The sequence below is a fragment of the Cannabis sativa genome, chromosome 5 (genome assembly GCF_029168945.1).
Source record: "Cannabis sativa cultivar Pink pepper isolate KNU-18-1 chromosome 5, ASM2916894v1, whole genome shotgun sequence".
Taxonomy (NCBI): Eukaryota; Viridiplantae; Streptophyta; class Magnoliopsida; order Rosales; family Cannabaceae; genus Cannabis; species Cannabis sativa.
The window spans coordinates 3,766,500-3,831,010 of record NC_083605.1 but is presented as its reverse complement, the minus strand read 5'-3'; the positions used below and the strand labels follow the sequence as shown (position 1 = coordinate 3,831,010).

The following is a 64,511-nucleotide window of genomic DNA, read 5'->3' as shown; positions in this document are numbered from 1 at the left end:
TATTAATATTTAAGAATAATCTTAAGTATAATATTAATAATTATTTTAACATTGTATTAAAATATTTACAAATTATAAACCGCAATTTTGAACCAAAACAATCCCCTATTAAGCGGATTAGTTTGAGTTAAGCATTTAAATCGTCTAGAGTTTTAAATTTTAAAAAACTGACATTACTAATTTGCTTTAAAAAAATTAAAAATTCAAATCAAATCAAAGAACACTGCAAGAAAACACCATCTAACTATTTTTCTTGAATATGTTTTAAAAAATGTCATTAGACATTTAAAGAGAGTGAGAGATATAGTATATGGGACCCCACCTAATTATAGGTGGATAAAAGAAAATGTCATTAGGCATTTAAAGAGAGTGAGAAATATAGTATATGGAACCCCAATTAATTATAGGAATTATTTTACAAATACATAAAAATAATAAAAAAAATTATAAAAATAAAATTTCATAGAATTTTAAATATTTTTACAATTTTTTGATTTTATTTACAAAAAATATAGTTTTTTATATTGTACTCTTGTTGTTGATTTTTTATTATCTGTATGTTGTTTTTTTATTGTTGTTTTGATGTTATTTAAATGTTATTTTTATGTTACTTTTATATAGTTTTTTGGTTGTTTGTATAAAAAATCGTAAAAATATTAAAAAAAATTCTTTAGACGTAAAAATGTAATTTTTTTTATAAAAAATAATATGTTATGTAATTATCTCTTAATTATAAGTGGATAATTTCCAACTAATTAACACACACTATTTAAAAATGAGTTTGTCACTAAAATCCTCCATTTTGAAGTTTTTTCGTATGTATTGTTTTTCAAGGTTGCCCCTGGTCGGAGTAAATTTGGTTGGTTGGTGGTTATTGTAACACTGGGGCGGTGGTTCGAGATCGTAGCAGTGTGATTTTAGCTTCCCAAAATACATTTAATGCTAAAGAGCACCATTGGTGCCTAGTACCCTCTTATGTGTCAGTATTGATATTGGTCCAACTACATATTGGGTCCCATATTGTTTAATATAATAGCTTTTAGGAAGTATCGCTAGTATATCGCAACGCGACATGTCGAGAAGGTGCTAGGCACCACTGGTGCCTAATAGCAATGCTCCATTTATTAACTTTGCTTTTCTCTTTACTTCTTGTTAAGTTAATAAAACTAAAATACATTAATGGTGTCTAGTATTTTCTTACGTGTTAATATAGCTATTATTAGTTAAGTTAAGTATTAAGTTCCATATAGTTTAATATAATAACTTTTAAGGAATATCGCTAGCTAATCGCAAGGCGACACATCTAAAATGTGCTATTTAGAATATGCTAAGCACCACTGGTAGTGTACCCAACAATAATGCTCTTAATAAAGACATTTCTAAAGTATAAAAAATTATTTCAATTACAATATTAAAATAATTATACTAAAAAATATTTTTTATTATTACATTAATTTTTAATAAAATAAAATATTCTTTTTAATAATTTTTCACTTAAATCATAATTAATAATAATAATAATTTATAGTATTCACATTTTAATTTACACACAATAAATTAAAAGGTGTTTCTACAATATACGCTTCCAAATAAAAGAGTTATACATACAATAGATAATTTGAACATTGTTTATTGTTTTTGGCATGTTAATTTTTTTTGAATTTATCAAAATTTTATAAGATGTCTTAAATAATTATAATGTACATGATCATAAAGAAAAATTACACTAAAAAAATCTTTCAAATACCAAAATAGATAGAATATATTTTAATTTACACACAATAAATTAGATATTCTTATAAATACAAATAATAATATAAATATATATAAAAAGGATGCATGTCGTTATTACAGTGTCACGATATATATGTAGTGCACGGTAGTTAAACGAAAAATTTAAGGTGTAAAATAAAATCTCATTGGAAACATTTATAACATCAAAGAGAGGTTATGTAGTCTCATTGGAGCTGTGGTATTTAGGATATAGTTTGTACTATGAGATTGTAGCTTTGTATGACATGAGATTGGGATGAGTGAAAATTGGACGGACCCACATAAAGACGAGAGGGGGCAGTCGCTCTTCTGGAAAAATTAGAAAAAAAATAAATATATATATTTTAATTAATTAAAGCATATACAGTAGGACCTCTATCCAAGAATACACTTGGGACTAAGAAAATAATATTCTAATTGAGAGGTTATAACTAAATAGAGTTACAAAAAAAATCAAAATATCAAAAAATATCAATGTAACGAAATTACCAATAAACAATTCTTAATACTATATTATATTAAAATTATTTTCGAGTACATATAATATTTATACATGTACTATAATTTGAAATAAAATTATTAATTTTACATAAATAAATTTAAAAAATATATGTATATATTTTTTTAAGATGTAATTATTCCTATATAGAGGTCTATTTTATTAATACGGGACTTAAAAAATGTATAACTAATTACAATATAGAGGTTATTCTTATTTATAACTGGCCCAAATTAGGACTTTATTTTTTTATAACAAATTAGAGGTTATTCTTGAATAGAGTATTCTTAAATAGAGGTTCTACTGTATTTGTAATTGTGATAAATATAAACAAAATAATAATTTTAGCATATTATTTAGACTATTTAACACATGTTATAGAGATTAAAGATTTAAATCCTAATAAACATCTTTATTTTTAATATTTAACTTAATTTTTGTCCCCTCCCCAAAAAAAAAAAATGTCCCCTTTTAACTTTAGTTATGGGTCAACCAAGAAAGTTTAATTTATTAGTTGATGAGATATGTGAAAGGCTCTTCTTTATAAGCCTTTTAGGTATTAGATTTAGACCTAAATATGTTAATTGTATGCCTCTCCCAATCATTTATTTTTTTTTTGTACAAATGAATTTTTTTAAAATAGAAAATAAGAAACTTACGTGGAGTCCTATATTCTTTACAACTTTAAAAAGAAATCCAAAAGTATCTATCCATAATAATTGAGTGAATAAAAAACAAAATAATTTAAATTCCCAAGAGACAAGGAATGTATATTAAAAAAATATCAACTAAGTGTGAAAAGAAGAACCCCAACCAAAAAAAAGTGTGAACAAAAGAAAAGAAAATGCCAAGTAGATGAATAAAGAGATAGGATAGCATAGCAACTTGAGATTTATTTATTTATTTTTAATAAAGAGATCTATAATCATTAATTTAATATGATATTAAAAGTGAATACTAATACTAATAATTTGAAAATAAATAAATAAGTGGTGTCACTTCTCTAAATCCTACTCTTCCTATTATACTATACTATACTATAGTATGATAAATATAGACAAGTTTATATCACTAGCCGAAAAGGTTGGCTTCTAATAAGAAGTTTGAAGTTTGACCTATTCAATCATTTCTTTTTTCTTCATTAATTTGCAAGAAAAAAAAAATATGAATATTTAATTAGTTTTTCTTAATGGTATTTAATTAGTTTTTTAATATAACAAGATCTTAAGGATAACCACTAGTTATCATTCCATTTACACAAATTAGTAAAAAGTTACTAAATTTTATGTTATGTATTTTCTATTTTATTTAAAAGTAGATTGATATTAATAATAAAAGTATGTTAATCGCAATATTTACATAATTATAATATAACTATCCTTAATGTGAAAATAATTTATAATAAATCACAATATATGACTTTAACATTTATTATTTATTTCTGAAAAATTCAAAGGGATATATGTGTTTTGTAAAATTTATAAAAACTAACGAATACAGACTGCTTACCTCATAATTTTTCAGCTTTTATAGAGGTATGAAATTCATTACTTCTTAAGTGTCTTCGTGGCTTTGTAGTATGGAATATTTTTCACTATAATAGGATCTTCCCTGATATGAGCGTTACGACCTGAAATAAATTAACGAATTTGTTATTTATTTCCACAAAACTGACTATCAAATTTATATGCACATAAATTAGAATTGGCAATGAGAAGAAAAGTTTACACAACATCTTAATAGCTGAATTACCATTAATTCCTTACCAAAAGCTTTTTATTCAACTTCACCACTCCACCCTTTCATCGTCCTCTAATATAAAAAGAAACCCACAAAATATGAGTTCGAAAACAAAAGATCCAAAAGAAACATTAACAAGACCAAAAATATGATATACAGAAACTAAGTGTATGTTTGGCATCATAACTAAAAAACTGTTTTTTATTTTTAAAAACAGAAAATTATTTTTAAAAACAATTTGGCTTGTTTGACCTTGTTTTTTAAAAACAGTTTTCAGAAAACAAAGTTACAAAAAACAAGAATTTTGAAAACAACAAAATGTTATTTTCTGTTTTAAAAACCAATTCACTTTTGGTCCATATTGTTTTTAAAAATCACTAACCAAACGTGACTTGTGTTTTAAAAACTTCAAAAACTAGTTTTTGTTCTCATTTCTAAAAACAATTTTTTAAAACAAAAAACAGAAAACAATACCAAACATACTCTAAAAATCCAGTAGAAAAATTGATTATAAAATTAAAAAATAATATTCTATTAAACAATAGAATATTTGAATAAAAAACTTTAAAAAAAAGTTACTTAATAATTTTTTCATCTAACCATTTCGCCACATTTTATATAGATTTTATTTTATATAGATAGAATAAAAATAAATATTTCTCATCTAACCATTTCATATTTTTTTAATGAAAATTCAAAAAAAATTTATTAACCACTGATACCAAAAATATAATAGCAACCATGTGAATGTGATGGTTTAACAAAAATAATAAAAGTATTTCTCAAATTAAAAAATAAATGCTCAAAATCATTTACGTTTTAACCATTAACTATATAACAATAATGTAATTTTTAAAGGATATACATTAGATATAACCATCTACCTTTTTTCTTTTTTCTTTTTTTAGTGGAATTATCAATAATCCCAACTGCTAGCTAAAATTAGTTACTATTGTATGTTGTTTTGAAAAAAAAAATTATCTGAGTTTTTAATATTATATCCTGATTTTTTTTTTTGTAAATATATATATAAATCTTATAGTAAAACCATTTGAATTATCACTTAAAAAAAACCATTTGAATTATCAAATATCCCAACTGTTCACTATCCTTAGTTACTTTTTTATTTTGAAAAAAAAAATAAATATTTATATGATTTTTTAAGGGTAAATACTATTTTGGACCTTCTGTTTTACAAAAGTTATCAATTGGACCTTGTATTTTGTTAAATGATAAAATGGACATTGTATTTTCTAAAATAGTACAAATAGGACCCTGAATTGATTTTTTCTCAAAATAAAATTTAATTATAATCCGATCTAAAAGTGCTATGACAAAACTGTTTATATTTTTTGTATCTGTTCGTATTAAGTATTGTCTTCAAGTTAGTTGTATTAAAAAAAAGTTGTCAAAAATTAAGCTCAGAGTTCTATTTTTACTATTTTAGAAAATACAGGGTCCATTTTGTCATTTAACAAGGGTCCAATTTATAACTTTTGCAAAACACGGGATCCAAAATAATATTTACGTATTTTCTAATATTATACCCTTATACATACTTCGATATTTTATTTTTTATTTTCTTATATACATTATATTTAATAAACCCAACTGCTAACAAATATTAGTTACTCTTTTATTTTGAAAAAGAAAATTACATTTATATAATTTTTTAATATTATATTCTGATTTTTCTTTTTAAAAAATTAAATATTTATCAAGAACTTGGCTGGCATATAATCACGGTTTTTACTCAATTAATTATTATTATTTGCTTAAATTAGAATTCCTTACTACCTTTTTAAACCCCGACTGTATAGTATTCTGTGTATATATATATATATATACACGCATACAAACCAATATTGTGGTGAGATTCATTCAGACTGTTTCCCAGATCCCATATTTTTTCTCTGGGTTCTGGTTCTTTTCTCCTTTTCCTTGAAGCTCTGCAACAATGGTGGACGAGTCTAGGTCCGTAGACAAGGATGATGATGATGAGTGTGTGGTTAAACAAGTGGATTTAACGGTGCCTAAAACGGATGACCCAACAATGCCAGTTCTGACTTTTCGTATGTGGGTTTTGGGTTTGACTGCATGTGTGGTGTTATCGTTTATCAACCAGTTTTTTTGGTACAGGACTCAACCATTGATGATTACATCGATTTCTGCTCAGATTGCTGTTGTGCCACTTGGTCATCTAATGGCTAAGTCTCTTCCCACTAGGGCTATATTTCAAGGCACCCCTTTTGAGTTTACTATGAATCCAGGTCCTTTTAATATTAAAGAACATGTTTTGATCACCATTTTTGCAAATTCTGGAGCTGGGACTGTTTATGCTGCTCATATATTGACTGCTGTTAAACTTTTGTATAAGAGGAGTCTCACTATTTTGCCTGCCTTCATTGTCATGCTCACCACTCAGGTCTCTCTCTCTCTCTCTCTCTCTCTCTCTCTCTCTCTCTCTCTCTCTCTCTCTCTCTCTCTCTCTCTATGAATTCTTTCTTTCTTGTTGAGTGTTCTTTCTTTCTATCTTTTGAATCTTGTCTTTATGTTACTACTGTTGACCTTTATAAAATTATTAAATGGCATTTCTTTTTCCATGTTTAGAATGAGTTTTGAATCTTAGTGGGACCTTAAAAGAATCAAGAATCTGTTAAATTACTAATGTTTTCAGTAATTATTATTATTATTTATGGAGTTGTGAGCTTTGTTTTGTCCAATAATGTTGTCCTGCTTAGAGGGTTAAAAAATTAATCCTTACAATATTTAATATAACTACAGGTATTGGGGTTTGGTTGGGCTGGGATTTTTAGAAGATATCTGGTTGAACCAGGTGAAATGTGGTGGCCTTCTAATTTGGTTCAAGTCTCCTTATTCAGGTACATACTTTTGAATTAGAAATTAGAATGTAATAGTCTTTCTTTTCAAGCCCCTAATATGATGTTTTAATTATGCAGAGCTCTTCATGAGAAGGACAAAAGAGTTAAAGGTGAAACCACTAGAACCCAGTACTTCATTCTGGCCTTGGTCTGCAGTTTTGCCTATTACATCATTCCAGGCTACTTTTTCTTAATGTTGACATCATTCTCTTGGGTCTGTTGGCTTGCTCCTAAGTCTGTCTTGGTCCAACAATTGGGTTCTGGACTAAAAGGTCTTGGTGTTGGTTCTTTTGGGATTGATTGGTCTACCATTTCTTCTTACCTTGGAAGTCCTTTAGCTAGTCCTTGGTTTGCCACTGCAAATATTGCAGTTGGATTTGTGTTAGTAATGTATGTGATGACTCCAATCACTTATTTTCTCAATATCTACAATGCCAAGAACTTTCCAATATATTCCAGCTCCCTTTTCATGTCGAATGGTACGAAATACGACATCTTGAGCATCATTGATAAAAATTTCCAACTAGATAGATCTACATATGCAAAGACTGGACCTATAAATTTGAGTACTTTCTTTGCAATGACTTATGGTCTTGGATTTGCTACTCTTTCTGCTACACTTGTACATGTTTTGCTTTTCAATGGAAGGTATGTAGAGTACTCAATCAACTTCCTTTTCCTGCTAGAGAATCATGATGGAAGTAGTTTTAATTGATTTGAAACTTTTCTTGCAGGGACTTGTGGAATCAAAGCACCAGGGCTTTTCGTGGCAAGAACAAAGCTGATATACACTCTAGGCTTATGAAGAGTTATAAAGCAGTGCCCACATGGTGGTTTTATGTCATTCTTGTGGTAAACATTGCTCTTATCATCTTCGCCTGCGAGTACTACAAGGAGTCACTCCAGCTTCCATGGTGGGGAGTGTTGCTTGCTTGTGCTCTTGCCATTATATTCACTCTTCCCATCGGTATCATCCAAGCAACTACAAACCAGGTATAAAATATCAAACTTTGTTATTGTATGCTCATGTCTATACACTTATTTAATTACTGATTTTCCTTTTTATGCATCTTTGACAGCAACCTGGTTTGAATGTCATTACTGAGTACGTAATTGGGTACTTGTATCCTGAATACCCTGTTGCAAACATGTGCTTCAAGGTCTATGGGTACATCAGTATGGCTCAAGCGCTAACCTTTCTAGCTGATTTCAAGCTTGGACATTACATGAAGATTCCACCAAGATCAATGTTCATGGCACAGGTCAAGATTTTGTGTCTTTGAAGTTTATTCTCTCGAAGTGAAAAACAAAGTTGTATCTGAAAACTAATAAGCTTTTGTATTGCAGGTTGTGGGAACTATCGTATCGGTGATAGTATACACAGCAACAGCATGGTGGCTGATGGGGTACATCCCCAACCTTTGTGACACCTCCATGCTGCCAAGTGACAGCCCTTGGACTTGTCCAATGGACCGAGTTTTCTACGATGCATCAGTCATCTGGGGGCTTGTTGGACCACGCAGAATCTTTGGAGACCTTGGAGAGTACGGCATGGTGAACTGGTTTTTCCTTGTTGGAGCCATTGCCCCACTCATAGTTTGGATTGCACACAAGGCTTTTCCACAACACGGCTGGATTAGGCTCATTCACATGCCAGTCTTACTCGGTTCAACATCAATGATGCCTCCAGCTTCTGCAGTCAACTTCACTAGTTGGATCTTTGTCGGGTTTCTCTCTGGATATGTGGTGTACAGGTACTATCCGCGATTGTGGCAGAGGTCGAACTACGTCCTTTCTGGTGGTCTGGATGCTGGAACAGCTTTCATGACAATATTGATATTCCTTTGTCTTGGATCTCGAAACATTAGTCTCTCTTGGTGGGGAAACAACCCAGAGGGCTGTCCTTTGGCTGATTGTCCAACTGCCAAAGGGATTGTTATGGATGGTTGTCCGGCATACTGATGATATTAATTTCGGTTTCTTTTCTTCTTCTTAGTCTTTAGACACTATAATATGTTTATTTTCTATGGCTGTAAATAGTTTCTCAATCATTACTCAACCATATCTGTTTACTGTTGATCAGTTTATATAAATTTTCTCTTCTGGAAGAAAACTCTTCCTCTGCAATATTATCTATACAAATATGAGAAAAATTCAAGCTTTTTACACATACAACAACTGAAGATAGAATCTGTGGTTTTCCACACTGTACAAACAAAGAATATGCGTTTCATAATCATAAGCTGTCTAGTGTTTGCTTCTATAACAATCATGGAAACATTGACCCTGACTTAAAGTGTAGGGCAATATCAATTAGAAAAACGAAGATTGAACACCCAAAACTCCCAATTGAGAGAGTAGTTTTGCAGCTAGAGATTTGATCTCCTTTGTGTCGCTAGCTTTCTTTTGAGCAATGTCGACGAGTGGCATTTGCACCGAGGCTCCATAGGTGCGCTTTAACTCGTCTAGTTGAAATATCATCTCCAAACCCTTTAGACATTTCAACTGCAATCTAACAGAATCAAAGCTCAACAACTTTATAATTGCTGTAATGGCATTAGCATTATGAAGAAACTTGCTGCCATTCTGTGGTTTTTGAGAATCGATTAATGTCAAAAGTGCATCAAGAGCAGCTTCACTTGTTTCAAGATCTGGTTCACCAAGCATTCTCACAAGTGGATCAACAGCATTAGCCTCCAAAATGCAGAACGAAGACTGGATTCCACAACTGCCCATGTGAGCAGGACAACCAATTTCGGGTGAAGAAAAGCAGCATAGAAAAGCCCCGCGTTTCTTAATTGGCTTGCTGAGGTTTTTTGAACTTTCTGAAAGCTGCTTAAGAGCTATGGCTGCATTTTGTTTTGTAATAGAATTTTCAGAAGCTAAAAGTCGTACGAGCACTTGTATGAGACCAGCTTCGGCTACTCTATGCTGCCATTCTTGGTTCGTTGAAACTGTGAAGCGGCATAGAGCTCTAACAACATTCCCTATTACCTGACTTTTGTAAGAGGCATCTCTATTCACATTGTTGAGACAAGTGTAAATTATTCTAAGGGCCTCAGCCTCTAAAAGCCACTGATTCATCTCTAGATTCCTCGGAAGATAAGCTATAATACCCATTGCAGCACCAATCTCTTCCACATCACTTGAAGTTTCGATGATTCTGAGCAAGGTTTCAATGCATCTTTGATTGACATGCTCCAAGAAGGTGCTGTGATCGTCAGCATCTTTCGTCAAGCAAAAGAACAACTTCACTGCATTTGCTCGAACTGAGTGGTGCTCGGCCTCACATAGTGGAACCAAGACTTGGACAGCAGAAAGCTGCATAACACAAATAATAAAATCCATTATAAGTAACCATGTTGTCAAGCATTGTAAAAAGAGAGAAAGAGAAAAGGAAATATAGCTAAATTAGTTCAGAGAAATATAACAATTGATACCTGTCTCAACTTCATTCTGATGTCTAAACCAGAAGGAATCTGACACAAAGTGTGAAAAGTTTTGAGGATGCTTCCCTTTATTTCGGGCCCTGTAAAAGAAATGAGGGAGAAAAATTTAAAAATGTCATCCTCTGACTCCAACAGCGAGACCTGTTCACCCTCAGATTCTTGCCTGGCAGTTGATATGGAAAGAAACGTAATTGTGGCGGCTGCCTGTTCACGCAAAGCTGGTAACTGCAAACCGTGGCTATAAAGAACTTCAAACAGCGGTCCAACTGCACCTTCTTTGATCATTTGCAGACCGTTTTGAGGTAAACTGGAGAGTTGCAGGAGAGATTTGATAGCCACTTTCTTTGCCTCCAAATCACCTTGTGCAAGCATTTCAATAAGTGGTTGCAGTCCTCCATCTTTAACAATGACTAGTTTGCTGTGATCAGTCAATTCTATTTCGGCTAAAGTTTCAGCCATTCTCATTCTAACATCATCAGGTCCTGCATAATCAGCAAGAATTAACAATTATCCAAAACAAAATATATACTAAGCTGAGCCAGGTTTAGACATTTCAAACTCAACAATGGTGTCAGAATTTCTTTCCAAAATATTTTTCACATGTTCGGCGTACCTGAAGAAAGAAGTTGCAATAATGGCTTAAAATAATTTGCTTTCGCCATTTGCTTAACATTGCTATTTTGCAGTGACAAAATCTCTAAAAGCTGAAGAGCTTCTGTGGCAACTTGGTTATCTTCACTGCTTAACATAGTCACTAGGAGAAGTATGCAGCCTTGAGCATTTCCTATCAAATCTAGTGCAACATTACTTGTGGATAATTCCAATAACAGATGCAATGCTACCTTACTTTCCTCAGATTGACGAGCAAGTGAGCGAACGATAAATTGAAGTGCACCGTCTACTCTAGTTATTTTTTCCTGCCAAAAATACATATTGAAAGAAAGAAAGAAAGAAAAAATGTCAGCTCCATCTTTCAAACTGATGTACGAGAACTATTATCACATTATATGCAAATAGCTTAAGCATATTCAGTCCACTTTTCTATAAATAAAATGTATTTGTACTTACCCTTTTATCTTCACTGTCCTTTGCTAGGATGGATAGGATTACAAGAACCTCCCTTCTTATTTCTCGATTTTTTGCACTAAGAAGTCCAATAAGAACTGATATGCAGTCCTCCAGCGTTGCCCAGTCTCGATGCAGCTCTTTATCCATGCACAACTTGTGCAGCATGCTTAAGGCCTCAAGAACTTCTTCCTCTTGAGTTGATTGGAGTTGGGGTTTAATATTGACAATGGTAATGATATTGTTTCTGTCTCTCCATTCTTCAATGGATTGCCTAAGAGTTTTGTTGGGTCGTAGTGCTGCAGCATCAAGGGGAACCTTTGTTAAGGGACAGAAATTGTTCCCTTCTGCAAGCCATTTTTCGATTGCACTTCTTTCGAACGTTTGTCCAGAAGAGGTTTCCACCGGATCTACCATAACTTGATGAGTGATGCTACAATAAAATCCCTTGAGTGGCAACAAATGTTGATTGCCTAAAGAGTTTCTCCTCTCAAGATACTTCTTCTCTTTCTCCTCAGATGATGTTGTAGCATCAGCATTTTCAAGCAATGTTATGATTTGCTCCATTTGTAAAGATTCCTCCTGTTCTTTCCTCACATTGGCATTTTCTATCTCACGTTTGAACTTTTCGTACTCCTTCTTCAATGCAGATTTCTCAGTAGATAAACCAAGAGCCTCAGCAATTTGAAACAACAAATTATTTGCATACGAGCGGTTACCATTCCTTTCTTGTATTCCTAACTCGATCTTCCCCAAAATTTCTTCCTCCAACACAGCTGCCTGGTATTCAGCCTCCAACATACTCTTGCACAACTCACTAAGCCTGTCATTTATTGACAATGACACATCCAAAGAGGCTAACGAGATTAGGCTTAGAGCTCGACTAATCTCCTTAGTACTGTCATCTAAACACTTTACAATCTTCCTGCAATTGAGTAAAAGATAAAGTTTATGCCTTTCTCTGCAATCTTCAATTAGCTGCTTAGCAGCTTTCAATTCTCGGTTCAAAATCACCAAAGCACTTTTTAAGCTCTCTGAATGGTCAAGATTTTGTTTCGAAATTTCTTTCAAGATGGTTGCTGTTTTCTCTAAGTGTGTTGAGAATGTAATAAAGTTTTCTTTCTGAAATACAACTTTTTTGGCTAATTGTGCAGTGTCAAATAAACTAAGGACAATATGAGAAAGTAACTCAGAAACTGGAATCACTGCAGCACTAATCATCATATCTGTTGCCATGTTCTTGATGAAGATTGATGATTTAAAAAATGTCCCTTTGATTTATATTTGAACTACAATTCAACACCAAAAATTTCTGGTGATAAAAAAAAAAAAAAACAAAACTCAAATCAAAATATAACCATAAATAAATAGAAATTTGCAATTAATAAAAGAAAAACTCAATTTTGCTATGACTAAATAGACAACTAATCATCATCACCATATTTTGCTATCGATTTCAGAAAAAGGATAAGATCAAAACACTTTGATTTTAGTATTCTAAAACCCCAGTTTCAAACTCTAATAAGTGGTTCCATTTTCTTATCCAAAACAGAAAATTTGATTATATCATAAGAACAAAAACATTTTTCTTTTCTTTTTCTCCTCTAACTTTCTCAGACACCAAACATGATTTAAGTAAGTACTCTAAATTTCTGTACTTTCCCAATTAAATTCTCAGCAACAAAAAACAGACTAACATACTAAGAGAGAGAGAGAAGCTGACCTGGCATAACAAGTCAGCAGTTCAAAAACCTTTGCCCATACTTGATTTTCCGGGAAAAGAGCAAAATTTTACTGGAAAAAGAACTAAGCCCAGAAAAAAAAAAATGGCCTCTAACCTGTTTTCCTTAAAGAAGCAAAAAATAATAGAGCACTCTCTCTCTGCCAAAGTCTTTCTCTAATCAAGTCAACGGTTTTCTGCCTCAAGTTCTTATTGGTTCATATTTATGTCTTTTCCCAATCAAATTCTGCCACGTAGGAACCACGTGCTTTGACTAGTCACAGTGTAATACACGGCAGTCCACTATATGACCGTGTTTAATTATGATTTAATAAAAGTTTATTATATGGTTTAAAAGGCGCCAAGCCAACTGTCAATTGGCCTTCGGGGAATGTCTTTGTCTAGTGATGGGAAAATTTCCCGAATGGGGCGAGAATTACCCGTCTAATGAGATGAAGTGAGTTTAGGGTAGGATCGGAAGTGATACTACCTACTCTGTATTCGATCCACATATATAATTTTTAAATTTTTTATATAATTTTTTAATTATTACATATTAAAATTATTAATTTTACTTACAAAAGTATTAAAAGTGATTTAGTTTTTAAAATTAGAATTATTTTACATCTCAACCTATAAAAAAAATTGAAGGTAAAATTTGAAAGTGGTAATAGTTGAAATAACACAATCATCTAAAGTAATTAAAGGTTTTATATATATAAGAAAGAAACTCGTAAAAACTATCTCAATTAAAGGTTTAATAAAACTAAATACTCTAAATTATAAATAAAAAGGAAAACTAAAATAGATGGTGGGGTTTGATTGGAGGTAATGAAATAGAATAGAATGGAAATGAAACAATTTTTATTTCATTCATTTATTTGGTTGTATTTTATGGCACGTTTACTATACCGTAATCAGAATCGAAATAAATTAATGGAGAAATGTAACGGAATAAATGAAAAATAATCGAAATCAATATTTGTAATATGTTGTTTACTAAAATTTTTTAGAAATAGAATAGTTGTGATTTATCTTGTTTACTTTATTAGGAAACGTAATCGGAATGCTTAAATTGACTAAATTGCCCTTTTGAGTTAAACTATATTATATGGTAGTTATTTTACAAGACATATTTTAAAGGATAAAATTGTCATTATATATTTAATATTAAAAAATAAAATAAAAATAATAAAAATTCATTACCCTTAATGGCATTCCTTACAAAATTCTCCCTTTCTTTTCTCCCTTATTTAATCAACTTCTCCCTTTCCTAATTTTAATAATGCAAGTAAACAAATGTAAGGGATTGATTACCTTACTATTGATTCCCATTACTTATTAGTAAACATGCCATTAAAGTATTGGAATGATATTCCAATAGAATGTTCTTTCCACCATTTTGGTGGAATGACTATTATATTTTAAAAAGAAAGAAAATAACATTCCAATGTAACAAGAGAAAAAATTTAATGATTTTTTTATCTATTTTTTTTATGCATTTTAAATTTTATTCCATTTAATTCCTATTCCTATTCTCATTCTCATTCATATTCTTATATTTTTATTCCTCCCAACCAAACGCCACCTAAAGGTTTAATAAGACTAAATACTCTTAATTATCTTTTGAAAAAAATACTCTTAATTATAAATTATGAATGTATTGGAATGAGTTAATACTAGCAAGGGAATAGTAATGTGAATTTATCCTTCCTTAGGATTGTTATATATATTTTGAATAATTTGGATTGTTATTTTTAATTTTGTTAGAAGATATGTGGTTAGTAGTTATTGATGTGTAATTTGTTACATATTCATACTTATTATTGGCCTTTTAATTGAAGGTGTAGTCATAATTTTTTTTTTCTTTTATTGTAAAGGATATGTTTTATCTATTTTGATTGATTACACTTTTTGAATAAGTTTATGGATTTTTTTTTATTTACCTATTGATTAATTTTTTTTTTATTTTTCTCTCTAAAAAAGAAGAAGACAAAATTATAAGGCAGAAAATTAATTGATTTAAGTAGAAAGAATATGTGGACAGAACAAGTATTATATTTATTTTACTCTTTTTAAAATTTTAATCATTATGTCTGTTTAGAGTATGCAATTATTGTTTTATATTTGACCAATCTATTAATAAACTGTTGGGATATTATACTTTACAGAAGAATTATCTACCAGAATAATACTTTTATCAATTTATTAACAATAAGTACATCTATGCTAGAAGAATTAATAAAATATCAAGACAAATTGGTATAAGAAGCTGAAGTTAATAAATAATTGTACAAATACATTTTATTATTAAAGGAAATGAAAATTATGGGAAAATTATAGTAAATGACCCTAAATTATATGACTATATTAGTAAATGATCTTAAATTATACGACTATGTTAGTAAATATTCTCATTTTAAAACTTGTAGCAAAATGATCATTTTAGATTATTTATTATTTATATTATTTTTTATTGCTTTTTTCATTTTTTAGAATTAAATTACTGAAAGATAATGGTATATCCATATTAGTTTCGTTAAAATCTTTTTATTTGAACGTTATGTGGATTTTTTTTAATTTTTTATGAGTTGTTGTAGGTTGTTGGTATATAAATTTTGTTGTATAATATATTTCTGTTTTGTTGTATAGTATATTATTATTCTTAGATGATATTTATTTTTTATTTTTCTATGTATAATAGTGGTATATAATTTTGTTAGCATAATACAAACATTTTAATATATGTATATAATGTTATTGGCATGCTACATATATTTAATTATTATTTTTATATATTTTAATTGTATGATATATTTTTTTAAAATAATATTTAATTATATACATTATATAATGGTAGTATATAATTTCATTGTGATGGTATATAAATTTTAATTGTGATATATAATTTGGTTAGTATAGTATACACATATATATTAGTAATTTATAATTTTATTATTATTATTATTGTTAGTATATATGTTTTGGTGAATGGTATATGTATTTTTTGTTATACGGTATATCATTTTTTAAATAATATTTAAGATCTATTTTTGACTGTACTTTTGTAAACATGATATATAATTTTATTAGCATCCTATATATTTTTATTTTTATCTGTTGTTATTATATATACTATTTTAATTGTAAAGTATATATTTTTTGTTATATAGTCTATAAATTTTATTGTATAATATTTTTTTTATTATATATAAAGGTGATATATATAATTTTATAAGTATGACATAATTATTTTATGGTTGTTTATAATTTTGTTAATATGGTATATATAATTTTTTTTAATAATATTATATTATTTTATTTTATTTTTTATTGTAAGTATATATGTTTTGTTGTATGGTATATAGTTTTTGTTGTCTATATTATATTATTTATTTAAGATAATATTTAGTTTTTATTTTATTATATATAATTTTTTTGGTATGTATACATATTTTAATAGTAGTATATACAATTTTGTTAGCATGATATACATATTTTTTGAGTATTAATTTAGTATTATTATAATTTTTTGTGGTATATAATTTTATTACCACAATATATTAATTTTCAGTAATTTGATATATTAAATAATGTTGTATATATTTAATAATCTAACATATTTAATTATTTATTCATTTTTATTATAATATAATAAATACAATACTACAAAAATTATATAACTTAATTTAATTATTATATATATTAAAAAAATAATGTATAATAAATATATTTTTATAATTTTTATTAGTTAATTTATTATATTTAGTTATTTTTCAATTTTTTTTAAAAGAACATTAACTAACTTTAAATTTAAAGTAATTTTGTATTTTATTTCAAATTTATAACTAAGTCATTTTGTATCTAGCCCATTCTCATTAAGTAGTTTGTGAGGTTCTTACAAAAATTGATTGCATGCCCATGAGATTGATGTGTGAAAGAAACTTGAGTTTGATCCAAGTAATCAAATCAAGGCCCAGGCCCACCTCCATCTTGAATGGTTCTACCATCATGTGTTTGTAGATGACAAATGCTATTGGGAAATTTAGACAAGTATTATTTTTGGTAAGAATTTTACACTTTTGCTTTTAATTTTTTTTTATTTATATTTTTATAAATAATAAGATAACCACATAAAAATAACATGAAAATTATATCTAAATAATATTAAAATAACATAAAAAAATAAGAAAAATTATCTCATATACCATTTTTTTTATATTTTTTTCAAATTTACGGTTTTATTTGCTCTGGTAGTTTTTATATTGGTTGCTATGTAGATTTCGGTTACGATTTAAGTTGCTCCATTAGTTGTTATGTGAGTTGTTATGTTAATTTCTGTAAAAATATAAAAAAAACTGCTTGAAAGTGTAAAAATAAAAAAATTCCTAAAAATATTATATAAATAACAAAAACCAACAACAAAACAACAATAAAATAATAAGAATACAATAGAAAAATAACATAAAAACATCGAGTACAATCTGTACATAAAATTTAAAAAACCATTAAAAATATTGAAAATTCTTTACAACTCGCATTTTTATAATTTGTTTGTCATTTTTGTGTAATTTTGAAATAATCCCAATGCTATATGGTACCTGCCATATCGAGTTTTACCTTTTTTGTTTTAAGCTAATTAAAAAATAGTAGGAATTTTTACACTACATATTTAAATTTTTAACTTTTTTACTTTTATACTGTGGAGCGAATTTTTTTTAAATATACTGTATTTTTTTTTTTCAAAAATACTGTGTATTGTGTTAAGTTTTCACTGTTGTTCCACGATTATTTTTTATTTGTTCCATTGTTGTTTTAATTGTTCTATTTTGTTATTTTACGACTGTTTTACAAAAAGACAGTATTTTTGTAAAATTTATGTGTGACAATAAAATTGTAAACTTTTACCTAAAATCTAGTATTTTTGTAAAACCCCTATAATTTTATTCCCAAACTTTGATATGTAGCTTCCTAAACTTTTAGTTTATTAAAAACTTTCAACTATCAAAATTATTAAATTAAAAATTTCGGTCCAATTTTACTAATAGATGTTTGACATGAAAATTTATGAGATACAATTTAATACATGTTAAACTTACCATTTAATAACTACATTGGTAAAATACTTTGAAAAAATAATTTCCCCTATACACATGATAATTTATTTCCTCCATGAGAGTTTCTATTCTCAATTCTCCATTGAAGCAGCCACAGTGACGTACTCGTGTATAAGAGTCATTATTCCGTGGGTGTAAAGTTCCAATGGAGACTTGAAGCGGGATGTTACAAAATTGTATCAGAGCCTTGACCCAACCGAAAGTGTGGTTGACGAGGACGTCGGACCCCGTAAGGGGGGTGATTGTGACAGTCAGTAGTCCTGTGATCCATAAGGGAAAATACTGGGTAAGCTGTACAATCCCACATCATCTAGGGAAGGTCAAGTGTGATGATTCTGACTGTGTAGGTATGGGACTAGATAGTTGAAGAGAGCTTAAATGGATTGATTGGTAGTACCTATATCAACAAGGTGCATCTTGTTTTTCGGTAGCCCATCTCGAAAGAACTCCACGGTTAAGCGTGCTTGGCTTGGAGTAATTTTAGGATGGGTGACCTACTGGGAAGTTTTCCCAAGAAGCATGCGAGTGAGGACAAAGCACGCTAAAAATACTCGTGTTGGTCTGTAGGGTCAGTCATCATTCCATGAAGCAGCCAGAGTGATGTACTCGTGTATAAGAGCCATGATTCCGTGGGTGTAAGGGCCCAATAGAGGCTTGAAGCGGGGACGTTCCAACTGCCATCAACATTGAATTTGATTTTGTAAACCCACTTACACCCGATTGCATGTTGATGAGCAGGAAGAGAAACAATGACCCAAGTGTCATTGGCTTCCAGAGCTATGATTTCATTATCCATGGCATTATCCCATTCAGGGATGCCATGAGCTTGATCATAGGAAGAAGGTTTAGTAAGCTTGGAAATGGATAAAACAAGAGCTCAATATGTTGGAGAGAGCCGAGAGTAATCAATGACCTTGGAGAGGGGATACAAAGCTCCCTGATCAAGATCTTGAGAAAAAACATCATTAGTGCAATTAGTCAAAAAATAATGATAATCATTCAAGTAGGAAGGCTTATGAATGTTTCGAATAGGTCTTGTAGTAGAGTATGGGGCATGATTTGTAGGAGCATTTTGAGGCTGGGATATGGGAAGATGAGGGATGACAGAACTGGGAGAAATAACAGTTGGTGTAAAATCAGTAGGAATCTGGTTTGTGGTTGGAATTTTCGGTGTGATGGGGGAAGAAGTAGCAACTGGTGTAAAACCAATAGGAAGCTGGAAAAAACTGTCATAATCAACAGGTGGAGAAGTATTAAGGAAAGAAAAAATATGCTCATGAAATTGAACATCTCTACTACAAAAAAACTCTATTAGTATTGAGATCAAGAAGTTTATAAGCCTTCATACCTAGTGGATATCAATGAAAACGCATGGGGCTGATCTTGGTGAGAATTTAGACCTAGAAATAGCAAGAGTGGAGCCATATGCCAAATAGCCAAAGGATTTTTAATGATCATAATGTGGTTGTTTATGATACAATATTTCATAAGGACATTTATTTTTCAGATTAGGTGTTGGGGTTCTATTTATGAGATATGTTGCAGTAGCAACACAATCACTCCAATATGTAAGAGGAATATAGGATTGAAAAAGTAAAGCTCTAGCAACATTAAGGAGATGTTGGTATTTTTTTTCCACAGCAGAATTTTGTTGTGGTCTATGAACACAAGAGTGATAATGAATGATGCCTAGGTCTTTAAACAAATTTAGAAACTGAAGTTCATTGGCATTATCGGATCTGACACTCTTAATAATGATGTTGAATTGATTTTTAATGAGCTGAATAAATTGTGGTATCACTATTTGAGCATCAGATTTATGCTTAATGAAATGCACCTAAGTAAGCATAGAGCTATCATCCACAATAGTAATGAAATATTTAAAACCCTCAACAGATAAGACATTGAAGGGTCCCCAAATATCAACATGGATAAGATTAAAACAATGTTTAGCAATGTTATGATTAGAAATGAAGGGCAATTTTCTTTGTTTGGCATAATGGCAAATATAACAATGGAAATGATTGCCAGGGTAATGATTGAATTTTAATTTCTTATTTAAAGGATGAGACTTGATACAAGAGGGGTGGCCTAATCTATAGTGCCACAATGTTTCATCACAAATCTTAGAATCTAAAATTGAAAAAACAGCAGCAGGAGGACTGGTTTCCTGAGGCAGTTTCAAGTAGTAAAGATTTCCTATCCTTTCACCCATCCCAATCTGCTGAGTCCTCATAATGCCCTGTATAGTACAATGATTAGGGTAAAAAAAAAAAGAGCGGGAAGCAGATTTTTTTAGGGCAATAACAGACAAAAGATAGGTTTCAAAAGTGGGAACACACAGCACATTTTTCAGCACAATTTTATCAGTCAAGTGAATGGAACCAGTGCAAACAACAGCCACATTTCTACGATCTGGTAACTTAACATAAGATTGAGAGGGATTTTTGACAATATCAACAAACAAAGATAAGTCAGGGCCACATGGTGTGTAGCACCTGTGTCAATAATTCATTTCTTATTATGAATAAAATTGGTCTTACCAGAGAAATGGGACACAAGTGGCTGATCTGCATTAGGTTGAGAGGAGGACTGATCTGAATTTTTCTGAGACAACATGCTCAGTAATTTCTGACATTGCACAGTAAGGCTAGCAATGAGATCTTGATCATTCTCTCTAGGCTGATCCACTTGATTACTCTGGCTTTGTTGAGGTCCTAAGAATTTAGCAGTAGCTTTCCCAATTTGTGAAGCACAAGAATCTCGAGCTGGAAATCTTGAATAGTATTTATGTCCTGGTGGATATCTATAAATCTTATAGCACTTGGACATGGTATGACCAAGAATTCCACAGTGAGAACAAGTGACTTTAGATCTGTTGAAATTGGAGTTTCTAGCAAATTGATCATTAGAAGTTCCAACAGTAAGAGTATTAGAGTCTTTGCTGGTTTCAGAGTTGTTAGAACAAATCTCTCTTTGTCTTTTTTTCTTGTATAATAGAAGCATAGGCTCTGTTGATCATAGGAAGTGGTTCTTGCATTAGGATATGAGATCTTACATTGTTGTAAGACTCATTCAATCCTATCAAAAACTCAAGGACCTTGTCTTCCTCTTGATATCCTTGTATGATTTTCATAGCACCACATTGACAATGAGGCAGTGGTCTATACTCTTGAATTAAGTCCCATAGGACTTTTCTTCGAGTTAAATAGGTAGTAACATCCATAGCACCTTGATTCAGTAGCTGCATTGATCTGTTAGCTTGAAAAATCCTTGGAGCGTTCCTTTGTCTAAACCTTTGTTGAAGATCATCCTAGAAATCAGCTGCAACATTCATGTACATTATACTTTCACAAATTTCTTGTGATATAGAGTGAAGTTACCACGAGACGACAAGGTTGTTGCATCGATTCCAAGCATCATAGTCTTCATCATCCTCATCAGGTTGAGTAAGCTTTCTATTGACGAATTGCATCTTATTTCTCGCAAGCAAAGCAATTGTCATTGTACGCTTCCATGAGTGATAATTATCACTTTCAGTAAGAATTTTAAGGACAAAATTGGCACTAGGATGATCATTGTTGGAGGGATAATACGAATCACGATTAGGATCGTTATGAGATCTGGAATTAGGTTCAAGAACAGAGAAGGGATTTAAATCCTCAAAAGTAGTCCCTTGAGTCGTCTGGCTTCGAGTGTTTATCCTTCCTCGCGCCATGGACAACAAGAGATTCAAGAGAAAAACCAGTAATCATAAACGAAACGAATAACAGAGCACCATGATTAACATGGCTGTGATATCATTTTAGGAAGAAGAGGAAGAAAATAGAGAGATAGAAAAGGCAGAGTTTATTCATTCAATCATTACAGAGAAAGAAAACGAATAAAGTCTTTTTTTTTATACACAAATACAAGAATGAGTTAGTTACAACAGTAGCTAACTATCAGAAACCAACTCAATTTAGCAAAGCCCCTAACTAATTTCAGATAGCAACTTTGATATAGCATTAAAGCATTAATTAAGTTTTAGTGGAGACATTCACATTTATTCAAATTTTTTATGGTGATGGTGTTGGATTGATCTCTAATGCATGGCTTTCTTCTTATTTTTTAAGATTGACAACTTGTTTTTGTTTTTACAAGATCTTTTATTTGTATTGAATTTTTAAGATTTTTGTTAGAGAATATTACTAGTTTACTTACTAATTTTTCTAACGCATCCTTAATTTATGTTTATAATCATAAATTAGTAGTGCACACACTTAGGGTAGATAATGAACTAGTTTGATGATTTCTCTATTATTTTTTCATTATGTATTAATCTCATATTATTTTTCAATGAAAGTTTTGTTCATTGCTAAAAAAATTACAATAATATAAAAAAAATGCATTAAAAGCAAATAAAAAAACAATCTAAAGTAAAATGAAATAAAAAGTTATTAACCAAGGGTTTATTCAAAATAACAAAATGTATATTAATTTTGAGGATTTTTATTTTATTTTATATTACATAATTAAATTTTGAAAAACCATAATTTTTTTTTATGGATTTTCATTAAATTATTAATTTTTGAGGCCCACTTTCTCTTAAATATTCAATTAATTAACACAACCGATCCCAACAACACAGAAATATCATTAATGTTATATTTATTTATTTATTTAAGAGAACGTCATATTGTGATGTATTACACCTAACGTCATATTTTATTTTATTTTACTTATCTCGACCTATAACATTAATTGAATAATAAAGTGGCTTTTCCGGCTTATGCCTGATGTGTTGAGAGACTGCGGAATCGATGAAACACTTGTTCCTCTATTGTAATTTTGGTTACTATTTTTGGAGGTCCTCCCCTTGGGGGTATTCCCGATCCCTGATTCTAGTGGTCGAATTTGAGATTGGGTTAAATTTCTTTGGAACTTGAAGTCAAATTGGGTGAACTTTGACAAGCTATTCCTTTATGCTTCAATCGTCGTTGACACGATATGGAAAACTCGTAATGACAAAGTACATAACTTTTACCCGAGTAACATTGCAATGACCATTGCCTCTATTTCTCATTGTTATACAGATTATGTTTCCTGCTTACTCCCCCCGACGTCTCCGATGGCAAATCCCGCTTGGAACCCTTTGCATGAAGATTGGGTCAAAATTAACTGTGATGCAAAGGTTGGTAGAGATTCTATGTGCATTGCGGCTCTGGCTAGGGATCACTCTGGAATTGTTGTGTGGGCTGCTGTTACCAAGCTCAACTTCAAAGATCCTCTAATTGGTGAGGCGGCGGCGTGTCATCTTACTTTGGACTCGGCTAGACTCAAGAACCACAACTATATTTTGGTGGAGAGTGATTCAGAATTGGTTATCAAAGCACTGAAAGGTCTTCAATCTATTTGGAATATTGATAATTATGTTTAATTATGTAATCAACTCTCTAAAAACTTTTTATCCTGTAATTTTTCGTTTATTTCTCGTTGTTGTAATTTTGCTACCCATAACGTGGCTAATTGGACATTTGCCCAGAACATCTCAGGTTTTGTGGAGCCCTCCTCGATACCTGATACTATCATTTGTAATGACCGAGAGGTCTAATTTTCCTTTCTATCGAACGCTTTATTTTAAAAAAAAAAATGAATAATAAAGTAGCTTTTGGTTAGAGGTAATGAAATGGAATAAAATAGAAATGAAATAATTTTCATTCTATTATTTTGTTTAGTTGATTATTAAAGTATTAAAATGTCATTCTAATAGAATGATTTTTCTACCATTTTGGTAGAATGACTATTCTATTTCAAATATAAAGAAAGACTGCATGAGAAAAAATTTAATAATTTTTTTATCAATTTTTTTTTATACATTTTAAATTTTATTCTATTTCTATTTTCTATTTTCTATTTCTATTTCTATTCACATTCATATTCTATGTTTTTATTCTTCCCAAACAAAGTTACAGTTGTTCATCAGCCTTGCTATTTTAAAAAATGAATAATTACATAAATTATTTTTCGTAAAAAAATTATATTTTTACGTTTGGTTTTTCAAAGAAACAACATGAAAACAACAAGAAAACTATATAAAAGTAACATAAAAATAACATTAAAACAACAACAAAAAATAATATATAGATAACAAAAAATCAACAATAAATTAACAAGAGTACAACATTAAAAGACCGTATTTTCTGTAAATAAAATAAAAAAAATCGTAAAAATATTTAAAATTCCATAAAATTGTATTTTGTAATTTTTTTTTTATTATTTTTGTGTATTTGTGAAATAATCCTTTTTAAAGAATGTATATCAGCCTTTTCTAAGAACTCTTTTTTTTAAAAAAAAAAATATATATTGTAATGACTTTTTTATATATATTGAAGGGTTTTTTTTTTCTCTTTTTTTTTTTTTCCAAATTCTGTATGTTCTAACTTTAATTAGATAAATGGTATTATTACATTTGTTTTTTTTTTCTTTTCAAATAATTAAAAATTGGCTTTCAAAAAAAGAATACAAGAAAAATACACAAGATCGAAAATGTGATTCATATGCTGTAATGAAGATCATTTTCATGCCGTTGAAACACATTAAATAAGGTCAGTACTAAATTTTAATACAATTGAATAGCTAGACAGACCCATTCAAAATTTAGCTACACATTATTGATAGGGCTGCAATTTATATATATTTTTATATATATATATTGTATTTTTTTTGGTGTGAAGTTGTATTAATATCCATTTTTACCCAGCTTATTGAGCTAGCTTCACTCCTTACTAATCTCAATTTAATAATTTTGTTAAGTCTAAGTGCAAATAAGACTGCTAATTGTGTTGTTGGTAGTTATTTGCTTCTCTTCGGTTTCCATATTCAGTAAGAGTAATATTTTTTTTTTATCTGTTGTAATGATTGAAGCTCTTTCATTAATATATATATATTGATTTATCCAGCTATTTAATGATCTCTTCTATTTTCTCAGCTATATCTTCTCTGCTAACACCATCTATGGAAGTTTTTGGTTCTTGAAGTTTCTCTTACTGGTTTCATCAGGTGAAAGGTATCAATTATTAATTAAGCAAATTAATTACTGTTGTTTTTTTTTGTTCAAAACAACAAAAGAATTGTATCGTCTAGACATGAGTAAGAACAAAAAGAAAGGAAGAGAAAGAGACTAAGACAAAAGAATTGTATGTCTTCATTGTACTACAAATTTTTTTATTTTTAGTTATAATGAAACTTATTATGACTAATTATAAATTATTATTTTTATGTTGTAACTAAAAAGTTCGTGACTAAAAGTATTAGTCACAAAAATTACAGTTTGTTGTGACTAAGTGTGTTTTTATTCACAATAATTGTTGTGACTAAAACGAAATTAGTGAAAATTTGTATCTAAATACTATATTTTAGTCACAAGTATTATTTTCTTTGTGACTAAAAGTCACATTTAATCACAAAAATTACAGTTTGTTGTGACTAAATGTGTTTTTATTCACAATACTTGTTGTGACAAAAACGAAATTAGTGAAAACTTGTATCTAAATACTATATTTTAGTCACAAGTATCTTTTTCTTTGTGACTAAAAGTCACATTTAATCACAAAAAATTTATGTTGTGACTAAAAGATTGTCACTAAAAATAATTTTTGTAGTATATTATTATAAAATCGAATACAAGTATTTATAAAATTAACAATGAGCTAATTTAACTAACTTTGGATTAAAAGCTAGCAATACTGACTGTTGGTTGTGGTTACAAGTTTGTCATCTGGGAGTGGAAGCTGTGAATCCAGAAAGCATATACCGAGAGCTTAGTGTGGATTCGAAAAGCCCTATGTACAGGGGCGGAGCTATATGGTAAGTTACAGGGGCCTTGGCCCCCCTCAATTCTCAAATTATATATATTAGTTTATAACAAGGATGATCTAAATAATTTCATATATATATATATATATATATTATTAATAATATAAGATGAGCTATATAATTTGTGGTCAAATTACACACTTACCATAGTAAAAAAGGGATGTGGTGGATGGGGTTAGCTTATTCAAAAATCATGTATATATATAAAATTTATAGGAATCGTTTGTAACGTCGTATTAGGTCGTATTGTATTGTATTATATTAAATTGGATTATATATTATATTTTTATATAATACTATGTTAAACTTTAATTTATACTAAAATATTATATATTAAGTGTCCATAAAAGTTGATACCACATATAGTTTTACATAAAAATATTGCATAAAATACAATTTAATATAATACAATACAATACGACCTAATACAGTGTTCCAAACAAGCCCGTAATATTTTTTAAAATAAAATATACTGTACTCTCCTAAATTTAATTAAATACTATACATTATATATATATATAAATGTGACGTAATATATAATTAATGTAATTTTTTAACTAATAGTAATAGAGTTAATATTAGTACTATTAAATTGGGTCCCTTACACCTTAAAACATCACTTTTAAATTTTCTAGTACCTTATATAAAATATTTATAAAAATTAAAAATTATCATATTTTCTTCAATTTTGTATGCATTTTCTAGTACCTGATATTGGCCCCCCTTACTATCTTAGTCTGGCTACGCCCCTGCCTATGTAGAAGGTCTTAATAGAAATAAGGAGTAAAATACGCTTTATAAAATTTACTAGTCAAGCTTATGCGAGTTTGCAAACTCAGCACACATAAGCACTTTCTTGTTGAAAGTGAAACCAATCATGTTTAAAGCTTAGAGCTTGTTAGGTGTATTGAGTCTTCGTGACATTGTTGCAAAATACAAAGAAAGAGAAGGATAAAGAAAGAGAAACAAAGAGAGAAAGAGGGAGAAAAGTTATGGAGACAAAACAATTGTATATTGATTATTGGGAATCAATTACACTCTTATATAGAATGTTACAATCTAACAAACTAACAGGATGTTAGTTGAATCAATAAAGAGTTAATAGCTACAATTATTAATTAAAAAATAATTAATATGATAGTTAGCACTAAATAAATCCTAACTAGAATTGATTCCCTTAACACTTTTTCGCAAACTCACAATTGGAGCCATCTATAATTGTGAGTGGATCTGAATTTTGAAAAAATTTAACTTGAAATGGCCTTAGTATATGCTTTACAAAGTAGAAACATGCTTTACTACAACTTGGTGATTTTGAACCTTTTCTTGAACAAAGTAGAGGCCTAATTTAATGTGTTTTGCACGAGCATGGAGTGCTGGATTTTCTATGATTAGGACATTAATGAGGTTGTCATACCAGACCACGAAAGGTTGAGACAATTTTATGTGAAGCTCAGCGAACAAGGACTAAAGCCAAGCCAATTTAGCAACAACATTGGCAAGACTTCTAGATTCGTGCTGGACCTAGAGATAGTGGGATGCTTCTGAGACTTCCATGGAATGAGATTATTGGATGTTTGGGAAGCTGAAGACCATAGTTTAGAGTACCCCTAACATATCTTAGAATGCGTTTTACAACCAACCAGTGTATTTGTAATAGTTTCTACATGAACTGACATACTTTGTTAACACTGTATGAAAGTTCAAATCTTTTGATAGTTAGGTATTGTAATGCACCTACTATTGATTGATACATTTATCGATTTTCAAAGACTTACACTACCATGAGGAGAGTGTTTCAAACCACTGACCATAGGAGTGTTGATGGGCTTAGCATCTTGCATATTAACCTTGCAAAGTAAGTCTAAGCATATTTAGCTTGAGATAACAAGAGACCATTGTTGTTTAGAGTAACCTCCATGGCAAGAAAATATTTGAGGTCTCCGAGATCTTTGAGGGAGAAAGTCTAATGTAAGCCTGAGATAAGTCCAGTCACCACTTCACAATCACTTCCTATTACTAAAATATCATCAACATAAACTAAGATAAGAGTAACAGATTTAGTGGTGTGATGTATGAACAAAGAATGATCAGACTTTGGAGATATGAATCCAAATGATACTAGAAAGTTGTGTAACCTTTCAAGCCAGGCCCTTGGTGCCTGGTTCAGACCATATAGGGCCTTATGCAATTTGCATACTAGATTAGGTTGAGATGTGTCTTCAAAGCTAGGAGTTGGGTCATATAGACCTCTTCATGTAATACTCCATTTAAAAATTATTGTTGACATCCAGTTGTCTTACAAGCCATCCTTTGAAAAGAGTATGTATTAGAACAACTCTTATTGTTATTGGTTTGAGCCTTTGGCCACCAACCAAGCTTTGTACCTACTTATAGTCCCTTCCTTCAAGTGGGAGAACAAGAGTGTTATAAGGAATGTTACTAACTGAAAAATAACAAGCCTATAGTTAAGACTAACTAACTCCTAACTAAAATTTGATTCCTCTAACAGAGCTTCTACCTCTTCTTATTCCACAAAAATGACCTTATAATATATATTCACTAACAATAATGTTATTTCAATTAATTTTTTATTTCATATTTATATCTGTGATTCATTTTATACATGTAGGTTGGACCAAACTTTATTAATTTCTTGACCTCATGAATTGGACATTGAATTGGGAAGAAAGGGTCACAAAGTACAAGATGTCTGCAGGTTCTTGCTCTTATGAAATTCGTATTGATTTGGGAGATTCAAATGATGATTTTCTTAAAATAATTACAACGAACACATCAACAACAGACGGAGAAAAGATGCATTATGATAAGATAGGATGGCTTCCACAAATTTTGCAAAGAGATTATAAATATTTATTTGAGTGTTGTTATCCAAAAGAGTTTCCAATTGGTCCTATATTTTATTATTTGTATGAGGCCAAGGTTAACCGACACATGCAACTTAGAGATGAATTGAATGTGTGGGAAATAATGTTCAATGATAAATGGTGCCTCAAGCTGTTATTGGCAAATGATTTCATCAAATCATTTAGCAAGGACAAGAAAGGGACTGAGTTACTATCAAAAATCAAGAACAGCATTGACAACAACAACTTGAAAGAGAGTATATTTAACAATGTTTATGATCCCCCAGATAAATGGGTGAGAATAATCAAATTTAGTGATGATTCCTTGGCCAAGTTACTTTTGTTGGATGGATGTGCAGTTCTACACTTCATACACAACTATGTTCATAGTGAAGTAACAAAGTTTGGTATTGATAATTTGCAAGCAACATTGATTCAAGAGGACTTATTCTTGCTTCAAAACCAAATCCCATTTGAAGTAATCAAACTGATTTTGAAATCGATTGAGGAAGATTTGGCTACAAAATTGAAAGTTGACATTCTCAATTTCCTTCACATCAATGATCTCAAGACAAAGGAGCCAGTAAGACAGGAGTACAGTAAGGAACAATGTGATAAAATTCTTATTCATAATAAACATCATAATGCTCATCTTCTTCAACTTCTCTACTTCTTTATCAAATCTGATGAGAGTATTATCACACCTCCCAACAAATCATTCACCAAACTTACAATCACTACCTTTAAATATTTGTTGGTGTGTTGTTTGATGCCTTTGATATGCATATTACTCCCATTTTCGGATTCTTTTAAGCTTCGTTTCAAGCCTTATTCAGATGCTTTTATGTGTCGTATTAGGAATCTGTTTGGTCAGAAAACAAATATTGTCAATAACAAAAGGTACTTTCGCAATGTAAGAGAGCTTAAATCAGCTGGAATAGATTTTAAGCCAAGTGTCCAATCCATACCTTTTGGTAAATCCATATCTTTCAAGAATGGAAAGTTTAACATAAAAGGGCATCTTAAGCTTCCTCAAATTACAGTGGATAAATATACAAAGAGTAAGCTTATGAATTTGGTGGCCTATGAGATGTGTCTTCCTCCCGAAGAGTATCCAATAGCTTCTTTTGTTAAATTTATGGACTTTCTTATTGATGGAGAAGAAGATGTTAAGGAACTAAGGAAGTCAAGTGTACTTAGACACAGACTCAGTTGTGATGCAGATGTGGCCAAACTATTCAATGATATGGGATCAAAATGCCATGACCATTCGAAAGACTTTTATTGTGATGTGAAGGAGGGTATAGAAATTCATTGTAAGAGATGTCATGCGAGTTGGATAGCTCAACTTAGTGAGAGATATTTCAGTAGTCCATGGCCCATTATTGCTGTTTTGGCTGCTACAATCGGTCTTTTGATGACTGGTGCTCAAACTTGGTATGCTATGAATCCTAAGAGTTAAGTAATAAGGGATTCAAAAACCATAATTATGCTTATTTATGCCTCTATAGCTAGTTGGTTGTTGTGGCCTTTGGACTTTGTTATGTGTTTCTTCAAATTTATTACTTTGTGTTTGTATTATGGAAACTTGATGTATATCATGAATGACATCATATGTTATTATTATTGTTATTTTTTTTATTGACGAGATAAGAATAAATAATTATTAACGGATATAATTGACGAGGCAATATGTTTGTCTCGGGATAAACATAGTATATAATAAGAACTTGCAAGACTAGACCTCAAGGATCTTGCAGCTCACTGACTCACATACATGAGCAGTGTGAAAATAATTACATTCAACCATCTCGCTTTCAACGCGAAATAGTAGTCATCTCACTAATATCATTATAATATGAGAGTGCTGCGAGAAGAAGCAAGTCTACACTTGGCATTTTTTCCTCTAAAAACGAATAAGAAAGATAACTCATACTTAGCGAGAAACAACCTTATTAGTCAATATAACCGTTTAAAGAATAAAGACAAGGAGCAGTTAGGTAGTTATTAGATATTATCTCATGTGCAAATAAATGAAATATGGTGAATGTCAACATTTCATTAGCAGTTTTTAGTGAATCGATCCCAATAAAAAATAACTGTCAACCTATGCACCTATAAATAGGGACAGAATCCATGAAAAATGGATAAAAAAGAGATTGAGAGAGAACTCTATTATTTATCATTATTGAGAATTATACTCTGTAATCAAATAAATATCCCTAATAATACAGACTCGTGGAGTATATAGATTTTAACTACAAAATCACGTAAAATATCCGGTGTTCATTATTATTATTAAATTCTGTAGTGAATTTATTACGTAAAAGGCTATATATTTAGTTAAAGAAAATCAACATTGATAATACATGAGATGAGATGAAATGCCCTAAGATTAAGAAATGGATTAGCAAAACTCTAATTAGATAATTATGTAATATTGAGGAATTATATTATTATATATTTAATATATGAGAATTTATATGATTTATGCTATGTTAAGACTCTGTTGATGAGTCAGGGACATTTTAGTAATTTTGACCTTAGAATGGTAAAACAGTGAAATTAATTATTTAGTGTGCTTATGGGACTATATTATTATATAGTATGCATGTGTTGTCTTTTTTAGGTGTGTTCTGACAGGTTGGCACGGTATAGTCACAACTGGGTATTTCGGGTCGAACCGGGTTCGGGCCCGAAATTCAATTTGGATTGAAATATTGGCATTTTAATTTTGAGGAGTGCTAAAGAGACTCTCTTTTGTACTCTCTCTTGCACTCTCTCCATAATTGAATGACAAATGTCAAATATTTAGATTGATTTATTTGTACCTATTAATTAACCATAATCTTACCATCTTATTACAATAATGCCATCTTAATAAAATTAATACACTAATTATTTATTTGTAGCTTAATTATTCTTGTTAAACATAAATAATGAGCATAATATATATTTATATACGGAATAAAATAGGAGTCAAAAATTAAAAAAAAAATAGGAGTCAAAATAACATTTACACATTCATTTGCCAATTTAAATTTATTCAAAATAACAATAAAATTATCAAAAGATAACTACATAAGACATAAGTATTATGAAGTGATAGAGAAGTGATTTCTAATCATTCTTGTCTATTTTAAGGTAGTCATTTGTTAGTATACATAAATGATTGACTAATTAGAATTTTTGCCCCCTGAACTTTTAAAGTTATTGAAAATGCTCCTTGAACTATTGAGATTGTTGGATTTAAGGACTTTTGTCTAATTTCATTCAATTTTACTATTTCAGTTATTGCTTATGTATTAAACCATGCTCCCCAGATTTTGATATCTACCAAATCATGCCCCTTGAACTTTGATATGTACTAAATTATGACCTCTGAACTTTCATCCATGTTAGACTTTTTTACTAAAATTAGAAAAAAGTCCTTAAATCCAACAATCTCAATAATTCAGGGGGCATTTTTAACAACCTTAAAAGTTCAGGGGGCATGATTTGGTACATGTCAAAGTTCAGGGGGCAAAAATCCTAATTAGCTTAAATAATTCAATACATGTGACAAAAGAAAAAATATATAAAATCCATCATATTATTATTTATTATATAATAAGATATTTAAACTTTCATATATGATTCAAAGCTTGTACATTATGAGTATTATGCAAAAATATATTTTGATACAATTTTCTCAACAAAAAAAAAGTATGTATGGCATCAACTTATATAATATATAACATAAATAATACTTTTTTTTTTTTATTTGTGGTGAATACTTCTTTACAATTTCTTTTTTTTATGGAGCTTGAACTGAAAAATAATAAATAGAAATTAGCATTAAATAATATTTAAGAGATAATGTACATATATTAAAAAAAAGATAAAAAAAGAGTATTAATTACTTATTTTATACCATTGAAAAAAAAAAAATCTGTTTTTATACTAAAAAATATCTATGAAGATGAGAAGATTAAAATATAATTTTTCTTTAGTATATAAAATCAGATATTAGTGGAATAATAATTATTGTATTAATTTTATTAAAATGGTATAATTGTAATAATATGGTAAGATTATGGTTAATTAATATGTACAAACAAATTAATCTAGAGAGTGCAAAAGAGAGTCTCCTTAACACTCCTCTTTAATTTTTGGTGATTAATCTGAAAATTAATTGGGATTAATTGTGTGTAAAATGACTTAAACACTCTTAATTGCTTATGTATATGTTATTTGGCCTAATGGGCATTTTGGGTAATTTGATTTGTAATTCATTTTGTTGTAAAATGAAATTATTGAGGAAAATAGATTTATTTCCCTGCATTTTGCCTCAGCCCCAACCGACCCTCTCAAACCCTCTTTGACATTTTTCTTCTTAAGTCTTCTATGTAATTATTATTATAACTATTAGACACACAAAACTTATACGGTCACACTCACACCAATTAATCAAGTGGTTCGAATTTATGAAAAAGAGTTTAGAGTTTAAAGTTCCTCTCCTATAAATGTATCTTATACAATTTTCCAACAGTTTTTCAAGAACATCACAATCTCATTTTTGGATATCAAACAACCAAATCTCTTCCTAAATCAACCTTTTATTGACACCCAACTTCAAATGTGTCTTATAGTTTTTCTCTCTATTTCTTTGCATGCTTTGTTTGTGACTAGAGTCTAGAGCAGCTTATTTATTCCCATGGCATACTTATTTTCTTTTTCGTAGGCAACAAATTCACTAATGCGTCTTTCCTTAAAAGTTGCTCGAATTTAATGTAGTAATTGAAGCTTTAACTAATTTCATCCAAACGTAATCTATGAATCTCAATTCAATACATTTAGGGGTTAAAATCGTTTCAGAAACAAATAAATCATAATAATTTTTATTTATATTTTCAGCCATCTTTTGATGTTTTGAAATGACTTTATCAAAAAAAAAATTATCAACCGATTCCTTTTTCTCGGTACTTTTCACATGGAAATGGGACTGATTCAAAAGCCGAAAAAAGGCAAAGATCACATTTTGAAAGATTAAGAAGATGAAATCGCAGTAGCTTCTACAAATACACAATTGAACAGTCTTTAAACCCCTCGTATTGGGTTGGAGAAGCTTCTACAAATACAAATTGTCATAATAATTTTGAATATAATGTGCAAAAACGTAAGTGTAAATTTCCTTGTTTTATATCAGTAAAAAAGGGCTTCACAATCACAACAAATATATGTTAAGTTAAACTTGTTTAATCTTTCACTATAGTAAAGGAAAAACAAGAGGTAAGATAAGATTCCAACAGAAACATCAAATAATAATAAATCGAATTCTTAAATGCTTCATTTGGAAGTCTTTCAAGTGAAAAGAGTAAGTTGAGAAACAATTTTATCATAATAACATCAAGGATCTTGTATTGTATTGAATTGTTGTCTCAAGTCAAGGCAATGCAAGGCATTTCTATTTACGTTTAGAAGCACGCTTGCCTTGACCCTTTTTAGGCGGTCCCTTTCCTCGACGTTTCAACATTTCGAGTCTTGATAAGCGCCTGCCAATTACCAAATACACAAAGTAAAAGAAGAGTTATGATTCCTTTAAACATGCAATAATGAGATAACATTCTTCAAGGACATCACATTTTTGACACAAGATTTCCCACAATGAAGGTTCTTAGTACACTCAACATACAAAGACTCGTAATTTTATCAGGAGAACAAAACTCTCTAAAACTATATAATAAGATGTCATCTTCATCATCATAACAACTCAGAGAAAGATAATCCCAATATCTGAGAGCTCAAGTCTACTTATTGATCCGAATCTCAGTATCTGAGAGCTCAAGGACATCACATTTTTGGATATCAAACAACCAAATCTCCTCTTAACCCCTATCAACCTTTTCTTCAGACCCAATTTCAAATGTCTAGGCTCTAGCTAGCTAGCCCTAGGTGAGTGAGTATGGTGGTGATCTTATACAACTTTCCAACAGTTTTTCAAGGACATCACAATCTCATTGGGAAATTTGATTTTCTATACTTAGAAAATCAAAAAATTTGATTTCTAAACCAATAATTTAAACCCTAAAAAAACTATACCTTTTTTTTCAAAACCCCAAAAATACCCCCCTCACAATATTCTCTCTCTCTGCATCATCTCTCTCTCCCCTCTATCTCACCCCAACCGCCCACCCTCACCCGAACCACCCTCACCCACCCACGTCAACCCCAACGCCGATCACCACCCTCACCCCCGTCGACCACGACCCCAACCCCTCCGACCCCAACCCCAACCCGAAAGAGCAACCCCAGTCCGACCCCAACCCGTCCGACCCTCTGAAACTTTTTTTTTTTTTCCTGCGATTTGAGAGAGGGAAGAAGACAGAGGTCCGATGGTCGGACCTTGGGGTCCGATGGGTCCGACCAATCGGACCCATCGGACCCCAAGGTCCGACCGTCTGTGAATTTTTTTTTTTTTTTGCGATTTGAGAGAGAGAGGAAGAAAGAGGTCTGATGGTCGGACCTTGGGGTCCGATGGGTCCGACCAATCGGACCCATCGGACCCCAAGGTCCGACCGTCCGTGAAATTTTTTTTTTTTTTTTTTCTGCGATTTGAGAGAGAGAGGGGAAGAGAGAGGTCCGTTGGTCGGACCTTGGGGTCCGATGGGTCCGATTGGTCGGACCCCATCGGACCCCATGGTCCGACCATCGGACCTGGGGTGTGGGATTCTTGGGACCGGCCGAGATAGAGAGAGAGAGAGATGTTTGGGGGTATTTTTGGGGTTTTGAAAAAAAAGTATAGTTTTTTTAGGGTTTAAATTATTGGTTTAGAAATCAAATTTTTTGATTTTCTAAGTATAGAAAATCAAATTTCCCATCTCATTTTCGGGTATCAAACAACCAAATCTCCTCTTAACCCCTATCAACCTTTACTTGACACCAAACTTCAAATGTATCTTATAGTTTTTCTCTCTATTTCTTTGTGTGTGCTTTGTTTGTGACTAGAGTCTAGAGCAGCTTATTTATTCCCATGGCATACTTATTTTCTTTTTCATAATTCTGGGCAACAAATTCAGTAATGCCCCTTTCCTCCTCAACCCCGTCTCGGTCTCATTATAACTCATTCTAACTAGATGCAAAAGTAGGCATGTAAAAAAGCAAAACAATGACAACAGTTAGGTTAGGTATATAAGTATGAAATGAATGTAGAAAGTGGAGTGATGAGTAAGAGAGGTTACTCTTGTTCTTTTCGAGCCATGATAAGAGGATCATCCTTGGTGATATCATGTGGATACCATTGAGAAACTTTGTCACCAATGAGTTTCTTGCGTAACAACTTGTGTGAAGATCTTTGGCCAGTTGGGTTAAGAACATGCCCAAATATCCTTGCCCTTGCTTCACTCACTCCCACCTTAACTACTGTAGCCAAAATATCCTTCAAACCACTACTGCCCATTCTCTCATAACCTCCAACTCAACCTTTATGAAAATTTTTATTAGTAAAATGATTTTTTTAAATATTTTTATTAGCAAATTAACTTTGTATGAATTACACTGAAAATTGCACTGTTAAGTGAGTTGTTTTTGTTAATTTGGCAAATTTGACAATAATTTCACACCCAAAAAACACACAAACTCAGTTTCTTTCTTTCTTTCGAACAAACTTATTAAGTAACTTGAAATAACATATTAATCATAAATTAAGACTGATTATACAATCAACAATCATAGTATACAAGCTTGTTCTCTTAATTAGTTTTAAATTCAAAACTGTGAATGTCATAACAAGGACAACAAATTGAAATCAATGCATACAGAATTAGCATCGTGAAAAGCTCAAACTCAATTCAATTCATTTTTACAAACCCAATAAAACCCTTCAACACTTGCATTTCAACATTTATTATAAAACAAAAACCGAAGAACGAGAAAGAAAACCAAAAAAGGCCACACAAACCTGATGAACTCTCGAACTGTCGGATTTCGAAGAAGAAGAAGAAGAAGAAGACGGCTGCAAGAGTTCGGAGCTGAGAAAGGTCTCAAAGTTTTGATTTTGAGGGTTCCGCTTAATATAATAAACGCTTAAAAAACCCAAACTTTATTCGGGTCGGGTCGATCCAATTGACCCGTGGGCACCCGCCCGAATTTGCTGGTATAAAAAGGGTCTCTGCACAGTTCCTCTTCCTTTCCCACTTCCTCTCATTCTTCTGGGCACGAGAAAAACGGCAGAAATCAGAGGTGGGCATCAATGGATACCAACAAAGACAAAGGACCCTCCTCCATCACCAAGTATTGTTATCAGAGGAATTAGAGGAAACCAAATTTCAGGTGGGAAATGTTTTAGAGTGGTGAGTTGATCAGCCTCAACAACAACAACAACTTGTTTGCATTCTCTTTCTCTCACCATGTTAAGAGTTCCCAATCCTGTTCCAGGTATTCATAATCAAACTATCTCTGATTTATCAACATTAACATCTTCTTATCTTTTTTGTTTTGTTTTGTTTTCTGAATTCTAGGTTTCTTTCTACTTAAACCTTTGTTTAGGGTTTGGTCTATATGTGACTTTGTTCTTACTAGGGTGAGAAACATCTAATTTAATAGAGACCTAGGATGGGTTCACCTGAAAATGGCAGGTAGATAGATCATAGAGATGGATTCTGATCATGTACATTGTTAAGAGACTTTTAAGCTCAAAATGACTTAAGTCTCAACTAACTTAGATGCCCATCAAATTAGGTTTTCATGTTTGGTATTCAAAGTTTTATAAATTGATGATTCCATGTCAAATGTAGGTGTTTCAAGTTCGTTTGGTATACCGTATTATACCGTATTGTATTGTATGATTTTGTTGTATAGTATTATATTAAAAAGTATAAGTGATATTAAGTTTGATTGGTTTATAAATATACAATAGATTCAAATTTAGCATATAAAAATAGGATATAAAATACAATTTAATTATACAATATAAACTTAATACAGCGTACCACACGAACCTTCAAGTTGCTATGTATTCAAAAGCCGATTGCAGGAGTATGCTCAAAAAGTGATAGTAGGTCTCTATAATTAGGTTGCATTGCATCTAATTATAGAGACCTAGAGCGAGTTTTATGTTTCTAAATGTGATTTTTTTTTAAGCTTCACCTGAATATAGCAGGTAGATAGGTACTGGTGATGTACATTCTTTGAAATGTCAACAGTATGAGATGCCCACTAAATTTGTTTTTCATGTTTAATTTCAATTTCAATGTTAGGTGTTTCAAATTGCTATGTATTCAAGAGCCGATTACAGGAGTATGCTCAAAAGGTGGGAGTAGGTACTCCTGTGTATGAGACTACTAAAGAAGGTCCCTCCCATGAGCCATTTTTTAAGTCAACCGTGATTGTAAATAATGTCAGATACGATTCCTTGCCTGGATTTTCCAACCGAAAGGCAGCCGAGCAGTCAGCTGCTGAAGTTGCTCTTAGGGAGTTAGCTAAATCTGATGGTGCCAGGGGTGATGTCAATCAATGCATCTCTCAACCAGTTGTAAGCTTTTTCTATTTTAGCCTTTCTAGTATTTTTGTGTAATGAGAATAAAAAGATTAACCTCAGAGTTGATGAAAAGCACACCACATTGTTTCTTTCGTATTCTAATTCCTTGTATGATTAATTCTGTTATGGGGTGTTGCAAAGAAATAGAACTGAGTAAACCCTGCAAATGACTGATTAATGTAGATCTTGTTAGTGACTCTTTCAGTTTTGAGCAAAGTGTTTCAGCTACATCTGCTAGCTATAATTATTTCGGATAATATAAGATGGCCGTATTCTTGTCCTCACACAGAAAAAAAAGCTGATTTGATGTTCTATTTTTTTCCCTTCTTTGGCAATGTGTTATTGCAGTTTATATTGAGCCCTCGGGATCACATTCATGAGTGACTGTTTTGTGTGTGTGCTTTCCCAGCATGAAACTGGATTATGCAAGAATCTGCTGCAGGAGTACACTCAGAAAATGAACTATGCTATCCCTTTATATCAATGTCAGAAGGATGAAGCCCCTGGCCGAGCAGCTCTCTTTTCATGTTCCATCGAGATTGGGGGAATTCGATATATTGGTGCTGCAGCAAGAACAAAAAAAGAGGCTGAGATTAAAGCTGCTAGAACTGCACTTTTAGCTATCCAGTCTAGTGCTTCTGAGTCCTACAGTAAACAAATTGAAAATGCTCAGTTGACTGTGCTTCCCAGCAAGAAACGAAGCCTCGAATCAAATCCCAATGTTGAGGAGCCTCTGAAATCTCCAAAGCCAAAGCCAAAGAAGGCACGGTTTAGGAAGAAAAACTTTAAGAAAAAATTCTCTAAGGTTCGTGCAGGAAAGGGCAATCCGAATGTGGGAACTGATGATGCATCGGTAGTAGCTTCTGAACAATTGGATACTAATACCGTTTCGAATCCCCAAAATGAGATGCAGCAAATGGTTCAAAGTGAAACAGAAAAAGTTTCTGCTGGTGAAGGCGGTTCTTTGGTCAATGCTCTTGAAAATGGGAAGTCGACAGTTTCATATTCCAATCAAAGCAATAGTGAGAATAATCTACCTCCTCCAGTGTCTTTCAATGTGGCTTTAACTGATTCTACTTCTACTGCTATGGCTAAAGTAGAGACTTCAATTGCCACCGAGACTAAGGTTATCGAGTCAGAACAGAATTTCCAAGCTTCAGAGAAACCCGCGTAAGAATCTTTTGGATTTTATTTTGGCAGTGGTTAAAGTATAGTAGGATTGGGGGTTCTGAATTTTGACAACTTAGTTAGAAGGGTGAGGTAATTTCGAGTTGATTTTTACATAATCGATTAATGCATATGTGTTTGTAAGAGAATGGCTTTGCATGGTTATGTTTTCTTTAACACAATGTTAAGCATATGTTACTATTGGAAGTTGAAACAAATTTACTTCTTCATAGTTTAGCTCTTTTCGTCTTAGCTCCATTAATAGTTTGCGAAATCGCCTTTTAACTTAATCTTAACACTCATTCATTCTTAGCTAATTTTCTTATCATGGAAATAAACTAGCTTACAATTAATACTTTTCATTGTGTATTTTGAGAATGTGTTTTAATGTCTACAATGCAAACCATGTTTTCGGTTATGGTTATAAATTAAAGACCCGAATTCTATATATTCGATATTTATTTACATCAATAACAATATAAAATGTATAATAATATAAGATATTAGTTACCATATAATACTTTTTAGTATTTTTTTAAATTAAACTATTTAGAGTTCATTTAGAACGTTGAATTAAGTCGTATTGTATTGTATTGTATTAAATTGTATTTTATGTAATATTTTTATGTAAAACGATATGTGGTATTAATTTTTATGGACACTTAAATATATAATATTTTAGTATAAATTAAAGTCTAACATAGTATTATATAAAAATATGATATATAATCCATTCAATATAATACAATACAATACGACTTAATACGACGTTCCAAACGAGTCCCTAATGAGTTATAGTTGTAGTATTATTATTGATTAGTTGTAACTTTGCTTAATTTTCAAGTTTTATAACTCTTTTTTTATTACTAAAACGGGATTAAGTGGTACAGATTTTTTTTTTTCACTTTGACAAAAAAAAAAAAAAAATCTTTGAGTGTCGGTGGTTATTGTATCCTATTATTGCAAATGTGTGTATATATAGTATTTTTTTTTGGTGAATTATAGTATCTTGGTTTGTTTGTAGGTGTGACCAAGCAACACTCCCCACACAATAATAATAATTTGTTTACGAAAAAAACAAAATAAAAATCTAATAGTTGTGAATCAATTTTTTTTGGAAGAAGTTGTGAATCTAATTAAAAGTTCTAATCTACCACACCCACAGTCACGCCTTTCAAGAATTCACCAAACCAATCATCAACGTGATCTATCTTTCTGTACACTCTTTATAGTGCTGTAAATTTGTGTCCATATTTATTATTATTTTTCAAAAAATATATGTCATGACGTGTTAATATTTTTAAAGTGTTTTACTTGTATTGGTCTAATTTTTTTTAAACAAGCTAATCTATTTTTACATTTTAAAGTATTTTACATTTGGCTAGTTATACTTAGAAATTTTGTTGTTTGTTGTTATCAGCCAAAGGGTAATACCTTTGGCTAGTTATACTTGAACTTGTGTTTTAGGTTGTGTGTTAAATTCTAAGTTTGTATTTTAATTTTAATTTGAAGAATACCATTCTAATATAACTGTATTTTTTGGTTTTGGTGTTATTATGTTTTTTCAGTTTCGCTACTTCTGACGACAACTATTATAATGGGAAGGTATTTTTCAATGTGACGGGGAGTTGTTTGAAGACGTTATAGCTTTATTGTCTAAATTTCTGGGGGCAGTTTTGTCCCATGTTGCTCGCAATATGTATTCTGCAGCTCATGGTTTGACAAAATATGCCCTTCGGTTAGACGATGAGCTATCCTGGTTCGAGGAGATTCCACCGCCGATTGTGGTTTGCTGCATTGTTAATCATGTGTGACTCTGTTCACCGCGTCAAAAAAAAAAAAAAAAGTGTTTTACCTGTTTGTGTGACTGGATTTTTGGATTTTGGGTGCGGGTGGGTTTTGATCGGGTTCGGGTTGAGCTTGCCTTTTTTTTTAAAAAAAATATCATTTTTATATATTTTTTTATAAAAAAACAAAAAATAAATAAAAAATAAAAGAAGAAAATAAAAATAAAAATGATATATTATTGTTTAGAATTAATTTTATTTTGTTTTAAGTTGATGTTTTCAAAAAATATATATAAAAATTTTTAAAAAAATTATATATATTCGAGTTTCAGGTGGATTTGAGTGTAATTTGGTTTTATTAGGTTTTGGATTAATGAAGCCCGAACTCGGCCGATGATGAAGTGAGTGTAACCAAAACTTGATTTACTAAAATTGAAACCTATTTTTTCGGGTTTTATTGCGTTGGCCAGGTTGGTTTCGGGTGTAAATGTACACCTCTATCTAAAACTTTGAGAAATTTAAAATAATTTATAATATAAAAAGAGTGTTCAAACACGACTATGGGAAAAAAATTAAACTAAAAAGTTCAGCGAGTTAAATTTTCTTGAATTTCTCAAAATTTTACACATCCTTCCTGGGAAAACTTGAAGGAGGTCACCCATCCCAAAATGATTGTGGAGTTCTTTTGGGATGAGCTATCAGAAAATAAGATGATATAAGTGGTATCAATCAATCTATTTAAATAGTCACATCTTGAAATCTTAAATAATCTTACCTAATATATAAAATGGCTATCTAACTTATTTTGTTGTGCACTTAACAGATTCTTGTGTATTTAACAGAATATACCAAAAAATAAAGTTAACTTTAACAGACACAACTCATTCTATTTACAAACATTATTCACAATCACAGACCAAGACAACTTTTGCCATTCTCAAGACACCCATTTGCCATTCGCAAGACATCCATTCGTACAAGAACCCATTCATTCACAAAGTCATAAATTATAAATGAAACAAAGAGAAAATTATCTTCTCATTAGTTTAAAAAGAAATCAATATCAGACTTTTTTTTTTCTTTGACACTACTATCACCATTACAGGCCAGTGAGCCCACCGCCAACCATTAACGGCACCGCCATCGACCACCACAAAAACAACCACAATTTACTTCAATCAATCTCAAATTCAGATTCAAACACAAACTAAAATGAAACAGAAAAACAATATCAGATACAAAACAAGACAAAAAAAGCCCCAATCTCAAATCTCAAACAAGAACAACAAATGAAGAAAAATAGAAAAAGAAGAAGAAAAAAAATCACTAAACCTAGATCTGAATCGCTCTCCTCTCCCGCTTCCACCAACCTGTACGACGAACTTTATCACAAATCTCCATTGATGTCGGCCACAAAATGGAGGCTACAAATGGCCGAAAACACGTCTCACACCATTTCTCTCTCACGCAATTCTTTGTCAAGACGATCGGAGTAGCACCGATTTTCCAAAGATCCATAAATCTCGATCTTGTCTTTTCCTTTGATCTGCCATCCTCTGCCTCCGTTGTCCCTGTACCCTCGAGACGGGTAGCCAATCATCTCTGCGATAAGAGGGAGGAAAGAAGAAGAAAGAGAGTACCGATAGAAAAATTGATTTTAAATTTAGGGTTTTATTTTTTAACTTTTTATTTATTTTATAATATGTTTTTAAAATTAATAAATTTAGGTGGCGTTTGGTAACACTTTTTTAATTAATTTTTTGTTTTTAAATTAAAAAATTGAAAATATTTTTTAAAAACATGTTCTATAAAACTGTTTTTACTTTTCAATTTTTTAATTGAGAATCAAAATTTTAAAAACAAAAGAAAATCGCTTTCAATATTTTTTCAAACGGTTTTTTTTTCTCAATCAATATTTTGAACTTCGATCAAACTCGGACACAAATACTCCCACGGCCCTAGCGCTGAACCTGTCCTTTGACCTTAACCCGAATTCGACCCTGGACCTAAACCCGACGTAAATAAAATCAAAAAATAAAAATGAAAATAAACTTTACAGAACACACTTTTGTTTTCTGTTTTTAAAATTAAAAATCAAAAGTGGTTACAGAACGCAATTTTGTTTTTGAAAAACAAAATTTTTAAAAACAAAAATTTTACTTTCATTTTGTGATTAAAAAATTAAAAAACAAAAGTGTTAGCAAACGACACCTTAGTTTTAAAAATGATAATTTTAAGTAAATGCAGAATATTTTCTCAAATAAATAAATGCAGAATTTTATTTTTAAATTTTATAAAAATCATTTAAAGATAATTTTTTTACAGAAAGATAAAATCAAACATTTCGGTTTTTAAATTATTACATAATATTGCATTTAATACTTTTAAATTATATTATTATTAAATTTTTCTATTTGTAACATTAATCTTAAAAATGATAAAATTAAACAATTTAGATGCCACAATGTGAGTTGACAATATATATGATAGTTGGTTATAAGTCATTATAGAGCCCTAAAAATATCAAAAACTAACTCTTATTAACACAAAGGTAAATTATTTATTTGAATACTCAATTAAACATAAAATATTATTTATTTCATTTACTAAATTTAACTAAAATTATGTACTTACTTTACTACATCAAAATAAAATCGAAGCTACAAACTTTAAAACTTGGAAAGATATATTTATGTATTAATGGTATTACATAGTAATGCACATGTTACTAAATCACATGACAATTTTAAATATAAAGATTATCTATATTAAATATTAATGGATAATAATCTCTACAATAAAAATATAAGAATGAACAAAAAAAGAAGACAAAAACAAACTGGAGTACAAAATAGTCAATTATAATGATTTGGACCTCTACGTCTTCAAAAGAAGAAATTGGTAATTTAGTTTTAATATACTAATAATATTTTCCTTCTATTCAAATTTCTTATTAAATCAAAAATATTTTAACATTCAAAATATAGATATATTAGCGGTTGCAATACAAGTCAAGTCACCAAAAGATATGTAACAACAACATATGGAATAAAAAGAATTCAAAAAATATATCTCATTGATAAGAGGTAAGAAAAAACTTAGCTAAACCAAATTTCGACTTCTATTAAAATAAAATAAATTATATTATTATATTTTAAGAATTAGAGTAACAACTTATGTAATATTTTTAAATAACTAGACATTTAATCTGAAAAAATAGAACTTAAACTTACGTAATATATAATATAATATTTTATGTAAATTTATACATAAAACTTATAAATAATATTTATATTATTATATCAAATATTTTAAATAGAAAAAATACATTCATAATTGAAATGCATCCATTTAGTACAAGAATATATACTTAAATAAATGATAATAATACTAACTTTTATCATTTATTTCTCAAAAAAAGACTAAATATATTGAAAGTGTTTCTAATGAATTGTTAATAAAGTGTTAGATAATACAAATTTATATTGATCAAGAAAAGATGAAGACTCAAAGATACAAGAATTTCAATGTATACTCTATTGTAAAAAAAATACCTATCCTATGTATTTTTTTAAATGGATAAAAGAATTGTAAAAAAAAAACTCAAAAAAAGATAAAACGTGTCTTACACGTAGTTGCCGTCTAGTTATAATAAAAATAATTATAAAATAAATTAAACTAAAAAATTCTTTTAAATACCGAAACAAGGTACACCAATACACTCCTAAAAAAAACCATTGGCCGAGTAAGTAGAATGGAGGCTTGATGAAACAATGAGCAAATTTTGAGTGTCTAATTCTCTAATTTCTAATTTCTAATTTCTAATTTCTAATAATAATAATAATAATAATAATAATAATAATAATAATAACAAAAAAGCGCGTTTTCATTATCTTATAAATAAATCTCAACATTCACAATACAATCTCAGATCATCACCATTACCATTACCATTATCATTATCACCTCTCATTCATACCAGACCAGATCTGATCTGATCTGATCTGAATTCCAGCATCAATGGGTTCCCAATCTGAACCTCAACCCACGCCATTCAAGATCTTCGTAGGCTACGATCCACGCGAAGACATTGCCTATCAGGTATGCCGACACTCACTCTTAAAGCACTCTTCAATCCCACTCCAAATTATCCCCATTGTTCAATCCCAACTCAGAGACAAATCTCTCTATTGGCGACAAAGGAATCAACTCGAGAGCACTGAGTTTTCCTTCACTCGATTCTTGACTCCCTATCTCGCTGATTACCAAGGCTGGGCTATGTTCGTCGACTGCGATTTCCTTTACCTTTCAGACATCAAACAACTCGTCGATTTACTCGATGATAAATTCGCCCTAATGTGTGTTCAACACGATTACACGCCCAAAGAAACCACTAAGATGGATGGAGCTGTTCAGACTGTTTATCCCAGAAAGAATTGGTCTTCTATGGTTTTGTACAATTGTTCTCATCCTAAGAACAAGATTCTCACTCCCGAACTCGTTAATACAGAGACCGGTGCTTTCCTCCATAGGTTTCAGTGGCTTGAAGATGATGAAATTGGATCTGTTCCTTTTGTTTGGAACTTTCTAGAAGGGCATAATAAGGTGGTCGAAGGTGATTCCAATACTTATCCGAAAGCTGTACATTATACTCGTGGAGGACCATGGTTTGAGGCATGGAAGCATTGTGAGTTTGCTGATCTTTGGTTGAATGAAATGGAAGATTACTTGAATAAGAAGAACAAGGATGAGAAGGAGGAGGAGGAGAAGGAGCCTACCCAAACCAAAGTCTAGATTTTTATTTATCTATTTATTATTAAAGTGGATTCATTTAATTTTCAATCTTGTGTGAATTGATTGTGTTTATATGGAGTTGAGTGTAGTTCTTACTAGGGTAGGAGTAGCACCATTTTCATATATATCATTGTTTACTGTTTTTAATTATGCTATACAAGCACTATCACTGTTGTTGTCTTGTATAGTTATAGTAATTATGTTATGTTGATCTGAATTATGAAATTAAATTATATAAAAAAGAAAAGGGGCATCATAGTTTGATCCCCATTAGAATCATTCTTTGCTTGTTTTGGTTATATTTGGTAATTGACATGAATCTACTCTGTTTCCTCTTTATTCATTGTTTTTAATTGAGCTAAAGTTGTTGGTGTTAAATGAGTTTCAGGTTCTCTAGATGATGAGATCATTATGCAAAGTAAATCCAAGCTGATCGATCGCCTTCACTGAAGATCGAGTTACAATGATGTAATGAATGTTTTTTCCATTCATAGTCATTACATGGAATCTATCATTGTTTACTGTTTTTAATTATGCTACACAACACAAGCACTATCGCTGTTGCTGTCTTGCATAGGTAGTTATAGTAGTTATGTTGATCTGCATTTTGATCCCCATTAGAGAATATCATGGTATATGAATCTTTGCTTCATTTTGTTATATTTGATTATTGACATGAATTGACTCTGGTTCCTCTTTATTCATTATTTTGAATTGAGCCAAAGTTGTTGGTGTTAAGTGAGTTTCAGGTTCTCTAAATGATGATGAAGTAAATCCAAGCTGATGGATCACCTTCACTGAAGAAAGATCAAGTTTTTAGGGTAGCTAACAATGATGTAATGACTATTGAGTGCTTTATCTTTTTCTATTGTGCAATTTAATTCCCTGCAATAAAAGTCTTGCCTGCAATTGCTTGTGATATTTGCATTTGTATATTTTCTCTTCCAATAATCTAATCTACACCATTAGCATATTAGACATCTGACTGAATATGATATGAGAAGAAACAATGAGGAAGTAATAAAGAAAAAGTTTTGAGAAGGACCACCTCTCCTAATTCCTCTAATCATTCATCATCATCATCATCATCATCATCATGATTAGTGATAGTAAGTAGTAGTAGTCACTGTCTCACTAGTCAGCTCATCTTTTGCTAACCTAAAACATGATTATTTAGGGCTTTTAAGTTACATTACTCCATGTGTATTATTTGACTGACAACTTACATTACTCCATGTCCCACTTTGTCGTTTTCATCCTGATTTTGCTACCAACTAATTAAGTTTTGCATGGAAGGTAGGTATGGATATGATGATCATTACAAACAAACAAAGAAATGCAGGCAAAATTACAGTAGCATATAACAAATAAAAGTATAAACATACAAACAAACAAAAATTATTTCCACTCAGTTTCAAAAAACGAGTCATCTTAACTCTATTGATTATATTTATATCACTAATTTTAATGTCATCATGTGGTGGTGTTGTAATTATGCATTAACTCAAAATAGTGAGTATATGATATTGATATACAAGTTTCAAGCAACTCTAACATGTCACTAATTCACTAATATATGATATCCCATGATTAAAACCTCCAAATCCAAAAATTACACCGAATTAATCCAATCTAATTCAATTGTGAAAGGTTGGATGTGCAATTGTGGATGTCAATTGTCATATTCTAATTAGATTGGATGGTAGTTATGTATGTGTTTTTATTTTAATATTCTTTAGTTAATAATATTAAAAATCAAGTATCTACCATAACTAATGAGAGGCTAGCTTGCTAGCTAATCTAGCCTAAAGTGATCATTTAAAGGGTATTGAGGTGTGTAGGGGTGTAAAGACACTTCTAATAAAAAAAAAAATTGATATTAAAAGGCATTTTGTATTTTTTTTAAAAAAAAAAATTAATGGAAGAGATATTATTATTAGGTCTAAAATTGAGAAAGAAACATAAAATAAAGAGCATTACTATGGGTATCAAATTGTCTAGCTCCATTATGAAATGTCGTCTTATAATTTGTTATCATAATTTTTATTAAATTAAAATAAGTGAGACTCAATATTAAATTCTTAGTGCTCTTACCATTTTTAAAAAATAAAAAGGAGAAAGGGAGGAAGAGATACATTGGGAGAGGGAATCTGAAAAGGATATGAAATAATAAATTAACCAATAAAGAAAAAGAAAAGTAAGAAAGAAAGGTGGTTGTGGTTGTGATTGTTGCAGAGGACAGAGGACAGAGAAGAAGGTTGTAACTTGTATTTTGCTATTCTCATTGTATTATTGTACTATTGAGATATTGTTATTGGTGATGATGATATGTCTTGAAAAATACCTTCCGACACTTCACTATTATATTCACGTAATTAAATTAGTCATTATTTTATTATGTGGGTGATGTTTATTTTATTGTTGTATACAAAATACAATAATTTTTTACACATATAATAATACAGGAGAGAGGACAGAGCCATGATGAGTACCACAAGAACAATCTCTTCTCCAACTTTGAGTTTAAGTTTAAGTCCCACGTGCCACTCAAGATTTCACCCAAACCCAATCTCATCAATCTCACCCTTCAATAAGATTAAACTCATCACCCCTCAAAGAAGATCCATATTCACCTTCACCATGGAGGCTGTTGATTCTTCATCATCATCTTCTATATCTAACAACAACAATAGTAATAGTAATAGTAGTGTGTGGAAGCAGCTTCAAAAGGGTATAGCTGAATTTTACGATGAGTCATCCAGTTTATGGGAGAATATTTGGGGAGACCATATGCACCATGGTTTCTACGACCCTGATTCAACCCAAGTGTCACTCTCAGATCACACAACTGCCCAGATTCGAATGATTGAGGAAGCCCTCAGATTTGCAGGAATGACCAGTGGTGGTGATGATGATATGGAGGTTGTGGATGTGGGTTGTGGGATTGGAGGGAGTTCCAGATATTTGGCTAACAAATTTAATGCCAAGTGTGAGGGTATCACTCTCAGTCCTGTCCAAGCTCAAAGGGCCAACCAACTTGCTTTTGCTCAAGGATTGGCCCATAAAGTAATCTACACCTGTCATTTTTGTTGTTGCTGATAGACTTTGTGTGATTGCAAATTACTTATTTTCCTTTCTCTTTTCTTTCTTGTGACACAAACACAACACAAACACCACACCAATTGCTTGTTTCCCCCTTTCCATAATTTGTGTTTGGTTCTATGGGATCGTGTTCGGGTTGACTTGTTTATTTCATTTAATAAACGGGTTGTGTTCAGGTTGACATGGTTAACATTTAAAGTTATTTTAGTATTTTAACCGATTATATATGGATTATAAACGTGTTATCAGTTCACATGTTTAAACAAAATGTGATTATAAACAGGTTACACGGGACGTGTTATCGACCAGTTTATGAACAGGATATGTTCGGGTTTCATTTTTCCGTTTATTAAGCGGGTTGTGTTCGAGTCGAGCATACACTTATTATACATAAGTCTCGACACGACATGAATGACTCACAAACACGAATTGCCACCCGTAAATTGTTTGTTTCCCCCCCTTTCCCTTATTTGTGTTTGGTTTTCTTATCATTTATTAATATCACCTCATTCTCATTGCTTTATACTCAAATTATACTACTAAATGATAAGATAGGTACTATACATATATTTGTACGTAACTGAGACACAAGTAGACAACAACACTGTTGATGAGTATGATATGTCCTTAATTTAACAAGAAAAACCCCTTTGTGTTTCACTTCCTACGAATAATTAGTTGAAATGATTGGCAGGTATCATTCCAAGTGGCAGATGCATTGGAACAACCATTTGAAGATGGGAAATTTGATCTTGTTTGGTCCATGGAGAGTGGAGAACACATGCCTGACAAACAAAAGGCATGTCTTAAATCTTAATTAATTGTATAAACAACTAACTCATAATTATGTACTTAACTAGTAACCAATGTGAGTGTGCAGTTTGTGAGTGAATTGGTTAGAGTTGCAGCCCCAGGAGGGAGAATCATAATAGTGACATGGTGTCATAGAGATCTTGAGGAAGGAGAGGAGTCATTGCAAGAGTGGGAACAGAATTTACTCAAAAAGATATGTGATGCTTTCTATCTTCCTGCTTGGTGTTCCACAGCTCACTATGTCAAATTGCTTCAATCCCACTCTCTTGAGGTCTTAAATCAAAATCCCTTTTATATAAATTTATAACAAAACAAAAGAATGTTACTCATTCATTCATCTCTTAACTAACAAATTAACATTATAAACAGGATATCAAATCAGCAGATTGGTCTGCAAATGTTGCTCCTTTCTGGCCTGCTGTCATAAAATCCGCCCTCACTTGGAAGGGCTTCACCTCTCTTTTGCGCGCTGGTAACCAATACTAATAAATTTCTACTTCCGTTTATTTTTACTGTTTCGATAACTATTATATGAAGATCATTAAAAAATATGTTTTGTGAGTAAATTAAAGTCCTTTTGGCAGAAGCTACAAAAAAACCGAAAGAGTTTAAGGACTCATGTTAAAATGGAAGATTGTTTGTTACTATAGATGATTGATGTTGTTTGTTGTGTTGTGTTGTGTTTGTTTAGGAATGAAAACAATAAAAGGAGCATTGGCAATGCCATTGATGATAGAAGGATTCAAGAAGGGTGTCATCAAATTCTCCATCATCACATGTCGCAAACCTCCTCTTTCCTCATCATCCTAATCTCTATCAAAAAGAAAAAATTATTATTATTTAGGGAATGGGATAACTACAGAACTATCACTATGATTTTTATGACTATTCAGATGAATTATTATCATTGTTATTCTAAAATTACATATTTTTGAAATGGAGAAAACAAAACCCAACCAAGGTTTCCCACACCACACTCAACACTCCCACACAATACACATGCAATGCAATGCACCATTTTCTTTTCCTTTTCTTTTTCCTTTTCCTTTTGAAAGTAGAATAATTTAGAAGTGTACTAGACTTTCATTTCATTTGTCCAATGATAGTAATAGTTGAGAATTGTTAGAGGCTTAGAGCACACCAATAGTGCTTAATATCTAAGATAGTGTTAGGTTGGAGGTGATGAAATGAAAAGAAAATAATTTTTATTTTATTTATTTGTTTGGTTGCATTTTAAAATACTAGAATATCATTCCAATAAAATGATTTTTCGGAATGACTATTTCATTTTAAAATTGAAGAAATGAATATTTCAATGCAATTTATGCTCTTTTATAGTCTATTACTTATGGAGGAATAAAAATAAGTATTTTTTATTATGATTTTTCATATTTTGTTAAATACATGAAGATAAGAAAAAAATTAATTTTGTATAGATTACACAATATAAAGCATAGAAAGTTATCTTATTGTGATTTTAAAATTTTGACTACAAATATGTGTTAATTTGACACTGTAATAGTTAGGTTTGTTGGTTGTATTAACTTGGTTGATTAAAATCATTTTCTTATTGTATAACTTTCTATAACTATTATCTATATCTATGAGAATACTTAAATAGTAATAGTATGTAATTGTGTGTGATTTGGGGGACAATGGCTTTCAACTTATTAAAATTTGTAGAATAGATTCATGATAGCCCCCAAATTGGAGAGTAGGTAGAGAACAGAAATTAGACACAACACTATGAATATAGGAGGATTTCTCTTTCTCACTCTTTACTCTTTAATTAATTAAAAGGACAAAAGAAAGACACTAATAAAGAAAGGGGAATAGATACTAGATAGGGCCCAATCCAATCTACTTCTGCCAATGCCTCTTAATCCTAATAACCCCACATTTATTTTAATTTGGCTAATTTCCCTATACCTTATAAACAAAAGAAAATCATACATAGGAAATGATATTCAATATATCTATTTTTTGTTAATTTATTAGAAGGAAGGAAACAACATGAAAAAAAAAATCAATTTTTACAATTCAGATGATGAAAGTATGTTAAGACAAATAAATAAATAAATGAATGCTTTTGTCCAAGATTTTTATTTATTTATTTATTTTTTTTTTGAAAGAATTTTAGCTATCGGATGTTATCTTTTTACTCTGGTCAGGCCCACCGACTTTTTTTGGACTTAAACGTGGTTTGGTTGGGATTGTATTTGCTACTATAATTTAATTTTTGCTATTGCGACTAGTATCGTCTCTTTGATATAGTTTTGAGTGTTTTAGTCTTGTATTTGTGATATAGTTTTGAGTGTTTTTATTTTATCTCTATGACATAGTTTTGAGTGTTTTAGTCTAGTCTGTGTGACATAGTTTTGTTTTATTGTTGGTTCTTCTTTGTTCTTCAATGACTCATCATCAAATCGTTGTTAGTGGTTAGAAATAACAAGTTCTTTGCTACTGAAGGGAACGTTAGTAATGTAGTTACGTACCTTACACAATAGTTAAGTACTCAAGCTACGAGATTGAATGAACCTGCTACAATAATTTGTATTGTTGTGTCTTTTGAGCAATGGATAAAACAGAATATATGAGTTCTTAGGTTAACTGTGATGCTCCAACCTTTTTCATCTAATTTTATTTTAATTTTTTTGGTCAAACGATCTGGGAATTAGATGACTGATTATTTGACTCATTTTTCTAATTCTAATTTTGATCATGTCTCCAATGGGAAGATATCTCGCATACTGTTATTTGAGAAATGCTAAAGGGCACTCATGGTGTCTAGTACCCTTGTGATATGTAATATTGCTACCAGTGCAATTTAATATCGGATTCTACATATTTTACTTTAATAAAGATTATAGAGAACCATTAACTAATTATAAAGTGTCACCTCATAGTGTCCCCCATAGCAATGCTCCTATTATTTTAGTTAGGTTAATTATGATTTTTATCTCATAAACTTTGACATGTAATATATCATGACCACTTTTTCTAGCCCGTAAAAATTTTCCTAGAACTATTGAGATTATTAAATTTAAGGACATTTGTCCAATTTTATTCAATTTTAGTAAATTGTTTATATACTAAATCATGTATCTCAGGCTTTAATATCTACTAAATTATGTTTTTCGAACTTTCACATTTACAAAATTATAATCTTAAAATTCTTAAATCCAATTATCTCAATAGTACTGAGAGAATTTTTAACGACAAGAAGCAAAAATCATAATTATTTTCATTGATAAAATTTCAATGTTTATTAAAAAAAATAAAAAAATAAAAAGGTAGAAACGAAATCCAACTCAATTCAATTTTAGATATTGTATTGCAATTTGTATTGGTGGCAACGAAACCAAAAGCCCCATTAGAGAAGAAGAAAGAAGAAGAAAGAAGAAGAGTGAAGAGTGAGGAGTGAGGAGTGAGGAGTGAGGTTAGGGTTAGTTTGTGGTGCTCCAATTTCGGAACGAATCTCTAACCGAATTATTTTCATCTTTGAGAAAGTAAAACCAAAACCCCATTTCCATTCCATATTAAATATTCAAATTCATTTGGTAAAGTAATAAACTTTTTCCAGTTTCTTCAACCCTAATTCTCTTCTATTCCCTTTTGCTTTTCTTCTATCAATTCTCAAAATTCTTTGTCTGTGTCTGTGTGTATATGCAGTTTGGTATAGATAATATGTAGAAGATTGTAATGGAATTATTAGTATTGTATGGTGTATTGCCATTGCCATTGCCATTGCCAATGTCAGTTCTTGAACCCCATAGTTGAGCTGGGTAGCTTTCCTTTTCGAAAATGAAACCCAAAACAAGTGCTTCTTCTTCTTCTAGGTCTTTTCAGGGAGATGGCCCCAATTGGGTACTCATTGCTGGGGGTGCGTTGTTAAGTACCTTATCAATTCGCCTTGGTTACAAGCTCAAGCAAGCTATTGACAACAATCCCAACAACACTTTCAGACCTGCTCCTAAAAATGCAAAATTTTCTGAAAGAAGGAAATCCTCCTCCTCCTCACGTTGCCCTACCCACTCAAATCTCTATACCTTTACTGAAGATCATGATGCCACTTGTTTCAATTGCTTATCAGGTTTTGTTTTCTTTGTTATTTTTACTGATTATCCTTTATTTACACTCATTCTCGTTACTATTTGGTTGTTTGTTATTATTTCAAATTCAATTGCATATTTGGGTGTTTGGATATTCTGCAATCATATAGGGAATTGGAAGTTAAGTTTTAATATCTGCTAATGTAGTTTTTTGGCATAATTTAATGGTGTTAAACTTCCTTCTCTAATGATGTTAATCAATAGTGTTGGTTGTTTATTTTCGAAAGTTGTAAGACAATATAATTTTGTTGACCATAACTAAGTGGACCTATACTCAGAATTACTATCCATACTTAAAGAACATTATTTGTAATGACCGAGAAGTCTAATTTCGAATTTATATACGAACGCGCGTAAAATCAAAAGGCTTTTAGATAGGGATATATGTAGGATGTTAACAAACTTCTTAGAATATTTCTGAATATTTAACTTGGGGATGTTTATAACACCTATTTGCTTCAGGATTTGTTGCTAGTGATGCCCCATTTACTTTCACTCATAAGTGCCTATTGCTCTTAGTCATTTTGGGCTCAAAATAACAAATTGCAAGCTTACAGGAAAGCAGATAAAAAAATCATCAAACGAATATAGGGACGTAGTATGAGCTGCTGGTTTTAGGAATCTGATAATTTTTCATGCTTTTTATCTTCTTCTTTTAGTCGGGGTCACTCTTTAGTGTTATGATTTTCCAATCCGAACATTGTGTTTTTGTTTTGGGAGGTTGCTGTGATTCGGGGCAATTTTCCTTTTTGCATTCTTATGGTTTAAGTGTATTTTCTTTTGTTGGTGTTAACTTAAACCTCAGTAATGCTCTTGGAACAGGTAAAGGAGGTGGTATGGACCTTTCATGCCAACAAGATAACCAGATGATGACCGAACCTGATGGTTCTCTGCCTTTGGTGACAGTTCCAGGTCCCGAGTTTAACAAAGACAATGGTGTAATGTGGTCATCTTCTCCTGATCGACTTGAGCTGCCTCCAAAGCCCTTTAACCACCATTCAAACTGCTCAGATTCACCATGTGTCTCAGAATCCGGCTCTGATGTCTATAGCAAGCGGGAAGTAATTCACAAGCTAAGGCAGCAACTGAAGAGAAGGGATGATATGATATTGGAGATGCAAGATCAGATTGTTGAGTTACAGACTTCATTTAATTCTCAGCTAGCACACTCAACCCATTTGCAGTCCCAGATTGATGCTGCAAACAGGGAACTGTTTGATTCGGAAAGAGAAATTCAGAGACTTAGGAAAGCCATAGCCGATCACTGTGTGGGACAATCCAATGACAAGTCCTCCACAGTTCCGAGTTGGTCATCTGAGTGCATAAATGGTCATGCAAATGGGTATCACGATGGAGAAAGCAATCTCGAGGTAGCGGAGAAAGGAAGAGGCGGGGCTGAGAAGATTGAGATGCTGAAGAGGGAAATTGGAGAATTGAAAGAGGTAATAGAAGGAAAAGACTACTTGTTGCAGAGCTACAAGGAGCAGAAGGCCGAGCTTTCGTTGAAGATCAAGGAGTTGCAGCAGAGACTGGATTCACAGCTCCTTAACATTTTGTAGGAAGCTCCCAATTTTGTGCATTCTTTGCTTGTTGTTATCTCTTGATTTTCAGATTCCAAATTTCCGAGAATCCATTCCATAATTTCCATTAACATTACATTACATACGTAGTTTAGATTTTGTTTTTGTTTTGTTATATATTTGTTGTAGCTGTTTGTACTTTGTATGGGTGCTGAGCATGAACTTGAGTGAAACAAGTTAATGTTTGGAATTGAGTTGGCTTTCAAAATTTGTTTGTTCCGCTTGAAAAAAGAGGAAAAGAAAAATCAGGTAATTGGTTTTAATTACTTCAAATACACTTTATTTCATTAATAGTTTGTGTGTATTGTAAGTCATATCAATTGGTTTAAATTCTGATACTTGCATGGCCAACACAAATGAAAGAATAATGGTTTATAATGCTAGCCCTTATACTTCATATATATTAATATTTATATACATATGCATTAATGAAGATGTCCTGGAAAAGAATAATGTATCACAGGATGTTATGAATTTGCACAATCCCAAGAAAAATGTAACAGCTATTATTTTTGTGTGGTAAATTATGTTCCAAAGTTGTGTTTGGAGTTCGTGGTGTTATGTTCTTGCGAGAAATTCCATTGAAGGTGGTTCAAAGTTTTACTGCAAGCTCTGAAGTCAAGCTGCGATAGCTGAAGGAATTTCATCTAAGACTTGACGTTACAGATCCGAAAGGTTTTCAGATCTAATTTTCATTTTGAGAGATTTCAACGAGCAAAACAAGGGGATCTTGCATTCCTAATCAAGGGATTCGATTACTTAAGGTAAAAGTTTGTTGTAATATGGATTGGTTAGTCTACGAACGTTTTTTAATAGAGTGAAAGTTATTACCCTAGTTCGGAAAAACTAAGCACTAGTCAATTAGAATGAATTTTCAATGAACTTGTAATTGAGTTGACAATGCAGATGAAACTTATACTTTTATGTGTTGTTAAGATAAAATAACCTTAATAGAGAAAGAAAGATAAATTATTGAAAACTTAGGGTTTTACAAAGGTTTTACTATAGAGAGAAAATCTAAAGAGAAGGAAAATGCAGTAGGCCATATCGTATAAATTAGTTTTCTCCAAGTTCTTATGCATGAATTCAATTCACCAATAGTGAAGCAAGGCATCACTCATCATCAATTTTAATTTTAAATCAGAACTTTTTGATGAAAAAAAACATATAGAATTCCATGTAATTTTGTGATTACGAAGCTAAAACTATACAATCTACATCATCCTTAAGTCCAAATAAGTAACTATTAAAGTTGGACCAAAGCCATGCTTTTTTTTTTTTTTGGCTAGTGGATGAATCTCTCAAACAAAACAAAAAAGAAGAATGGTTTTCACAGTTACAATGTCAAAGCAGATTCATTCTTCATTGCTCCCTCATATCATTACTAAAACTAACCAAGAGTTTTTATCTTGAGTTTAAATCAAACTCCCCAACTTCCCGCCACCCATCCTGGGTGCCTGTTTCTCCATTATCGGTCTCCTCATCATTCAAAAAATCTTCAGAAGGCTCCTTCTCATCTCTCTGAGAATTGTTTCCCCACCCATTGATCATCTCGTCTGTATTGACTCCATGTTCCTGCTCACCCATATTATGACCACTTGAAATATCATTGCCCTGTGAACTATGCGAATTTGACCTTATTGGACCTCGAGCCATCATTTCAGCGTGAGCTTGTGACTCGGCCCTTGCTTGCTCTGCCTGAACAAAGGCAGCCATTCGCATTTTAGCTTCGTGAGCCTCCCGACCAGCTTTCTCTCTTGATTCCAACTCATTTTTCAACTCCAAATACGCCCGTTTCTCCTCTTGGCACAAAGCTTGCTCTATCATCATTCTCTCCTCAGACCTGAACTCCCCAACAGCCCGTTTGCGAGAGATAATGTTGAAGGCCAGAGCCTGCTTCTCAAATGTTGCTGTAAACTCTGCGACTTTGACAGATATATTGTGATCCCACTGCTGAGAGCGAGATGGCAGTTGGCCTGTTGTATCAGAGTCAAGGATTCTATCATCTTCCTCCGCCTCGTAATCAGCTACCACATGATAAGGCAATAACCTGCACATAATGCTTAGAGCTGAGTAAACATAAAAGTATCGAACCACAAGGTAATGGCAATGACATGAACATGGATGACACAGACAACTGACAAGGATCCAATTACATGGTTTCAATTTCATAAACTGCATAAGATTCCAGTAGCATAAAGATTTCCCAACAACATAACCTGTTCGTGGAATATCATCATCTAAGCGGGTGTATATTTATTACACATGCAAGTATCATCTGTTTGAGTGAGTTATCGTGTAAAACATAAAATCATCATCAAACAATTTTCAAAACAAATGATCAGATAAAAGCAGAAAAGTATCAAAACACTGATGCAAAGGCAATGACATGAACATGGACGACACAGACAACTGACAAGGATCCCATTACATGTTTTCGATTTCGTAAACTGCATAAGATTCAGCATTATAACAATTTGCTAACAACATAACACCCTACTATTTTATCTCAGTGAGTGTACATTTATTACACAGCAGTATCATAACCGTTGAGAAATTTGTCAAACTAAATATTTCAAATTCTAACATTTCCAACATAACCTCACTTAATTTATTCTATGTGACCATAAGATCAGTGCAAATCTATTGTCATTTTACAACCATAATGGTTGTTTATGGTCGCACACTGTAATTCATCGTAGTTTCTACAACAATACAAAGTTATTTTGCTAATAACATTTTTTATAAAGTTATTTTGCCTATTTTTACAAACACCCTCATCTGTTTGAGTTAAAATCATTTGAGAGCTAGTGCGAAAAAAATTGAGGTTTATGATGGATAGTAATGAGAGCAAAGAGGCCCATAGTTCCCAATTCCAATATCTCATCCTCCAGATTGACAGTAAAGTTGAAATACCAAATAAATAATACCCATAACAAAAAGGGACAGTCTTTACATATAAAGCTTTACCATTTTCAGCAAATCATAGCAATTATTAAAGTGTTGTTATGAAAATGAAGAAAGAAAGAAAGGAACCTCTCACAGGCGTCTTCGAGGGAGGAAAATGGGCGCTTGAAGTCCGGGTGGCAAACACGCCAGGCGTCCTGGTAAGCCATCTGGAGCTCCGCTTGGTTTCCGGGTCGGATAGTTTTCTGCTGCGATTGCTGATTGGAATTAGAATTGGGATTGGGATTGGGAGCAGGCGTGGGGGTTGAGTTAGGGTTAGGGTTGGGAGTGGGATTAGGGTTATTATTAATGGGGTTAGGGTTAGGGTTAATGGGACGGAGAGTGAGAGGGCGGAGGTGGGCATCGATGTTAGAAGGGAAGCGAGAAATGGCTTGTTGTTTGTGGAGTTGCTGTTGGAGTAGTAGAAACTGTTGTTGTTGCTGCTGTAACTGCTGTTGTTGCTGTTGTTGATACAGAAGCTGCTGATGTTGTTGTTGTTGATGTTGATGTTGTTGTTGTTGTTGTTGTTGTTGTTGCTGTTGTTGATGTTGATGTTGTTGTTGTTGTTGGGCTAATGCTTTTGCTTCTTCCATCTCTCTCTCGCTTTGAATTCGTCTTCTTCTTTGTGATCTCTCGTTCTTTCTTTCTTTCTTTCACTTTCTTTCTCTCTTTTCTTTTAGAACACAAAATGAAGAGACTTGTCGTCGTTTCCTCCCTTAAACAACGACATGTCGTTTGTATCCTTTTAAATATGCAAAATTCACATAATACACCAAAATTTTTAAAAAATTACAAAGTTATATCAACACAATTTGAATTTTTTATTTATAAAAATATTTCTTTATTGAAAATAATAAATTTTTGGGAAATTCTATAATGCACCCTCTTAAAAGGGATACACTGATACATCTCTATCTATTTTAGTATCCGAAATAATTTTTTAGTCAAATTTTTTCTTATGGTCATGTATATTATACATATTTAAGATATCCTACAAAATTTTAAGAAATTCGGAAAAGTTTAACATGCCAAAAATTGCGTTCAAGCAATATGTTATACGCGTGACCACTTTATTTTATACGCGCGTAAAACAGACTGTTTGAATATTATTTTTTATATTGTAAATTTAACTGAATTTCTTAAAATTTTGTAGAATATCTTAAATAGCTATAACGTACATGAATATAAAAAAAATTAGATTAAAATTTTTTTCTGGATGCCAAAACAGGTGGAGGATGCATTAGTACATACCTTTTAAGGGGTGCATTGTAGAATCACCTTAAACTTTTTATAGTTATTTTTCAGGTTAAAATCTTATAAATATATTTTTTCAAATAAAAATTTAAACTATAAAATTATAAATAAAATATCAAAAATTATATAAAAAAAAAATTGAAACAGACCCAAATAAATAGTTTACTATAACAATTTTATCCATAATTACTTAATTAGTTATAATAAATATGTAAAGACCGTTTATGATTAATACTTTGGATTAATAAATAATTAAGGTTAATTTATGAGATTAAATATTATTTATAATATCCATATTGTGTGGAAATTTATTTAAGTTAAAATATATCTATTTATTATGCTATTTATGTAAATTTCTCAATTTTTGTGATTGTGTTCGGAAGTTGTGGAAAGTGACGTTGGGCCTTTAAAAATTCGCATATTATATGTTTTAGAATATTATTAGCGGGGTATCATTGTTAGGTTGGATAGTGTCGGAAATTGGTTGAGATATTTTATGACCAAAATGCCATTAGAAACCTTTTATTTTAAATTCTTGGTGTTTATTAAAAGGGTAATTAGTCCTTTCCTCTTTTATCTTTCATCACTTTCAGCTTATTAATTAAATATATTAATAATAATAATATATATTACCTTTTATTCAAGAAATAAGTTAGAAAACCCTAGAAAACTATCACCCTTTCTCAACTTCTCTCTCTCTTGCTCTCGATTTTCCAAGGAGCAACTAGGGATTGTGAATTCTCAGCTTATCATCAAGAATTCTAGCTGAATTCTAAGGTTCCAAGCCAAGGTATCTCTTCTAGCCATCATCTTTTTTGTTTCTCTCAAGTCTAGGTTGAGTTTTAATGGTTGAACTTGAGGATTTTGTGGCTGTTTGTTTGAGAATTGTTTGAAATCTGCATTCTGATATTTGATTGAGATGTTTACTGCTGTTTTGGGCTAAGTGAGGTGATTATTTTATTGTTTGAGTCAAATTGGAGTTTATGAACTCCAACTTGGAGCTCTAATGGTGGAATGAGTTTTTGTGTCAATTGTTGTGTCCTTTTGGTTGGTTTGGGTCTATTGGAGTGTATGCAGGTGGTCTGGAAGGTTTTATGAAGTTTGGGTTTGATTTGAGATTAGGGGTGCAATTTTCGAGTTCCCAGCACAGAACCAGTCAACCGGTTTTGGGAGACCTGTAGAACCGGTCGACCGGTTGGTACCCAGGTACAAGACTTCCGGTTGGGAACCGGTCTACCGGTTGGGCCATTTTCCTGAACCCTAATTTTCCCCGTTTTTTGTGTTGTTTAGGGTGTTAGCATCCTATTTATCGATAAAGCAATCCTTAGTTTCAATTTTAAATTTCCGATAAGTGTTTTAGCGTGACTCTCATCGAGTTTTGAATATTATTGTTTAGGGCCCTATAAAGCGTTAAGTTATACTTCCACTCAGGCTAACCGGCACACCTGAATACGGAACGAGGTAAGATAGCATAAATATTACATATATGAATGTATGCTTGTAATAACAGTTTACACTACTAACACTAGTGTTACGTGAATTTAAGGGTGTTAGTAACTTAGTATAGTGTAGGATTTCAGGGCAGTTACGGTGTCACCAACACGAGTACCAAAGGGTACGTCGTGCATGTGGTACAATACTTAGTAACTCCTGAGAGTACAATAATGGCCCTACCAACACGGGTACAGAGTAGGTACTTTGGTGCATATGGTACAGTGGTCGTACTTCCATTAAAAACGTTCTTAACCATTTTGTGGGCTCGGTTGTTGAGCTCAGGGCAGCTTAAGCATCAATTCAGTATAGCATTTCTTATATATGTAATGCATATCTTATCGAGTTTGTTGACTCATCAGTTTGCTACCATGTGTAGGTAAAAGAAAAGCTAAGCTGGAGGAACAGTGAGATGGAGCTCGACAGTGATTGTACATATCGCGGCAATGCAAGCAGGAGGGTTTCGGTCTTTCAACATTTGAGTTACTTTTTGTTGTTGCCTGTGAGTTATAAAGAAAAAAAAATGTTAAGGGGCTTTGTAATAACAAATGTAGTTTCAACTGTGTTTTATAACTCGGGATCCCGACCTATATGGTTAATTAATTATAATATAATAAAATTAGCCTTTTGAGTTTAGTAAATTTCAAATAGGGCTTTACAAAATATGAACATTATTTTATTAGTATTAAATTTGTTTGATTTGTTAGTATTATTTTTGAGGTCAATGTTTGTTACTTTTTGCATTATTTTGAGCTGAAACATAACTTAATTAGAAAGAAGTGAGTTTGGTAGTGAGGATGTGTGGAAGTATGTTTTGTCAATGTTTCATAACAGAAAATGCTATGTTGGTAACACATCAAATCAAAATCAATGAACCAAGAACACGAAAGGAATATATGAATTGACATATTCAACAAACTAAACTTGGTGTACAACTGCAAGTGATCATCACCATGATGTTGTTGTTGATGAAGGTTCTACGGTGAGATCATTCCCCAACACAACAATTCAAGCATCATTGGTTCTGATGTTCTTTCCTCCAACATTGTCAAACTATATATCTATTGCTTGTGGAAAACGCATGTTGCCATTGTTGTTGTTGACGTTGTTTTTCCAATCCAATCCAATCAAAACAACATACATACATACAAAATTCGAAATTAGAATTATCATTAAGTGTGTTGTTTATTATCGAAAGCCTCATCAAAGAAAGCCTAATGTGTTCTTCAACAACTCAACCTTTTTTTCGGTTCCAGCACTCCCAACAACCTCACCAAAACTCGTGCTGCTGCATATTGAGTATAGTTCAGAAGAGTCCAACTCAGACAGTTGAGTTAGTTAGTAGGTTGTTAGACTTTTAGTTAATTCTGTTATCATAACAGTTCTCTATCTTTACTGATATTGAACTATAAATATAGTGTACTGTAACTCTCTTAAATCATTAAATAAAAACAAGATTCATTTTCAATCTTTCTCTTCCTTTCTCTTTCTCTCTGTTCTATCTTTAATCTCAACTTGGTATCAAGAGTCAAAGGTTCTTCCATGGCGGCACCATCAGGGGTATCGAACAACAATTTTGCAGTCCCAATAACTATGTTCCTGCCACCATTACGCCTCGATCGGAACAATTATTTTTTCTGGCGATCACAAGTTCTACCAGCAATAAGGGCTCATGACCTTGAATCGATTCTGCTCAATCAAAATCCACCACAACAACGCATTCGCCAACCACCAGAATCAACAACTCAGGTAATCAACCCTGAATTCACTCGTTGGATGCGTTTAGACCAATTTTTACTGTCATGGCTAATGTCATCTATTTCTGAAACAATGCTCGGACATGTGGTCAATTGCAACTCTGCTCATGAGTTATGGAGAACTCTAGAACAACTCTTCGGCACCACCTCAAAGGCTCGCCTCATACATCTAATTACAAAACACCAAGAAGGGATCAATGTCAATTGATGAAGATCTCTTAAAAATGAAGAATCTTGCAGATGGGTTAAGAGCAGCAGGAAATCAACTCAATGATGATCAATTGATACTGTACATCCTTGCTGGTTTGGGCCCTGAGTATGAGGCAGTACTGGTAAATCTTACCTCTCGGGACAACCTCACATTGCAAGAAGTCCAATTCTTGCTGCAAAACCAAGAAATCAGAATCGAATCTCATGCTGCTGCACTCTCACTTGATCTCAATGGTGCTTCGGCCAATATGGCTCAATTCAAGAAGCCACCCTACACCAACAACAATCAATCGAATCGCACCATGAACCCAGGCAATCGAGGAAGAGGAAACAATACTCAAACTAGAGGCCGAGGCAATCAAGGAGGCAGAGGAAATCAAGGCAGAAATTGACCAATCTGTCAACTGTGCAACAGAGTTGGTCACACGGTTCAAAGGTGCTATAAACGATTTGATCTCAGCTACAATGGACCAGAAGACGATCTGCATCCTGCCTCTTCCAACAACACACCACAGGCTTATGTTGCTTCACCCTCCACTACCGAAGACACAAATTGGTATTTGGATAGTGGTGCATCCAACCATGTTACCTCCAACAACTCTCAACTCCAACAACAAACCTCCTACAAGGGCAAAGAAAAGTTGGTTGTAGGTAATGGCTCCTCACTTGTAATTAAAAATATTGGATCTTGTTCTTTAGCAGCTAGAAAACCCCTACATCTTAAAAACATTTTGCATGTTCCATCTATTACCAAGAACCTCAAAAGTATCTCTAAATTCACCAAAGATAATGATGTTTCAGTTGAATTTAACTCTTCTTGTTGTTTTGTCAAGGACAACCAAACCAATACCCCTCTTCTTCAGGGAACAATTAAAGAAGGCTTGTACCAACTACCCTCCTCACAACACAAGCCCTCACACATACAACCACAACACTCAATTCCATCTCAACATCCCACTGCTATTAGGCAGAATTTTCAATCTTTTTCATGTAATAAGAGTAGCAATAACAA

At 31.7% G+C, this 64,511-nt stretch overlaps 10 protein-coding genes across 14 annotated transcripts; 6 read left to right on the top strand and 4 right to left on the bottom strand.

Moving 5' to 3' along the window:
* Positions 1–5,674: 5,674 nt before the first annotated feature.
* LOC115715912 (oligopeptide transporter 9) lies at positions 5,675–9,021 on the top strand. The gene is made up of 6 exons (XM_030644587.2): positions 5,675–6,437; positions 6,797–6,894; positions 6,973–7,542; positions 7,629–7,887; positions 7,974–8,156; positions 8,242–9,021. Exons 1-6 carry the CDS (start codon positions 5,970–5,972, stop codon positions 8,854–8,856), a joined length of 2,193 nt encoding a protein of 730 aa, XP_030500447.1. The 5' UTR covers positions 5,675–5,969; the 3' UTR covers positions 8,857–9,021.
* LOC115715911 (U-box domain-containing protein 43) lies at positions 8,988–13,443 on the bottom strand. 2 transcript variants are annotated; one of them, XM_030644585.2, is made up of 5 exons: positions 13,132–13,443; positions 11,412–12,720; positions 10,957–11,260; positions 10,335–10,825; positions 8,988–10,215 (listed from the first exon to the last, which is right to left on the bottom strand). In XM_030644585.2, the coding sequence occupies exons 2-5, from the start codon at positions 12,642–12,644 to the stop codon at positions 9,208–9,210; spliced, it is 3,036 nt and encodes a 1,011-aa protein (XP_030500445.2). In that variant the 5' UTR covers positions 12,645–12,720; positions 13,132–13,443; the 3' UTR covers positions 8,988–9,207. The 2 variants fall into 2 exon arrangements, with proteins under 2 accessions (XP_030500445.2, XP_030500446.2); XM_030644586.2 differs by having other exon boundaries at positions 11,412–12,333; positions 13,132–13,319.
* A 6,838-nt stretch (positions 13,444–20,281) lies between these two features.
* LOC133038535 (uncharacterized) lies at positions 20,282–22,220 on the bottom strand. Its single transcript, XM_061116701.1, has 2 exons — positions 20,789–22,220; positions 20,282–20,487 (listed from the first exon to the last, which is right to left on the bottom strand). The coding sequence occupies exons 1-2, from the start codon at positions 21,249–21,251 to the stop codon at positions 20,453–20,455; spliced, it is 498 nt and encodes a 165-aa protein (XP_060972684.1). The 5' UTR covers positions 21,252–22,220; the 3' UTR covers positions 20,282–20,452.
* Positions 22,221–24,934: 2,714 nt separating this feature from the next.
* On the top strand, positions 24,935–30,597 carry LOC115715878 (putative UPF0481 protein At3g02645). Of its 4 annotated transcripts, none has more exons than XM_061116053.1 (4): positions 24,935–25,109; positions 25,216–25,293; positions 25,997–26,093; positions 28,735–30,597. In XM_061116053.1, exon 4 carries the CDS (start codon positions 28,767–28,769, stop codon positions 30,429–30,431), a length of 1,665 nt encoding a protein of 554 aa, XP_060972036.1. In that variant the 5' UTR covers positions 24,935–25,109; positions 25,216–25,293; positions 25,997–26,093; positions 28,735–28,766; the 3' UTR covers positions 30,432–30,597. The 4 variants fall into 4 exon arrangements, with proteins under 4 accessions (XP_060972036.1, XP_060972037.1, XP_030500410.2 ...); XM_061116054.1 differs by having other exon boundaries at positions 24,935–25,115; XM_030644550.2 differs by lacking the exon at positions 25,997–26,093.
* Positions 30,598–34,131: 3,534 nt separating this feature from the next.
* On the bottom strand, positions 34,132–37,033 carry LOC115716448 (uncharacterized). Its single transcript, XM_030645245.2, has 3 exons — positions 36,909–37,033; positions 36,190–36,430; positions 34,132–34,503 (listed from the first exon to the last, which is right to left on the bottom strand). The coding sequence occupies exons 2-3, from the start codon at positions 36,405–36,407 to the stop codon at positions 34,416–34,418; spliced, it is 306 nt and encodes a 101-aa protein (XP_030501105.1). The 5' UTR covers positions 36,408–36,430; positions 36,909–37,033; the 3' UTR covers positions 34,132–34,415.
* A 165-nt stretch (positions 37,034–37,198) lies between these two features.
* LOC115716447 (double-stranded RNA-binding protein 1) lies at positions 37,199–39,885 on the top strand. The gene is made up of 3 exons (XM_030645244.2): positions 37,199–37,384; positions 38,206–38,480; positions 38,896–39,885. Exons 1-3 carry the CDS (start codon positions 37,357–37,359, stop codon positions 39,658–39,660), a joined length of 1,068 nt encoding a protein of 355 aa, XP_030501104.2. The 5' UTR covers positions 37,199–37,356; the 3' UTR covers positions 39,661–39,885.
* A 5,321-nt stretch (positions 39,886–45,206) lies between these two features.
* LOC115716594 (protein CDI) lies at positions 45,207–46,513 on the top strand. Its single transcript, XM_030645424.2, has one exon. It carries the CDS (start codon positions 45,461–45,463, stop codon positions 46,232–46,234), a length of 774 nt encoding a protein of 257 aa, XP_030501284.2. The 5' UTR covers positions 45,207–45,460; the 3' UTR covers positions 46,235–46,513.
* Positions 46,514–48,191: 1,678 nt separating this feature from the next.
* LOC115716613 (tocopherol O-methyltransferase, chloroplastic) lies at positions 48,192–51,123 on the top strand. Its single transcript, XM_030645443.2, has 6 exons — positions 48,192–48,491; positions 48,700–49,300; positions 50,031–50,135; positions 50,217–50,420; positions 50,519–50,621; positions 50,841–51,123. The coding sequence occupies exons 2-6, from the start codon at positions 48,716–48,718 to the stop codon at positions 50,957–50,959; spliced, it is 1,116 nt and encodes a 371-aa protein (XP_030501303.2). The 5' UTR covers positions 48,192–48,491; positions 48,700–48,715; the 3' UTR covers positions 50,960–51,123.
* A 2,337-nt stretch (positions 51,124–53,460) lies between these two features.
* LOC115716760 (uncharacterized) lies at positions 53,461–56,114 on the top strand. The gene is made up of 3 exons (XM_061116052.1): positions 53,461–53,709; positions 53,822–54,242; positions 55,084–56,114. Exons 2-3 carry the CDS (start codon positions 53,954–53,956, stop codon positions 55,818–55,820), a joined length of 1,026 nt encoding a protein of 341 aa, XP_060972035.1. The 5' UTR covers positions 53,461–53,709; positions 53,822–53,953; the 3' UTR covers positions 55,821–56,114.
* An 874-nt stretch (positions 56,115–56,988) lies between these two features.
* LOC115716903 (uncharacterized) lies at positions 56,989–59,459 on the bottom strand. Its single transcript, XM_030645824.2, has 2 exons — positions 58,878–59,459; positions 56,989–57,891 (listed from the first exon to the last, which is right to left on the bottom strand). Exons 1-2 carry the CDS (start codon positions 59,378–59,380, stop codon positions 57,246–57,248), a joined length of 1,149 nt encoding a protein of 382 aa, XP_030501684.2. The 5' UTR covers positions 59,381–59,459; the 3' UTR covers positions 56,989–57,245.
* Positions 59,460–64,511: the final 5,052 nt, after the last annotated feature.

Excerpts from the sequence above, each read along its gene's own strand:
- LOC115715912 (XM_030644587.2), top strand. The coding sequence starts at position 5,970 with ATGGTGGACGAGTCTAGGTCCGTAGACAAGGATGATGATGATGAGTGT. Across the intron at positions 6,895-6,972 it reads GTTCAAGTCTCCTTATTCAG|AGCTCTTCATGAGAAGGACA; the intron begins GTACATACTTTT and ends TTAATTATGCAG. Across the intron at positions 7,888-7,973 it reads TCCAAGCAACTACAAACCAG|CAACCTGGTTTGAATGTCAT; the intron begins GTATAAAATATC and ends CATCTTTGACAG.
- LOC115715911 (XM_030644585.2), bottom strand. The coding sequence starts at position 12,644 with ATGGCAACAGATATGATGATTAGTGCTGCAGTGATTCCAGTTTCTGAG. Across the intron at positions 11,261-11,411 it reads AGGACAGTGAAGATAAAAGG|GAAAAAATAACTAGAGTAGA; the intron begins GTAAGTACAAAT and ends TATTTTTGGCAG. Across the intron at positions 10,826-10,956 it reads ATTGCAACTTCTTTCTTCAG|GACCTGATGATGTTAGAATG; the intron begins GTACGCCGAACA and ends CTGATTATGCAG.
- LOC133038535 (XM_061116701.1), bottom strand. The coding sequence starts at position 21,251 with ATGCTTCTATTATACAAGAAAAAAAGACAAAGAGAGATTTGTTCTAAC. Across the intron at positions 20,488-20,788 it reads ACTTGTGTCCCATTTCTCTG|GGCATTATGAGGACTCAGCA; the intron begins GTAAGACCAATT and ends TGTACTATACAG.
- LOC115715878 (XM_030644550.2), top strand. The coding sequence starts at position 28,767 with ATGAATTGGACATTGAATTGGGAAGAAAGGGTCACAAAGTACAAGATG.
- LOC115716448 (XM_030645245.2), bottom strand. The coding sequence starts at position 36,407 with ATGGGCAGTAGTGGTTTGAAGGATATTTTGGCTACAGTAGTTAAGGTG. Across the intron at positions 34,504-36,189 it reads ATGGCTCGAAAAGAACAAGA|GCGCTTATCAAGACTCGAAA; the intron begins GTAACCTCTCTT and ends GGTAATTGGCAG.
- LOC115716447 (XM_030645244.2), top strand. The coding sequence starts at position 37,357 with ATGTTAAGAGTTCCCAATCCTGTTCCAG. Across the intron at positions 37,385-38,205 it reads AGTTCCCAATCCTGTTCCAG|GTGTTTCAAATTGCTATGTA; the intron begins GTATTCATAATC and ends TTTCAATGTTAG. Across the intron at positions 38,481-38,895 it reads AATGCATCTCTCAACCAGTT|CATGAAACTGGATTATGCAA; the intron begins GTAAGCTTTTTC and ends GTGCTTTCCCAG.
- LOC115716594 (XM_030645424.2), top strand. The coding sequence starts at position 45,461 with ATGGGTTCCCAATCTGAACCTCAACCCACGCCATTCAAGATCTTCGTA.
- LOC115716613 (XM_030645443.2), top strand. The coding sequence starts at position 48,716 with ATGATGAGTACCACAAGAACAATCTCTTCTCCAACTTTGAGTTTAAGT. Across the intron at positions 49,301-50,030 it reads CTCAAGGATTGGCCCATAAA|GTATCATTCCAAGTGGCAGA; the intron begins GTAATCTACACC and ends AATGATTGGCAG. Across the intron at positions 50,421-50,518 it reads TTCAATCCCACTCTCTTGAG|GATATCAAATCAGCAGATTG; the intron begins GTCTTAAATCAA and ends CATTATAAACAG.
- LOC115716760 (XM_061116052.1), top strand. The coding sequence starts at position 53,954 with ATGAAACCCAAAACAAGTGCTTCTTCTTCTTCTAGGTCTTTTCAGGGA. Across the intron at positions 54,243-55,083 it reads TTGTTTCAATTGCTTATCAG|GTAAAGGAGGTGGTATGGAC; the intron begins GTTTTGTTTTCT and ends CTCTTGGAACAG.
- LOC115716903 (XM_030645824.2), bottom strand. The coding sequence starts at position 59,380 with ATGGAAGAAGCAAAAGCATTAGCCCAACAACAACAACAACATCAACAT. Across the intron at positions 57,892-58,877 it reads CTCGAAGACGCCTGTGAGAG|GTTATTGCCTTATCATGTGG; the intron begins GTTCCTTTCTTT and ends CATTATGTGCAG.